The sequence below is a fragment of the Jaculus jaculus genome, chromosome 23, assembly GCF_020740685.1.
Source record: "Jaculus jaculus isolate mJacJac1 chromosome 23, mJacJac1.mat.Y.cur, whole genome shotgun sequence".
In the NCBI taxonomy this organism is placed as follows: domain Eukaryota; kingdom Metazoa; phylum Chordata; class Mammalia; order Rodentia; family Dipodidae; genus Jaculus; species Jaculus jaculus.
The window spans coordinates 4,916,020-4,987,564 of record NC_059124.1 but is presented as its reverse complement, the minus strand read 5'-3'; the positions used below and the strand labels follow the sequence as shown (position 1 = coordinate 4,987,564).

Below are 71,545 nucleotides of genomic sequence, written 5' to 3'. Positions count from 1 at the left end.
GTCACTACGATCAGCGTGAAGAACGACGAGGCTTCATCTATATGTGTTATAGGCGTGCTAAAAGTTCATTTCATGATTTTAAAATCACAGACTCGGAAGATGGCTCAGCTCTACGAGCACTTGCCACACAAGCATGAGGGCCTAAAGGGCCTGATTCTCCCTCAGCTCAATTTCCCAGCACCTATGGAAACGTCTGGGAAGAGTCACTCAGGCCCCGTAACCCCGCTCCTTACGGGGATCCGAGACCAGGGAACTTCCGATGCCTGACGGAAAACCGCAGCTTTGGATTCCGTGGGAATCTCCTTGTCAAGGGACACACAAATGAGTGACAGGGACACCGGGCATTCTTCTCTGTGCCTTCAAGGGGGTGCTCTGTGCCAACAGCCACCAGCTGCTGGTGCCTCCATGTGCCTTCAGACCTGCTGAAATGAAGCAGGTGCAATGGGTTTAGAATCCGCGCCCTTCCTGCCGAAGCTTGAACGCGTGATCGTCATTGCTTCTGTCTTAGAGTGAACTCATCTCCTGCCTGCCGTGAGTGTCATGTCTGTTTCACTCTTTCTTTTTGTTTCAGGAATCTTGGGTGGGGGGGGAATGCTCACCATGGGGCTTGCAGTCAAGGAGCCCCTTCAGGAGCTGCGGCCATGGCCATCTGCGTAAGGCTGGGCCCTGCCGGGGGAGGAGAGCAGATGGGACCTGATTGGAGTCAAGAGGGATCGCGGTGGAGCAACATCGCAGAAACACACCAGGCCCTTCTTCGGAGGCATCAGTGTGCCCGTGGGTGCCAGCCTGGCTCTGCGTGTTCTGTGGGGATGGGCGTGGGGTAGCACAACTTTCTCTTTAACTGACTCAGTGCTCAACTGTGACTGCTTAGAGCGTGTTCACTTGTCATCACACACGAGACCAGACGTCACACTGCATGTGTGGGCACGCCCTCGTCTTTATAGCTGTAGGTATCTGCCGTCACACCCTTATTGCCTTTCCTGAGTAGACTGTCAGCTGCTTGAGGGCAGGGGCCCCGTCTGATTTGTCCCTCCGCGTCTCTACTATCAGTTAAGGCAAACGGATCCTGGGATATCTCGATGTATGCTTACTGAATGAATTAGTGATGAATAGGAACTCATGAAAAAACATGTAGAAACCCCTAAAAAATCCCAAACGTGAAGCACGACTTGGGAATTCTGCAGGATTTTGCAAGAGAGAAGTGCGTGAGTAGACTTCCAAGGGACGGCAAGGGTGAAGCTGGGCGGGACAGCTTCTGTTGGGAGCCTGCTGCTGTCGATCCACAGCATATTTAAAGTCTTCCCAGGCTGTGGGTGACACAGACAGAAAGGACATGGCTTTCTGTGTCGGATACTTTGGTCTTGTGTCTTTCCCACACACGACGTAGGACTTTTCAACAACCGATTAACATGGAAATCGTCCTCCGCTGTCTACTTTTACTAATCGTGTCCTTTGTCTGCGGGCGACTCCCAGAATTACTGGGACACAAGGCAGGGAGGGTCTTCTCGGGCTCATGGGGACCGTCCTCCATGGCGGGAGAAGCGTGGCAGTGGGACAGCGAGGTGGCCGGTCACCTTGGCCTGCGGGAGGAAGGAGTGGGGAGGTGAAGGCTGGGTGCTCAGCTCACTTTCTCCTTTTCAGTCACTTTGGGACCTCAGCCACGAAATTGTGCCACCCACTTCAAGAGGGTGGGTCTTCCCGCCTCAGCTAAACCTCTCTGGCAACACTTGCACAGACACACCCAGAGGGTGGCTTCCTAGGTGACAGTAATGTTTTCACTGAGGTGTGACCATCACAACAAACGTGTGAATTCTGGTTTCCCTGGCTAGGACACTAACTGCCTTTGAAACTGGGATATTCCAGGACAGTTAGGCAGCCAAACATTATGAAAAAGCAGGTGTATGCATGCTTGTATACATATATATTTGCTATGTATAAAATATTATATATGTACATGTGCATTTCATGTTTATGCTATTACTCATAGACAACTTATACCTAGTCATCTTATTGTAATACACACACACATATATATACATATATATATACATATACATATATATAATTATATATATATATATATAATTTGTTTTTCGAGGTAGGGTCTCACTCTGGTCCAGGCTGACCTGGAATTAACTCTGTCATCTCAGGGTGGCCTTGAACTCATGGCAATCCTCCTACCTCTGCCTCCCGAGTGAATATATAATTTTTTAAGCGTATGACGTGGATAAAATTCCGGCCTTTGTTCTGAAATCATTTATCTCTGCCTGTCTTTATGACAACAGCCACGTATTTTGTTGAAGTGAAAACCTGGCTAGACAGGAGAGGGAACGCAGTTATCAAGAACGCATGCGGAGCCGGGTGTGGTGGCGCACACCTTTAATCCCAGCACTCCGGAGGCAGAGGTAGGAGAATCGCTGTGAGTTTGAGACCACCCGGAGACTACAGAATGAATTCCAGAACAGCCTGAGCTAGAATGAAACCCTACCTTGAAAAACCAAAATAAATAAATAACTAAAAATAAAATAAAGCATGCCACTGTGGCCTTCCAGGTCACCTTAGCCCACATGCTCAAGGCTACCAACAAGAGCCTCAACTGCGAGGTGAAATTCTGTTGTCACTATAATCATATTTCTTCTTTCACAACTCTCCATGTGTCTCTTTCCTCCTTTTCCTTCCTCACTCGGTCACTCCCACCTCCCGTCTGATCTTTGAAAGCAGTCATCTGAAGTGTTTTCAAAGGAATGAGCCACGAGAAGAGGCTGCCCTGCTCTGCCTGCTCTAAGTACTTTTGGGAGCCGTTCTATTTGCAAGAGTATGGTTGGTGGGCGTGTTTGTTAAGCCCAAGGGGATAAGACAGAGTGAAGAATAAAGTCGGAGGGTAAGGATTAAGTGTGAGAGATTTGGGGACAGTGGGCCTTTCAGTTGCCTGCATTTCACATATATATGGGGGTGGGGGAAACTTCCTGAATAGTCAGAGATTATTCTCTAAAGCAAAGAAACAAAATGTTTCCTGTTAAGTCACAACACATAGCAATAAAATCACCCAACTTTCTAGTTCTTTTTTTTTTTTTTCTTTTTGAGTCAGTGTCTCACTACACAGCTCTGGCTAACCCCTGTGTAGTCCAAGCTAGTCACCACCTCCCCAGCACTGGGATTGAGGTGTGTCATCCTGAGTGACCTTCCCATAGCTTTGGAGATATGTATTTTGTATGTCTTATTCTAGGAATAATACATCAAAAAAAAAAAAATCAGTGGCATGCTAACAGTAATGTCATCTCACAGTTGAGAAAAGTGAGACTTAGAGAAATTCATGCTGGGCCCAAATCGGAAGTAGTGCAGGCATCAAAACTCAGTGTTGCTCTCCTTCATGTGTGACCTTATATGGAGAATCCGGAGGAAGGTTTCAGAAAGGAAATGAAGTAATGTAAGCGAGATGCAAAGCGGACCAGGGAGGCAGGATGTGCAGCCCTTATCAGACAAGCAGCTGCTTGGGCGCATGTGCTCCAGGGACTTCCGACCCAAGGCCACCCCAGAAGCAAGCTGCCGTCACGCTCTTTGAACTGCTCTTTCTCTCCGCCAGTGAGTTAGGTGTCTGGGTGCCTTTAATCTTTTTGTGAACTAAAGCTTCCGTCGATACTGCCTCATTCAATGAAGACAAATTATGCAAATCGGCAAAATTTATTTTCTACTTCACAGGTGTGTGTGTGGTGTATTTCAAATCCATTACTGTAAAGGGCCAATGAAAGTCTTCTTGAGTGAGTGGGGGATTTCCAGTTCTCAATACTCTCCAGCCCTCCTTGGCGTTAACTCTTTGAAATTGCTTATTTTCCTTTTCTGAGGAACAGCTCCCCAAACCCAAAAAAGGGGTTGGAAAGTGTGAGCTGGTGTGTCTCTTCTTGACCTGAGGTGGTGAAGGTAAAATGTCAATTATCACTCGTGGAAACCCGGACTGAGAATTTTGGCTATTTTTTTAAAGTAAACTGCAAGAGAGGAGAGCCATTCCAACTCGAGGTCAGATGCTCAGCCACACCTCAGTACATTCCTCAATTTTATTCCAGGCTTCTCCCATGGGCAAAATAACTTTTGGGGATAACTCTAAAAGACAAAGGAGATGGAAATGGAAGACGTAACATATTAATATGTTTACGAAGGTCAGAGCCTGAGCTCTAAGTGATTGTAAGATATGTCCTTTTGTGTTTGTGTTTTGTTTGGCAGTCGCTGGCTAATAACACCTGCTGTAGATTGGTTTGCACTTAACTGTGGTTAGTGAGAAGAGCCCGCAAGTAGAAGACATTCAGGACACTTACTTTCTCTAACAACCAACAAAGTTCACACGTGTATTAGTCAAGGTTCTCTCAAGGAACAGAGCTAATGGAATGGATCTATGTTCTAATGGAATTCACCGGGTCGACTTATCTGAAAACCCTGTATCTTTAGTCCCTGAGGCTGAAGACCTCAACTCTCTCAGTCTGGTTGCTAAAGGCCTGGGGCATTGCTGGAGAGCCTCTAATCTTAAGTCCAAGGTGGAAAGGCAAGAAAAGAAAAGAAAGAAATGAAAAAGGTGGTGCTGATGTCAGTAAAGGATGGCAGTTGGTCCAGTACAGGTTAGGAATAAGATCTGGGCCAAAAGGCCACTTTTTCCTGGAATTCTGCTGTCTCTATAGAGCGCCACGGGGGGGGGGGGGCTAGTCCCTCTGGGGGTGAGTCTCCCCCTGACGTTAATCATCCCCTTGAAATGCCCTCACAGGTCAGTCCAAGAGGCATGTCTCTTACTTGAATCTTGTTAAAACTATTAAAAACAATTTTTTTTGTTCATTTATTTATTTATTTGTTTGAGGGTGACATAGACAGAAACCCAGCTGATGGAGATTTGGGGATTAATGCCTCCAGGAGACGCGTATTATTGGGGGTGGGCTTACGAGTATGATAGCCAATTTCCCCTTGACAGTGTTTGGCATACTAACCTGTTGATCTTGTCCACCTTATGCTGGCCAGGGGGTAATGTCCACCCTCTGTGTCTGCCGTCATTTTCCCTGCCATTGTGGAGCCTCCCCTGGAGCCTATAAGCCAAAATGAACCATTTGTTTTCCCCCAAATCTGCTCTTGGTCAGGTGATTTATGCCAGCAATGTGAACCTGACTGCAACAGTAATGTTGGTACCAAGGAGTGGGATTGCTGCTAGACACCTGACTGTGTGCTTTGGCCTTTTGGAGCTGATTTTTCAAGAGGAATGTGGAATGATTTAAAACCTTGGCCTAAGAGACACCTTGCGGTGCTGTAAGTACAGCTTGATGGACTATTCTGGTCAGAGTTGAAAGACCTGAATGCAGTAAGAACTATGGACTGTGAGGCGTGGTTTATGAGGGTGAGAAAGAGCTTTGCTTGGACTGGGCTAGAAGCAGTTTGTGTGAGAGGCTTGCTGTTATGACCATGCCTTGAGAACTTATGCAAGGTTGCATTGCATAGAAATGGACTTCTGTCAGCAGAGGGATATGACACAGAAAAAAATGAAATCTTGGGCCTAACCTGCTGCCTGTTAACTTGCAATTGTTTGCGAGATTACAACCATTAAGTTTGGACCAGCTGATCTGAACTGGGGCCACAAGAAGAATGTAGACTATTTTAAAGGGGCCTGAGTGCTCAAGGAGTGTCCTGTTCTTCAAAGTCTGCTTTATTTGCCCCTGGATTAACAAATTGGTACCCATCCTGCTATTGTGGAGTATAAGAAATGCAGGAAAGAGAGGATCATTGAATTTGCAAAACAGCTTGCATTTTGGAAATGGCCATGGGCAGTGTGAAGCAGGTTTGCTGGATGCCTGCATGGAGCCCCCATGGGTCCATGAGGATGAACCATGGATTGCAGTGGAGACCCAGTGGAGATGCCGGGACCATGAGATGGCTGCTAAGGAGAGCTGCTGGCTGGGGTGAGGTTTTCCAGGATGATGAGCAGCCTAGCTGGAGGGGCGGATTTTGAACGCCAGAGACTTGTTTCTGGTTAGAATTACTAGACTTGGAGGTTTGTCACTGGCTAGAGTTGTTGGACTTGGAGCTGCAGAGTTTGATGCTTGCCCTGGCTGTGTTAAATCTTGTAGTGGCTGAATATTTCTTTGCTATGCCCAATGCCATCTTTTGCAGTGTGAGTGTTCATTCTGTGCCATTATGGTTTTTTGGGAGTTTTTTTTTTTTTTTTTTTTTTTTTGGTTATTATGGCTCAGTTAAAAGACCTTGGACTATGGGAATTTTTCAACATCATTGAATCCCAATAAAAACTATGGTGATTTTTAAAGTTGGATGAATTCATTGCATTTTAAATAATGTATAGTTATCAGTTTATGGGGGGCAGGGGAAGGATATGGTGATTTGGTGCAGATGTCCCCCATAAACTTAAGTGTTCTGAATGCTAGGTTCCCAGCTGATAGAGATTTGGGAATTAATGGGGCAGTGTATTGTTGGAGGCGGGCTTATGGGTGTTAGAGCCAGTTTCCCCTTGCCAGTGATTGGCACACTCTTCTGTTGCTGTTGTCCACCTGATGTTGGCCAGGGGATGATGTCCACCCTCTGCTCATGCCATCATTTTCCCTGCCATTGTGGGGCATCCGCTTGAATCTGTAAGCCAAAATGAGTCCCTTTTCCCCAAAAGCTGCTCTTGGTCGGGTGATTTATGCCAGCAATGCAAACCTGACTGCAACGGGAGGTTTATGCGACAAATAAAAACAGACCTACTATGTGACCCAGCTACGCTGTAGAGCTGCGGGCTCATCCGTGTTTACTGCAGCACTAATCACAATCGCTGGAACTGCGACCAGCCTCGAGGCCCAGCAATGATAACTGGATAATGAAGATGTGTGCATCTACACAGTGGCGCTTTATTCAGCTATAAGGAAAAATGAGCCAGGCGTGGTAGTGCACTCCTTTAATCCCAGCCCTTGGGAGGCAGAGGTAGGAGGATCATTTAAAGTTCGAGGCTACCCTGAGACTGCATAGTGAATTCCAGGTCAGCCTGAGCTAGGGTGAAATCCTACCAAAAAAAAAAAAAAAAAAAAAAAGAAAGAAAGAAAAATGAAATTTTCAGGAAAATAGAGGAATGTGTATAAGATTATAATGAGTGAGGTAGCCCAGGCTCAGAAAGCCAAATGCCACATGCTCTGCCTCATATGTGGAATCTGTATTCAAATATTTAGGGGTGTGTGTGTATGTTTTGGAATAAGAGTCGGTAGTAGAGGCCAGGAAGCTAGAAATGGGCTATCACGGATGGAGGCAGGGGAGGAGGGTTTATGGGACAGGAACAGTAAGTAAGTAAGTCGAGGGTCGGAATACTGGGGACAAAGTGGTCTAGCTGAGGTCAGGGTTAGTAGAGGAATGGGTGAAAGAAGGGTTAGTTAAACCTGACGAGGTTAGGAATAAGCCATATGGAAACTTAGTTAGATAATTAAAACACTATATATATGGTTTTAAAAAGAGTGGGAAGAAGTGTCCCCTGGGGCGTGTGTGGTGGTTGGAGCTGTAAGAGCAGGAACTGGGGGCTTCTCGCCCTGACTGCTGGCCAGGAGACCGAGTTTGACAGGAAGGGAGAGGGGACAGTTTAGCTGGAAAGGACCCACCTCTAGCGACAAGCATCCTCCAGTTTGGATCCACCCGAGGAAGGTTCAATCGCTCCCCCAAACTGCCATCACCCTGGGTCTAACGTTCAAACACAGGGGTCTCCGGGAATACGTCATGCTTACCCACCCCCCCAAAGGCTGGCAGTTTGAGGCACTTACCTCCCAGCACTGGAAAAAGGCTGCTGCCTCAGTCCCCCCAAGTTCTCCACTCCCCCAAGGAGGAGATGCCGCCTGTTGCCTGGTGGGTGTGGGCGGTTCAACTCCTCAGAGTGTGGTGACATTTATTTGGCTGCAAGGGGCATTATTTTTTCCCCTCCCTAACTGCCTGATACCACAGGGCAGGATGAGCTCCTCACCTCTGGCAGTGGTGAAGGGCGGAAAGAGATGCCCATTACTGCTGGGTGAGAGAGGCCTGCAGAGGGTGGTGCTTACCACCGTGGGCATGAGCATCCTCACCTGTCTGACCTCTGTCGGGGGCCATTGGGCTGGCCCTGAATCCGTAGCCTTGGGCTGTTTGGCAACAAGACTTTTGTACCTGTAAGTAAGCAAGAGTGTGTGTTTTCAGTGTTCCTGGCAAGAGCTGACCGTTCCTTAAAACTTTATGCTTGTATTGCTAGGAACAGAGGGTTTGTTTCTCTCCCAACCTTCGAATAATCTTTTGTACTGAGAAGTGGTCCAGGTGCAAAACTCTGTAACAGAAAGAAGTTGTTTTGATGGAAGCTCGTGTGAAGGTCGTGGAATTTTTGTCCATGGGCAAATTGCAAGAAGATATTAAAAGAGGACTGCTGAGAAATAAACGGCGCTTCAGACCTGGACTGGAGTCCTTGCTTTCATTCTTTCTCCTGTCTTTCTTTAATCCTCACTCCCCATCAGGCTCGAACCCTGTCAGCCGGCAGGCTCCAGCAAACCTCCAAATAGACCGGGCAGAAGCAGACGGGGTACAGCGTCTGTTACCGTCTGAAGAGGGGAGACTCGGGTGTGCAGCGCAGACTTTCCTGTTACGGCTCAGGTAGAACCACAGCATTCCCCCCATCCCGCGGTGTTTGCGTGGGTTTTCTGCGTGGCTCAGCCGAGCCTTTGCTAGCTCTAGGGCAAAAGGAGAAGGTTTTAGGAATGGGTGTTTGCCATTTGCTTCTGACGGTGTTCTGAGTTCCTGGCTTGTCCCACTCTAAGTCTGGAATAAATAAAGCACAAAGGAAACGAGGGAGCCTCACTTGGTCATCATTTCTTCATCCCAAGTTCTCAAGTCAGCCTGCCTTACTGGCATTCACTTTTGGTACCCTCATATTTATCATACAATTTCCAGGCTTTTTTTTTTAAAGTACTTAGTACTAGAAGACCAGTGAGGACCCAAAACAGTCAACACACTTTGATTTTACAGTTAATATGGTTGCTTGGAATTTTTTTTTTTTTTTTTTTGAGGATGGATCTCAGTCTAGTCCAGGAATTCACTGTGTACTCTCAGGGTGGCCTTGAACTCATGGTGATTCTCCTACCTCTACTTTCAAGTGCTGGGATTAAAGGCATGCACTGTGATGCCTGGCTCATTATGGTTGTGTTAATTTTTTAAAACTTCCCAATAAATTTATAAACTCATAAAGAAATTATGAATAGAATGTTTAAGAGAGTTAAGCTACCTGGCTTGATTAGAGATGGATGAATATATTAAAATTATTAAATTATTAAAATGATAAAATTTTGGAAAAGAGATTATTTTTGACTGTTCAAAAGTCAAGTGCAAAGGGAGAAATGTAACAAATGATATGAAATAAAGCTATGAAATATTAACAAATATAAGCAGATCCATTGCACTCAAGGATTAGAGGAGCCCATTTTCCCCAAGCTGCTTTATTAAATCCCTGGGTTGACAAGGTGATACTTGCATTTATTTATTGCTTCAAAAAGTCTCACAGTGATTCATACACTCAATACAGAAGACCACAAAGTTTACTCTAGCTGACCAGCCACTGTTAAGCTCCCATGATAACTAAGAACTTATTCATGGATTGTAGACCTCAGTGTGAAAGGCAGACTGAGAAGACGTTGCTCACGCTGCAGTAACTTTCTAGTTGCTGGGACAAGCCCCTGGCCAGAAGCAGCTGGTGGGAGGAAAGATCTATTTCAGGCTTGGGGAATCAGCATCAACCGCAGAGGAAACTGGCTCACTTCCATAGATTGCAGAGAGAGACCACCAAGCAGCCAGGGCTCCAACAGCTCTATGCATACCCAGTGGGGGGAGGGACTAGCAGACCCGCTCCCCAGTGACATCTCTTCCCCAGTAGGGGTCTGCCTGCTGGAGTCTCAAGTTGCAAACTCAATCTTTTTTTTTTTTTCATATCTTATTTTTATTTATTTATTTATTTGAAAGAGGGAAAGAGGCTGAGAGAGATTGAGAGAGAAAGAATGGGCATACCAGGGCTTCCAGCCACTGCAAATAAACTCCAGATGCATGTGCCTCCTTGTGCATCTGCCTTATATGATTAAGGCATAATCTGGTAAGGATGGCTTAGTGGCTAAGGTGTTTGACTGCAAAACCAAAGGATCCAGGTTCGATTCCCCAGGACCCACATTAGCCAGATGCACAAGGGGGCACACGTGTCTGGAGTTCATCTGCAGAGGCTGGAGGCCCTGGCGCGCTCATTCTCTCCCTCCCTCCCTCTCTCTCTGCCAAATAAATACATAAATACTGGGGAATTGAACAGAGGTCCTTTAGCTTTTCAGGCAAGTGCCTTAACTGCTAAGCCATCTCTCCAGCCCCTTTTTGCTGTTTTTTTTTTAAATTTATTTTTATTTATTTATTTATCTGAGAGGGAAAGAGGGAGGCAAGCAAAGTCTGGGGGAATGTAGACATGCTTTCAAACAGCCACTGCTCAGTTGTTTAGCAGAAATGTAAACCCTACATCAGCATTTGCTTGCTGTACGAATAATCATCATTTTGCTCAGTCCATTTTTTTTTTACTCTTTACAAAATCATAGACTCACATATGTAAAAAAAAATCATTGTCATGTGAAGAAAAATCTGACAATTACAATTTATGGCTACCACATGGCTCAATATATACTGTATAATCTTTATTTGACCAATTTTTTTAAAAGCAAGCTCAAAACTTATTATGTAGGTTGGTATAGCTGGATTATGATGGTAGTTCTCTTTGGAGCTTATTTTTTCTTTGGAATTTCTGATTTCTTTACTGGCTGCTCAGATTTACATTCCTTCAGTCAACAAGACATTGGGATTGTTTCCTGTGCTATTGGGGTCTTTTTTGAAAAAGTCTTTGCCTATATCTCTATGGTGAAATGTTCTCCTGTTATAAGTTTCAGAGTTTTAGATCTCACATTAGGGTCTTTGATCTGTCTTGCATTAAGTTTTTTTTTTTATTTTTTATTTTTGCAGGGTGAAAGGAAGGTGTAGTTTTGTTCTTTTACATGTGACCATCTAGTTTTCTCAGAACTTTCATTGAAGAGGTTCTTTTTTTTTTTTTTTCCAATTTATGGTCTTGACATCTTTGTTAAAGATTTGGTTGCTGAAGCTATAAAAGCATATTTCTTCCAGGTGTGGTGGCGCACGCCTTTAATCCCTGCACTCGGGAGGCAGAGGTAGGAGGATCGCTGAGAGTTCGAGGCCACCCTGGGACTAGATAGTGAATTCCAGGTCAGCCTGGACTAGAGCGAGACCCTTCCTCGAAAAACCAAAAAATTATATATATATATATGTATTATTTGAGAGAGAGAGAGAGAGAAAAAGAGGGCTCATTAGGGCTTCCAGCTGCTGCAAACGAACTCCAGATGAGCCACCTTGTGCATCTGGCTTACATAGATTCTGAGGAATCAAACCTAGCTTCTTTGGTTTTGAAAGCAAGTGCCTTAACTATTAATCCAACTCTCCAACCCCCAAAGGTTTTATTTTATTTTATTTTGTCTTATTTTATTTTTCAAGGTAGGGTCTCACTCTAGCTCAGACTGACCTTGAATTCACTATGTAGACTCAGGGTGGCCTCAAATCCATGGTGATCTTTCTACCTGTGTCTCCCGAGTGCTGGGATTAAAGGCATGCGCCACCATGCCCGGCCATAGACATTGTTTCTAATGGGCACAAAATGACTGTACCTGGGCTGGAGAGATGGCTTAGCGGTTAAGCTTGCCTGGAAGCCTAAGGACTGCGGTTCAAGGCTCGGTTCCCCAGGTCCCACGTTAGCCAGATGCACAAGGGGGTGCACGCGTCTGGAGTTCGTTTGCAGAGGCTGGAAGCCCTGGCGCGCCCATTCTCTCTCTCCCCCTCTATCTGTCTTTCTCTCTGTGTCTGTCGCTCTCAAATAAATAAATAAAAAATTAAAAAAAAATGACTGTACCTATTCCAGGAATCTTATGCAAATAAGACAAATAGTAACTTACAAAATATATACTGTATACAAATACATGCATATGAAAATTTATCATTCTCTAGCATCTACCCTAATCTCCCACTTACACTGCTAGAATGGACAGGAAGTAATCTGTCAGATTGCTGACATCTGTAAGTGTCTTTAGTTTGCCCGGCTTGCTCAGATTCCCAAACCACCTCATATTCCCATGCTGTCTGAAATAGCCTTTTACATTTTTGCCTATTTAGCAATAAACTCATATGTTAATTGTTATATTATTTTCTCTCAAGTTCATCATTTATGGTCCAGAACCTGTAGGGATTTCCATGTTTCTTTAGTGCAACATATCTCTGAGAAAACCCATTCCATATAACCTGCTCATTTTTTTTTTAAGTTTTTAAAATTTTTATTTATCATTTGACAGAGAAAGAGGGGGAGCAAGAGAGAAAGAGAGAGAGAGGGTGAATGGGCACTCCTGGGCCTCCAGCCACTGCAAACAAACTCCAGACATGTGCGTCCCTTTTTGTATCTGGCTAACATGGGTCCTGGGGAATTGAACTGAGGTCCTTTGGCTTCGCAGGCAAATGCCTCAACCGAAGCCCACATGTTCATTTTTAATGGCAAACACTGAATGACCAAGTTCAGGGCTGGAGAGTTCAGTGGGTGCTTACCTCACAACCCCAGGGACCTGAGTTTGATCCCCAGTACTATTGTGAAGGGCTGCATGTGGGAGCATGTAGTGATAATTGCAGAATTGGGGAAGCAGACATAGGAGAATCTATTGTAATTGGTGAATTTCAGGCCAATGAGAGATCCTTCCACCCTGCAAGAAAAAAAAAAGGGGACAGCATTCTTGAAAATGACACCTGAGTTTGTCTTCTGGTCTACACACACACACACACACACACACACACACACACACGCACACACACACGCACACACACGCATTAAAAACTAGAAGAACCAAGTTCAATGTTAAGACAATTGAGGAGAAGTTAATTTTCTAGGTTTTATTCATAAATTAAATTGGAGATAATATTTGTACTTATCATATAAGGTAGGGTTGAAATTTTAATGCATTAATACATGTAAATCACTAAGACTGACGTGCAGTTGAAAGTTTGTGCTTAGCACATGTTAGCTATTTTGCCTTAGTGACCTGTGGTAACTCACTTGCTGGCCCACAGTTCATGCTACCATCATTACCCAGCCCAGATAAGAGCCACTTGCTGAGTTTCAGAATGAAATGATCTACTGATCCTGAAACTCTGGACCCCTCACCCCCGCCACTGGAAGAATGTGAAGATTAAGGAGGGAATTGCCTGCTGTGTAGAAAATCAACGCAGCCTGTAGCGGTTATGGAAAACATTTACCCCAAATCAATCTTTGTTGCTGATCTTCATGTTCAGGAACTTTGCGTTCCTGAGTTATGTTTCTCTTTGTCTCCTAACAGGAAACCACATGGCTACGGTGGTAATGTGAAATTTTTGAATGTTATTATTCAAGTCCTGTAGAGAAGTCTTCTATGAATAAGAAGTGGTTGAGGAGTAGCGAGATCAGATAGCAGGGGAAAAAAATACAGATCTCAAGCACAGCAGTAGTAGAACTTTGAAGTGGAAACAGTCCAACAGATGCCTTATGACGCCAGTGACGGAGCCTGGACTGAGGTAGTTTGAAGACCGATAGTTATTAATGCTTGGGTTACGAAAGGCTCTGCATTTCATAGAGTCCCATTCTTTCCTGCATTTATTCATTCATTCACACTGTTGTGAACCTCCAGCCATAGCATCATCTCAGATCAGCAGCAGTGTTCAGCAGCTAGAGAGTGATTGATATTTTGGCAGGCGTCTCTCAGGGGAAAAGGCTGCTTGCATTGGGCAAGGGCTGTTTCAGAATGAATGAAGTCGTGTCCCACAGGTGGGAATTTCTAGGGGAATTCCAGAGAGTCTGAATAATGACACGACTCTGAGAATAGTCTTTGAGATCCCCCAGCCCTTCCGGCCCCTCCAGTGTTTGTGAAGCTATTTAATTCCACAGGGCAGACAATGCATGCGCTCGTGAGATCTTTGATTAGCCAGGCCAATGTCAGGCTGGAAAAAGGGAACAAAACAGTCAAAATTTCACAAAGCTTATTATTCTCTTTTTGGATTTTCAAGGTAGGGTCTTGCTCTACCCCTTGGCTGACCAGAATTCACTATGTAGCCTCAGAGTGGCCTTGAACTCATGGCGATCCTCCTACCCTTGCCTTCCAAGATTCCAAGGATCAAAGGCATGAACCATCAGGCCCAGTCACCCAAAATGTTATTATTCTTAACAAGATTCATGTTATTGAGTAAATGCCTGTCAGAGTTTTTCAAGTCCTTGAGCAAACTTCTTGCATGCCAAGAAAGCTGGTTATCACAATCGTGAATGTTCTTGATTTTATGAAGGGATCAGTTTGTAGCTCTTTATTCTGCCATTCCTGTTCATATCTGTTGAGATAACTAGCCACATAACTATGATAGAGCATGCTTAGATTTTTTTATGGTGAAAAAGTGATTCTATAGAGCATGTGTACAGAATTTGCTCTATGTCATGTAAAAAGTAATATTTAATACGGTAAGTGAAAAAATGGACAAGTTCCCTAGGTGAATAAAGCAAGAAGACTTTTTTTCTTTTTTGCTTTTCTGAGGTAGGGTCTCACTCTAGCTCAGGCTGACCTGGAATTCACTATATAGTCTCAGGGTAGCCTTGAACTCATGGCAATCCTCCTACCTCTGCCTCCTGAGTGCTGGGATTAAAGGCATGCACCACCATGCTCGGTTCAGGAAGACATTTTTAAAGACAGAAAGAAATAGTGCAAGTCTCATAAATGAGAGAAAATGAACACCCATTAAAGGCACTGTGGTGGTTTGATTCAGGTGTCCCCCATAAACTTAGGTGTTCTGAATGCTAGGTTTCCAGCTGATGGAGATTTGGGAATTAAGGCCTTCTGGAGGGAGTGTATTATTAGGGGCAGGCTTATGGGTGTTACAGATAGTTTCCCCATGCCAGAGTTTGGTACACTCTCCTATTGTTGTTGTTGTTGTTTATCTGATGTTGGCCAGGAGGTGATGCCCACCCTCTGCTCATGCCACCGTTTTCCCCTGCCATCATGGAGCTTCCCCTAGAGTCTGCAAGCCAACATAAACCCATTTATCCCCACAAGCTGCTCTTGGTTGAGTGATTTCTGTCAGCAATGCAAACCTGACTGCAACAGTAATGTTGGTACCAAGGGGTGGTGTCATTGCTGCTTAAAACCTGACTGTGTGGCTTTGGCCTTTTGGAACTGATTTTCAAGAGGAATGTGGAAGGATCTGAAACCTTGCAGTGCTGTAAGTAGAGTTTGATGGACTATTCTGGTCAGAGTTGAAAGACCTGAATGCAGTAAGAACTATGGACTGTGAGGTTTGGCTTGTGAGGGTGAGAAAAAGATTTGCCTGGACTGAGCTAGAAGCAGTTTGTGTTAGAGGCTTGCTGTTATGCCCATGTCCTGAGAATCTGTGCAGGGTTGCATTGTGCAGAAATGAACTGCTGTTAGCAGATGAATATGGTACAAAAATGAAATCGTTGGGCTGAAACTTTTGCCCATTCAATTACAATTATATGAGAGATTACAACCTTTGAGACTGGGCCAGCTGACCTACACTGGGGCAACAGGAAGAATGTAGGGGCCTTTTGAAGTGGCCTGAATGCTTAAGGAGTGTCCTGTTCTTCAAAGTCTGCTTTATTCCCACATGGATTAATAAATTGGCACACCATCTGGTATTATGGAGAATAAGAAATGTAGGAAAGAGAGGTTCACTGACTTTGCAACATGGTCTTGTGTTTTGGAAACAGCCGTGAGCAGTGTGAAGCAGATTTGCTGGATGCCTGCATGGAGACCTGATGGAGCTGCGTTGAATGGGCCATGGGTTACAGTGGGAATCCAATGGAAATGCAGGGTCCATGAGATGGCTGCTGTTTTCCAGGACTGTGAGTAGCCTAGCTGGAGGGGTAGAATTGGAACTCCAGAGACTTGTTGCTGGTTAGAATTATTGGACTTGGAGATTTGTCACTGACTAGAGTTGTTGGACTTGAAGCTACAGAGTTTGGTGCTTTCCCTGGTTGTTTTAAATCTTGTATTGGTTGAATATTTCTTTGCTATACCCAGTGCCATCTTTTGCAGTGTGAACATTTATTCTGTGCCATTGTGGGTTTTGGGGGGGGGGGGCTTTTTGGTATTATGGCTCGGTTAAAAGATCTCAGATGATGGAAATGTTTGAACATCATTATGATTGATAAAAAAAAATATGAGGACTTTTAAAAGTGGACTGAGTGCATTGAATTTAACATCATGGATGTTTATTAGTTTATGGAAGCCAGGGGTGGAATGTGGTAGTTTGGTTCAGGTGTCCCCCATAAACTTAGGTGTTTTGAATGCTAGCTTCCCAGGTGATAGAGATTTAAGAATTATCTCCTTCTAGAACCCTAGCCCCTTCCCTGTGTTTCTACAGTCTGATTTTAGATATAAATCTCATGCAAATCATTTTACTAGCATCACTTTGAAAATCGGAGTAATTTTCCAGCTTTTTCAATCCTCCTGGTCTTAGGAAACCTAGGCTTTCTGCTCCCATGAATGTTCCAGAATGCGTGTATAACCGGATGAGGAAGTACCTCTGACGCTGCAGTTTCCTCCCCACTTGCTTTTCATCTCACCACAAAGCTGTGTGATTTATAGGAAGTTTAACCTCTTTTCTTAGAAACAACAGGTCGCAAATTTCAAGGGTGCTTTTTGTAGGGGGTGGGGCTCAAAGTTTTTACTTTCATTCAAAATTCAGAATTGTCTGAATCAGGTTATAGTCTGACACTCTAATAAAGGACATACAGCTAGCAAGTAGCTGGATGGACTTAAAAGGAGACAAAATGAGACTCTTAGCATGGAGTATAAAATGGGCACAGTGGTCCATGACAGCAATAGCAAAACTCAGGAGGCTGAGGCAGGAGGATTGCCACAGGTTCTGAACCAACTTGGGCTACAGTTTGAGACTGAAACTCATGAAAAACAAACAAAAAAAAATCTGAAATCCAACCAACCAAACAATTAAAGGGAGCATAAATATATACTTTGATGAACCTTGAAATCCAGTAAAGAAACAAGGTGGTCTCATTAGAATGTTCATGTCTGTGAGCTCCCAGAGACATGGGGGTGACAGCACCCACAGACGCCTCTGCAGTCCGACAGTAATGACTGAGTGTCTTGTCACAGCCTTAGGACTCAACTGCTGTAATCTACCTAGTATAACCACCCTTGAAATTAAATCCACTTTTCTGCCCACACCATGCTCTAGCTGCTCTTCCATGGGTGTGTCTAGCTGGGACTGTGGGGAAAGGTCTTATCTTAAGTGTTTATCCCACTCAGAACAGACTTTTGTCACTAATGCTCCATCTTAAACTATCCCCCCCCCACCAATGAACTTGATCATGCAAAATTGAGGTCTCTCATCTTGTACAACCCTTCATTTAAAATACACACAGGCTTGTGCATCTGGCTAACGTGGGTCCTGGGGAATCGAGCCTCGAACCGGGGTCCTTAGGCTTCACAGGCAAGCACTTAACCGCTAAGCCATCTCTCCAGCCCAAGAACTCACATTCTTTTTACAATTTTTATTTGAGAGAGAGAGAATGGGCGTGCCAGGGCCTCCAGCCACTACAAATGAACTCCAGGCGCATGCGCCACCTTGTGCATCCAGATTACGTGGGTCCTGGGGAACTGAACCGAGGTCCTTTTGTTTTGCAGACAAACGCCTAAACTGCTAAGCCATCCCTCCAGCCCCATATGTCCTTTTTAATTAATTGCACCCTACTTTGAAAGTTATTGTGCCTTTGTAATGCACAGAATCTCATTTCCAATGGTCTATTGCATCCCTTCCCTTTGAGTGTGTTGAAAATCTGCCTCTCTCTGGATCGGGTTTTGTCACTGGGACCCTGGAGTGAGGTCCGCCTGAGCAGTGGCGGTTGCAACGGTGTTTGGACTGTCCTGGTTCCCTTTGTTTCCATCTACTGCAAAGCAGGTCTTGTGACGTCAGTCCTCAGATGCTTCACACCCCCAGGAGAGAATGGTGGGAACTCAAGGGGCAGTCGACCGAGACCGCCCGAGTCCAGTAGGAATGAACGAGCGCCTACATGAGTTCAAGGCAGGGTCACTTATTGACCTGACACAACTTTGCATGTGGTCTGATTATCCAAAAATTTAAAAAGCAGGTTGAGGTCTGGATAGTGGTTGCATTTTAGTCTGACGCAACGCCGTTGTTATTATTGTTGTGAATAATATTTAATATTCAGCTGCTGAGGATCTGACCACACTGTCTGCTCTGCTTGGATTTTCCTTCTAAATAAACCTAAGACTCACTTTTTCAGCTTATTTATTTATTTATTTGAGAGAGAGAGAGAAAGGCATAGAGAAAGAAAGAGATAGAAAGAGAGAGAGAGAGAGAGAGAGAGAGAGAGAGAAAAGGAGAGAATGGGTGCTCCAGGGCCTCCAGCCACTGCAAACGAACTCCAGATGCATTCTCCCTCTTGTGCATCTGGCTTACATGGGTCCTGGGGAATTGAACCGAGGTCCCTTGGCTTTGCAGGCAAACAGCTTAAACGCTAAGCCATCTCTCCAGCTCTAAACTCACTTTTTATTCTGATTATTTTATTGACTTGTTGTAATTGTCTATATTCAGTTTGTACTTTTCTTCTTACCAGACCTTTCACAAAAATTTAACACAATTGATTGTCCCCCCCTTATTTATTTTAAAATATATTTTATTTATTTACTTGAGAGAGAGAGAGAAAGAGAGAATGGGCACACCAGGGCCTCCAGCCATTGCAAATGAACTTCACATGTGTGCATCCCCTTGTGCATCTGGCTTTCATGGGTCCTGGGAAACCGAACTGGGATCCTTTGGCTTTGCAGGCAAATGCCGTAATAGCTAGGCCATCTCTCCAGCCCTATTTTATTTATTTTTAAAAATATTTTATTTTATTTATATATTTATTTTTTATTTATTTCTCATTAGAGAGAGAGAGAGAGAAAATGGGCACACCAGGACCTCCGGCCACTGCAATTGAACTCCAGACACATGTGCCGTCTTGTGCATCTGCCTCATGTGGGTCCTGGAGAATAAGACATAAATCCTTAGGCTTCGCAGGCAAGTGCTTTAACTGCTAAGCCATCCATCCAGCCTAGTTCCTTACTTTTTAATATGCGATATTCCTTTAGCTTCCCAAACACTAGTATTAGTTATAATGTAAAAATCACCATCTTCCCCACATGTACAATTTCTTCTACTTTTACCGCAATCTCCTCATGTGAATTGTACATTGTCTCATGTTCACTTCTTACATTTTTTTAAATGTCCTATTTGAGAGTAATATGTAGCTTTATAGTTATTTGAATTTGACAAATTTACTTCAAAGGAGGATTTACATAGTGTACTTATTCACAAGACTGCATTGCAACTTCAAACTTATTGCTTAGATACACACTATATGTGTGTGTATAATCACCAGTTTTCCATCACCATAACAGATATCTGTGACAACTGGTGATAAGGAAGCCCGTCTCTGGAAGGTTCCATTGCATTGCTTTAGGGCTGAGACCGCACATCACGTTAGGAATACATGGCAGAGCAAAGCTGCTCACTTTTTCACCCAGAAATGAAAGAGGAAGAATTAGGAAGGGGCTAAAAATCCCATTATCCCCTTCAAAGAGATACATATCCTGAATAAGCCAAGCTTTAATTAAGTTCCTGTCTTCTTCTAATAAGGGCTGTAGGCTTGGGACATTAAAAAAAAAAAATCCAAACTTGAGCCAGGCGTGGTGGCGCATGCCTTTAATCCCAACACTCAGGAGGCAGAAGTAAGAGGACCACACTGAGTTCGAGGCCACCCTGAGACTACATAATGAATTTCAGGTCAGCCCCAGCTAGAGTGAGACCCAAAATGAAAAATCCAAACTTAAGCATTCTGCTTTTGGTCTTCAAAGCCTATGGCCATCATTCAATGCCAAGTGCAATTAGTCATCTCGGGGAGTCTGCAAAGCCAGGGCACTTCCAGCTTTACTCGAAAACCCGAGTCTCGTGCAGAGCGGGATGACCCGCACCGCAGGGTCAGTACTGGTGGTTTAGGCAGGAGCAACTCGAATTTGCGGCCAGTTTATACTGTGTACTGACAATGAGGCTAGTCTAGACTACACAGTAAGACCTTTTCCAAAAGCAGTCCTGGGGAAAAAAATAAATGATATCTTTGGGCTGAAACTGTTGCCTGTCCATCTGTAATTGAGAGATTCAAACCTTGGAGGTTGGGCCAGCTGATCTGTGTTGGGACAACAGAATGAATATAGATTCTTTTGAAGTAAGGGACCTGAATGCCGAAGGAGTGTCCTGTTCTTCCAAGTCTGCTTTATTCCCTGCCCCCCCACCGTGGATTGATAAGTTGGAAGCCCACCCAGTACTATGGAGTATAACAAATACAGGAAATGAGGGTCATTAAATTTGCAACACCATTTTGTATTTTTGGAAGTGGCCATGGGCAGTGTGAAGCAGGCTTGTTGGACTGCCTGCACGGAGACTCGATGGAGCCATGAGGATGAACCATGGGTTGCAGTGGAGACCCAGTGGAGATGCCAGGAATATGGGATTTATTTATTTATTTGAGAGAGGGAAAGAGGCTGAGAGAGTGAGAGAGAGAGAATGAGAAAGAATGGGCACTCTAGGGCCTCCAGTCACTGCAAATGAACTCCAGACACATGTGCCACCTTTTGCATCTGACCTACGTGGGTACTGGGGAATTGAAAATGGGTCCTTAGGCTTCACAGGCAAGTGCCTTAAATGCACAGCCCTCAGTCTTTTTTTTTTTTTTTTTAAATTCAATTCTTTGATTAAAATTAGAAATGAACTTAGGGTTTGGGATTCAAGGACTTCCCTGGGCCTCTAGTAACCCTTTACAGTTGGGACCCACATCTGTCAGGGTAAAGAAGTCTTAATCAGGAAGCTAAAAATAGGCAGCTCATAATATGTGTGTATTTAGTCATAAGCTGATATGAATGCCTGCTTAGTTGATACGCTGTATCCTGTTGATTATCTAACATGGAATTCAATAGGGAGACATCCCAAATCTCTTGGCATGAATCCATTGAGTTCTTAATGCTTGGTCCCTAGCAGATGTCAGTTTGGGAGGTGGAGCCTTGCTGGAGGAAGTGTGTTGTTTGGGGCAGGGGTAGGGGTAGTACAGCTAGCTTCCCTTTGCCATAGTGTGACTCACTCTCCTGTTGCTGTTTTTCCCCCTGCTATGGCTGTGGTGAAGTCCAGCCTTTGCTCATTCTATGTCTTTCCCTGCTATCATGAAGCTTCCCTCGTGAATGTAGATCAAAATAATAAAAACTGTCATCAGACAGGTGTTCTGTCCCAGAAATGAGAAGTTAACTACAGCTGCATAGTGATTCTGATTATTTTTTATTTATTTATTTATTTTTTTAATAAATTTTTTATTTATTTATTTGAGAGCGACAGACACAGAGAGAAAGACAGATAGAGGGAGAGAGAGAGAATGGGCACGCCAGGGCTTCCAGCCTCTGCAAACGAACTCCAGACGCGTGCGCCCCCTTGTGCATCTGGCTAACGTGGGACCTGGGGAACCGAGCCTCGACCCGGGGTCCTTAGGCTTCACAGGCAAGCGCTTAACCGCTAAGCCATCTCTCCAGCCCGATTCTGATTATTTTAATAGTTTTTTAAAATATATATTTTATTTATTTACTTATTTGAGAGAGAGAGAAAGAGGGAGCATGGGAGGGAGGGAGGGAGAGAGAGAGAGAGAGAGAGAGAGAGAGAGAGAGAGAGAGAAAGAATGGGCACACCAGGGCCTCCAGCTCCAGCCACTGCAAATGAGCTCCAGACACGTGCCTCCCTTGTGTACCTGGCTCATGTGGGTCCTGGAGAATCAAACAGGGATCCTTCGGCTTTGCGTTTTTGAAAGGCAATATTCCAAAACAAAGTTGTTCATTCAAAGTTGTTCACATGAACCTTTTCATTATTCTTCCTATTAGCAGCACTGGTAAGTAAAAACAGAAATCTGGACTGGAGAGATGACTCAGAGGTTTTAAGGCACTTGCCTACAGGGTCTAATGACCTGGGTTCAATTCCTTAGTACCCACTTAAAGCTATATGCACAAAATGGTACATTCATCTGGAGTTCATTTGGGTTGACTAGAGGCCCTGGCTCACCCATTCATATTCTCTCTCTCTCTCTCTCTCTCTGTCTTCTTGCCAATAAATAAATAAAAACACTTTTTAAAACGAAATAGTAGACAGTAAGTGGAAGTCTTGAGCATAAAACAAGCTCAGGGGAGATGGTTAAACAATGTTAAATATAAGTTGATGTTTATCATGCCTCAAGGAAATAATTATATCGATTACTAGAAGCCTCAAATCCAACAAGGTAAGGCACACTACCTAATGATTTTTTTATTCCTGGGCATAAATGACATCTACAGGCTCAATTCTGACACAAAGCCACCTTCCTGCCTTTTTCTGAATTGGGGAAAAGGATTTTTTACCACTGGTTTACTCTGCCACCTCGTGGTCGGGTGAGGCACTGCAAAAGTTGGGAGAGGAACTCTCCTTGGAGAGTAAATGACAGGATCCTTCTCTCTCTATATGAACTCCCATGCCTTTCCCCATCTACATGTCTTCACTGCGAACCACCTTCCCATCTGATTGTTAGCCAAACACAGGACAGACAAGTGGATGGAAACTGATGGCTATTGAGCTTATGAAAATAGACATTATGGGGGGCTGGAGAGATGGCTTAGCGGTTAATCGCTTGCCTGTGAAGCCTAAGGACCCTGTTTCGAGGCTTGATTCCCCAGGACCCACGTTAGCCAGATGCACAAGGGGGCGCACGCGTCTGGAGTTCATTTGCAGAGGCTGGAGGCCCTGGAGTGCCCATTCTCTCTCTGTGACTCTGTCTCTCTCTCTCTCTTCTCTCTCTCTCTACCTCTTTCTCTCTCAAATAAATAAATAAAATATACTTTAAAAAATCAATTAATGGGGTGAAGGACATGGTTCCACGGATCGAGGTGTTGGTCCGATGACGGAAGTACTTGTGTTTGGATCCCCAGGTCTCATGTAGTAGCTGAAAGCTCCGGTGGACTTCTGTAATCCCAGTGAGCCAGCAAGGAGGGGGGTGGAGATAGAATTTCCCAGAAGTGAACAACAGGAGACCGTGGCTCAAATGAGGAGGAAGGGAAGGGATCCACCCAAAAGTTGTACTCTGACCTACACATGCATGCCGTGGCATGCATACACACACACACACACACACACCACAAAATAAATAATTTTTAAAAACTCAATTCAAGGGCTGGAGAGATGTCTTAGTGGTAAAGTGCTTGCCTATGAAGCCTAAGGACCCTGGTTCAAGGCTCAATTCCCCGGGACCCACGTTAGCCGGATGCACAAGGGGGCGCACATGTCTGGAGTTCGTTTGCAGTGGCTGGAGGCCCTGGCGTGCCCATTCTCTCTCTTTCTCTATCTGCCTCTTTCTCTCTCTGTCTGTCATTTTCAAATAAATAAAAAATAAACAAAAAAATTAAAAAAAAATCAACTGAAGGGGCTGGAGAGATGACTTAGCAGTGGAAGTGCTTGCCTGCAACGCCAGAGGACCCAGGCTTGATTTCCCCAGGACCCACTTAAGCCAGATGCACAAGTGTGGTGTGTTCATTCATAGTCCCTAGAGGCCCTGGTGCACCCACTCTCTCCTCTCTTTCTCTCTGAAATAAAGAAATAAATGAAAATGAATACTTAAAAACTGAATTCTAACTCGAAGGTGAAATGGGTCTGTGGCGTTGCCGTGCGTTGTGGCTTCCCCGTAGCCTTGGTTCTGAGCGCACGGCTCACTCTGCGCTGAGCGGGCCTCACACTGGCGAGGAGACGGGCCCTCCACTGCCTGACCTACCTGCCGTGACTCTTTTAGCACGTTTGCATCTATTCTGGCTCTGATTTTCTTTTTGCTTTCAGCACAAACTTTAAAATAAACTGGTCGATCTTCACAGAAGAACATATTGGTGTTTTTTTTCTTTATTTTGTTTTAGTTTATTTATTTATTGGACAGAGAAAGAGGGAGGGTGGAAGGGAGAATGGGTGCACCAGGGCCTCCAGCCACTGCAAACGAGCTCCAGACGCCCCCTCAGCACGAGGGATCACTGGCGGTGTTTTTGTTGGGTTGTCAGGGAAGGGGAGTGAGGTTTGCGTGGATTTGGGGGCCTCTGAGGCAGCCTAGTGGCCTGCAGGAGAATATTGCCTTTGCACGAGCGGGTCAAGAGCTCTAGCATGTGCAAGCCTGTTATCTTCCAGAAATGGCATCCAAAAGAGAAGAGAAGAAGGGGGTGAGCTCAGACAGTGGGCTAATTGAGCTTTTGTTGTTCTACGTCTTGCCCTGTGTTGCAGTCCGGGTCGCATTACTGGTAGAAATCACCCAACCAAGAGCAGGTTCTGGGAAAAAAGGTTTATTTTGGCTTACAGGCTCGAGGGGAAGCTCCACGATGGCAGGGGAAAACGATGGCATGAGCAGAGGGTGGACATCACCCCCTGGCCAACATAAGGTGGGACATAGCAACAGGAGGGTGTGCCAAACACTGGCATGGGGAAACTGGCTATAAAGCCCATAAGCCCGCCCCCAACAATACACTCCCTCCAGGAGGCATTAATTCCCAAATATCCATCAGCTGGGGAGCTAGCATTCACAACACCTAAGTTTATGGGGGACTCCTGAATCAAGCCACCACACCGTGTCTCTGGTTAGGGCACAAAGCAGCATGGGAACGTGGACAGTAACTCCGATCAGAATCACAGTGTCAACCTGACTGACACGCTCTGGGTCCTGTCATTGGAGTACATTGAAGAGGGGCTGAGATATACCTCCTTAACTTGAATAAAATTGGGCTGGAGAGATGGCTTAGCGGTTAAGCACTTGCCTGTGAAGCTTAAGGACCCCGGTTCGAGGCTCGGTTCCCCAGGTCCCACGTTAGCCAGATGCACAAGGGGGCGCACGCGTCTGGAGTTCGTTTGCAGTGGCTGGAGGCCCTGGCGTGCCCATTCTCTCTCTCTCTCTCTGTCTGTCTGCCTCCTTCTCTCTCTGTCTGTCGCTCGCAAATAAATAACAATAAAAACAAAAAAGGTTATTAAAAGCATGCTTTGGAATGTGTCTATGCTCCTTCCTGTTATTTTCATGCCAGTTTCTTTGCTCACATTTCTTTCCCTCTTGTTTCATTAACTCCTTACAGAGCACTCTGGCTCTTTATACTGCTGTTTCCGTCCCAGATACAGTGTGGGGGCAAGTTCCTCATTAGGTGATGAAAGAAGACATCACTCTCTGGCACACATTGCAATATTAAATGTGAAATAAAATACAACTATTTTTTTTTAAAAAATTTATTTATTTATTTATTTATTTAATATTTTATTTATTTGAGAGCGACAGACACAGAGAGAAAGGCAGATAGAGGGGGAGAGAGAGAATGGGCGCACCAGGGCTTCCAGCCTCTGCAAACGAACTCCAGACGCGTGCGCCCCCTTGTGCATCTGGCTAACGTGGGACCTGGGGAACCGAGCCTCGAACCGGGGTCCTTAGGCTTCATAGGCAAGCGCTTAACCGCTAAGCCATCTCTCCAGCCCAACAACTATTTTTTTTTTTTTGAGGTAGGGTTTCACTCTAGCTCAGGCTGACCTGGAACTCACTATGTAGTCTCAGGCTGGCCTCGAACTCACGGTGATCTTCCTACCTCTGCCTCCCGAGTGCTGGGATTAAAGGTGTGCGCCACCATGCCCGGTCCATACCTTTTTTTTTTTTTTTTTTTTGATGTAGGGTCTCACGTTAGCCCAGGCTGACCTGGAATTCACTATGTAGTCCCAGGCTGGCCTCAAACTCACAGCGATCCTCCTACCTCTGCATCCTGAGTGCTGGGATTAAAGCTGTGTGCCACCATGCCTGACAAAATATATCTTTTTCAATAAAGATTAAAACTGCATAAAACAGGATAGTCTTACTTTTATTTTCTGTATGGAAGAAATTTTTAAGGGCAGTATCTTAACCTGCTGCAAATGAATTTTTTTAAATCAAGATAATTAGCACTGTCTAATCCTTTTTGATGTGTGAAGGCGCAGTCACCATGGTCTGGCACGTGGTACCTGGAACAAAACAGAGCGTCATTTTCATTTACTGGGCCACATGGAAAACATAACCAGGCTTAACTTCAAAGAATGAGCGCAGACTTTGGTGATCGTGTCTCAAATGTGCAGCGTGGCCGGGCGTGGTGGCACACGCCTTTAAGCCCAGCACTCGGGAGGCAGAGGTAGGAGGATCGCCGTGAGTTTGAGGCCACCCTGAGACTCCATAGTGAATTCCAGGTCAGCCTGGGCTAGAGTGAGACCCTACCTTGGAAAAAAAAAAAACACACACACACACACACACACACACACTAAAAACCAAATCAAATGTGCAGCGTGGAAGAAGCAGAGGCGAGACGCGGGGCCCTTTCAGTTCTCTTATCGGTCCGCAGACTTCATGCTGGACATTGCTGGTAGGAAGGACGCTGTGTGACTCCTCCACCTTCCCAGCACAGCCTTGGCATCGTATGCTGTCAACAATGTAGAAAGTATTGTAAACTCCAGTGGGAGGGACTGAGTTCTTCTGTTAATGTTTCAGAATGAAAATGGATAAATCCACTTACTTCAGCATTTAAGAGTGGAGTAGAGGGAGAGTGTAACTGACATTTCAGTGACCACTGTTCATATGCTATATTACCGGCTTATCTCTGTGCTCAAATGAAGAATAAGGGCTCATTGTGCAACCGCCGATATAGTGAGATGTCCTTACTCGACAGATTGACGTGATGCATGTTAGGAGTCGCATGCAGAGTAGCTAGGAAGCGTTGTCTAAATTGATATTTCAGGTCACATAAAAACATATGAGGGGGGCTGGAGGGATGGCTTAATGGTTAAGGCATTTGCCTGCAAAGCCAAAGGACCCAGGTTCAATTCCTAGGGACCCATGTTAGCCAGATGCTCAAGGGGGTGCACGTGTCTGGAATTTGTTTGCAGTGCCTGGAGGCCCTGGCGGGCCCATTCATTCATTCATTCATTCATTCTCTCTCTCTCTCTCCCTCTTTCTCTGTCAAATAAATAAATAAATACATATAAAAAGTACTTAAAAAAATAGAGCTGGCTGTGGTGGCACACGCCTTTAAGCCCAGCACTCGGGAGGCAGAGGTAGGAGGATCACCATGAGTTCGAGGCCACCCTGAGACTCCATAGTGAATTCCAGGTCGGCCTGAGCCAGAGTGAGACCCTACCTCGAGAAAAAAACAAACAAAAAAAAAATTCATTAAAGATTGAAAAATAAACATATGAGATGGAGATATGGCTTAGCAGTTAAGGCACTTGCCTGCAAAGCCTAGGGACCCATGTTTGACTCCCCAGGTCTCACATAAGCCAGATGCACAAGGTGACGCATGCACAATGTCACACATGTGCACAAGGTGGCGCACGCGTCTGGAGGCGGATTACAGTGGCTGCGAGCGTTCTCTCATGAAAAGGCCAGTTCGCTGGGCTTTCCCCTCACTAACAGAGCACGTGAAATTGAAAATTCAAAATAAGACAAAGACAGAATGGTGAGTCTTGACGAATTTCTGAGTATTTTGTAATAAAAATGATTTCAACAGCACACTTCATGTTTCGGGCAACATGGAGACGCTGCTGCGCACTGTGCGGTCTCAGAGGACGCAACGCCTTCGGACGTCCATCCTGCCCTCTCCCCAGACGCACGTGCAGCGTCATCTACTCCTTAGTCCTGAGGGAATTGGCTCCAGAATGACCACAGTGCCCACACACAATAGTGTAGCATTTGCATGTCACCTACGTGCACCCTCCCACCGGCTATAAGTTGTCCCTGAGCAACTTCTGTGACCCAATGTAGCTGTGGGTGAACAGCTGCTCGGCGATCTTGCTCAGGCAGTAATGACAAGAAAAGAAAAGTTGGGCCTGGTCAGTGCAGACATGATTTGTGTAAGCGTGGACGTTTTCTATCTGGGGCTGGTTGAGTTCACACAGACGGAGATGACCAGCTCTGTTTCCCATTTCCCATGCTTATCCAGTTCTGTGGGTCAATGGAAAACTCACCAGCTACTGTGGCCATTCCAAATGAGGAAGCCCTAATTCTAGGAAACATAGCTGTATTTGGAAAGAAGGCTTTGGTGGTTGTTGTTGTTTTGAGGTAGTCTTTTGCTCTAGCCCAGGATGAGCTGGAATTCACGATGTAATCTCAGGGTGGCCTTGAACTCACAGCAATCCTCCTACCTCTACCTCCTGAGTGCTGGGATTAAAGGCGTGCATCACCACTGCCCAGCTGGAAGGAAGGTTTTATTATTATTATTTTTGTTTTATTTTTATTTATTTATTTGAGAGAGAGAGAGGGAGAGAGAAAGAATGGGTGTGCCAGGGCCTCCAGCCACTGAAAATGAACTCCAGATGTGTGCGCCCCCTTGTACATCTGTCTAACGTGGGTCCTGGGGAATAGAGCCTCGAACCGGGGTCCTTAGGCTTCACAGGCAAGCACTTAACCGCCAAGCCATCTCTCCACCTTAGAAAGAAGGTTTTAAAAGGGATGACTAGTGAGTTATTTTATAAAATTGATCTTAATAGTTTCATTGTATAGTTCTCCTCTGCCACCTGAATGCTGGCGTTGCAGACTCACTACCATCCCTGGCTGAAAATGAAACCTTTGGGCAGCCCCTAATCCAATATGCTTCACTATTATTGTGTGTGTATGTGTGTGTGCGCTTTGCATTGCTATGCCAATGTTCTGTTTGCTCTCACTAAGCTACATTCCCCCGGCTGGATCTTTTCTGTTTTTTCTTAGGCATATGCATATGGTGTGCATCCATATTTATGCAGGTCATATGTGTGTGCATGTATGAATGAACGTACAGGCCCGAGGTTGTTGGCATCAGATATCTTCCTCAATCACTCTCTCCATCTTAAGTTTTGAAATATCACTGAACTTGAAGCCAGCTTCGGATGTCTGGACAAGCTACCCAGGAAGCCTCGGGGATCCTCAGCAATGGCAGGACTGGCATGTGCCTTGCTTTGACCTGAATGTTGGGGGTCTGCCCACACGTGCGTCGTGGACTCCAGACCTCTGGACCTCCGGCTTGTGCTGCCAGCCTGTGCCATTTCTTACAGCGCCCCTGCCAAAGCAATGCGCCAGCTGTTTACCAGCTAATAGCTTTATTTCTCCTTCATTTTTGAAAGATAAGACTATATGAAATAGGATAAGTTGTCAAAACTTTCTCCTAAGAAGATATCGTAGAAATTGAATTTTGCACTCAGAAAGTTCAATTCATAAGCTAGAGTGCTGGCTTAGTGATTATGGAGCTTGCCTGCAAAGTCTAAGGAACCAGGTTCGATTCCCCAGTACCCACATAAGCCAGATGCACAAGGTGGCGTATACGTCTGGAGTTCCTTTGCAGTGGCTGGAGGCCTTGGTGTGCCCATTCTCTCCCTCTCTCATAAATAAATAAAAAAAAATTTAAAAAAAAGAAAGTTCAATTCATGTCATGGTTTTTCTTACATTTCTAAGTTAAAAACACAATTACTGGTAATTGTGTATTTTCAACCTAAATTTGCTACAAATAGAATGAGCACAGAAGTTTCTCTCTCTCTCTCTAAATTTAGGAAGCTCTTCTATTTGCTTGATCATGTCACATACCTGGCATAGTGTTGACTACTGTGTACCAATGCCAGTGAATGAGTCCCTGTCACGTGGAAGACATCGGCACGTGGAAGATCATGGCTTCTCTGTGAAGAACAGTGTGTCTTCTAAGAGCTCAACATACTGAATCCAGGGCAAATTCTAAACATTTCCAGAACAAGGTATGGAGTCCAAAGGCACAACTATTTCTTTAGGGTGTGGACTGCAGAGACCTTCTTGAACTTGAAATAAAAGATGCATTAGTTTGAATGCTTGGTCCCCAGTAGATTCAGGCGTTTTTACATAAAGCTTGTTTCCAGATCACTGGCTGGAGGAGGTATCCCTGGGGGAAGATCTGATTCCAGCCTAAAGGTATGCAGAGCACTTGACCTTTGCCTGAGGTCTATGCTGGTTTTTTTTTCTTTTTTTTTTTAAAATATTTATTTATTTGAGAATGAGAGAGAAAAAGAGTAGATAAATAGATAAAGAGAGAGAGAGAATGGGTGCACCCGGGCCTCCAGCCACTGCAAACAAACTCCAGATGCCTGTGCCCCCTTGTGCTTCTGGCCAGTTTGAAGATTATTTGTAGAGGTGAGGGGAATGCTGTTGGGGAAATACAGTTTAAGAAATGTGAGTGGCAGGGCTGGAGAGATGGCTTAGCGGTTAAGCGCTTGCCTGTGAAGCCAAAGGACCCCGGTTCGAGGCTCGGTTCCCCAGGTCCCACGTTAGCCAGATGCACAAGGGGGCGCACGTGTCTGGAGTTCGTTTGCAGAGGCTGGAAGCCCTGGCGTGCCCATTCTCTCTCTCTCTCTGTCTTTCTCTCTGGGTCTATCGCTCTCAAATAAAAAATAAATAAATAAATAAATAAAAAGAAACGTGAGTGGCAGCTGTTCATAGACTCAGAATTCTTACCAGTTAACACTAAATAAATCTTACAAAGGCTCACCACTGGTTCAGCGGACTTTCATCTGCCCATGTCCAGATTTTGTGTGACTTGTGTTTGTTCAGTCCAATCCAGTAAGAAGAGCCATGCAGCTGACGTATCAAAGAATCCTGTTGCAAAACAGGTGACAAGGGTCTCCCATGACATTTTCATTCCCAGTACATGAAACCTGAATGTCCTGGTCTGAGCCCATAACAATCTTGCAAGATTACTACATGTGCCGGATTATGTAATTCCTGACTTTTTTATTTGTCATTTGGTAGCCACACTCATCAGAGCAAAGAAAATAATCCTTTTAAGAGTGGAGTCGCAGCATACCAATCTTGCTCCTCATTCTGAAATATCTCTCTATTTTGATTACAGAAAAAAAAAAAGAAAGTCTTTACCTTGGCCTACAAGACCCTCATGATAAAGGACCTTCATCACTCCCACATTTTAGGCATTTTGACCACCTCTTTTCTGTTCTTGGATATTCTAGACATTCGCCTACCTTAAGGCCTGTTCTCCAGCTGTAACCTCTTCCTAGAGACCTCAATCAATTCCACGCGCTCCCTTGGCTAACTGCCTCACCTACTTTACGTGTCTTTATCTCAATGAGCTGAGACCTTGCCTGCAAGTAATCCCACTTGGAGAACCTACAAGATGCTTAAATTCATAAATTCTTGGCAAAATAACTTACTAACTTTTAACATATTTTGTGATTTTTTTTTTTTTTTTTTTACCTATTTACTAAGATCATTTTTCATTGTCCGTCTCCCCTCTCTGGTCTCTGAACTCCTGCCTCGAGGACAAAGGAGTTTGGCTGCTTTTGGTGACGAGCAGCCACGCCACATCACAACTTCTCAGTAAGATAAGCGGGACTGATATTGCAGAGGAGAAATCTAACCATTTCAATCGGATCGTCGAACTTCGCCAGAGAGCCATCGTGAGCCTTGCAGTTTTCATGCCCATTGACCTAAGTAGCTTCTTCTTCAGATTGAAAGAAGCAATTCTTTCTCACTTGCTTCCAGCCATGGGGGCATAACTTTAGATTTTCTAAGCACGTCTTGTTTCTAAAGTCATTTTTAATTTCAACTAAAAGTAATATAGTAGAGAAAAATAAAGATGGTATAAAAGGGGAAAAGTCTGCCATTCTTACAGATTTTTGACATATACAGATAAAACACATTTTATTGGCATTCAGTATTAGAGATTTAACTTTAGATATCAAATCACAGTCTGAGGTTGAGTAATAATGAGCACTGAAAGTCAGGTGCAGAGAAAGAAAGAAATGAGTAATGGAGATTGAAAATCTACACGAGACTTAAGACAGGAATAACATTTCCAGAAATTCAATATTCTCTGGGTATTTTCCCCTTCCCATTTTAATATCAATGGAATTTATTTGGCCATTTGATTTATTTCCTAAAATTTACTTTCTATGAATTTGGGGCAAGATTCATCACAAGTAAAGGACTTGTTTGTCATAGCATCAAAGAGCTGGCTCCTTGTCACTGACTTTCAGTGAGACTCATCTGTCTCCTAAGACAGCATTTCCTCAGAAGCTGAAACTGCCTTCTTTGTGGCTTTGTTAATAAGCAAAGGAAGACGAGATGGAGAAAATTGTGAAACTTTACTAGCTTTTTACAACATGTTTTCACTCCTTAACTCACTATACTAGGTAAAGTTACTTGTTAAGGAATAACCATGAGACAAATAACATCTAAGGCTTTGTTTGCCCACAGCTGGAAAAAAAAAAGTGACTGACTCATGGTAAAGTCAGTTAATGGGAGGCTACTCAAAAGAAAGACTAGAATGGCAATATGGTTTCTAGGTACATAAAACCTGATATTAAAAGCCACATAAGAAATACATATCACTGAAATGATTTGAAAATATCAACTTGAAAGTTACCTTAAAATATCAATTCAGATCAACAACTCATAAGCCAAAGGACTCAGGTTCAATTCCCCAGGACCCAGGTAAGCAAGCTGCACAAGGTGGCACGTGGGTCTGGAGTTTGTTTGCGGCAGCAGATGGTCCTGGTGTGCCCATTCCCTCCCTCCCTCTCCCCCATTCTCTCTCTCACTCTCAAATAAATAAAATAAAAATTAAAAATTAATTAAAAAACCAAATTCATCAAAAAAAGATTTTTATTCCCCAAACTGTTAATGTTGAGATATTTATCTATCAGGTAGATAGGTGATTTAATAAAAAAGAACTTGCTGGAAAAAGGAATGGATTCGGTGGTTGGGGCACGGGCTGACAAGACAGGGTGCTGGGAGGGGATTTTGACCAAAAAGCATTATATATACATGTAAGAGTTGTCAGTGAGGGAAGAATCAAACCCAGAGCGAGGTCCCAGACGGGAGATGCAGCTTTGGGGTGATGAGTATTGATGTGATCTGGTTCTGAGTAACGAATAGTAGCAGGGTTAGGTCCTACAGAGACCTGATCAAGGACTGAGCCCAAAGTCAGTTCACTGTAAAAAGAACAACAACAACAAAAAACAGGAAGCAAGTGATGGGAGTGTGGACGCATGAGGAGCCAGTGCTTAGGAAGAATGGGTGTGGTTGCGTAAGGTGGAGACCCTCAGATTAGCCCTATTGATGCGCTTGGTAAACCGAACGTGGAAGTGGAAACCGGATCAGCGTAGTTTTAATAGAAATGAGCAAGGGTTTGTGGCGGGGTTCCAAAGTAGAGCAAATGCTTAACGGGAGCAACACCAAATAGCCTCACAGAAAACTACCCGCCACCAAGCAACAACCTGGCCGCTTGGCATAGGGGTGTCTCTCTTTGTGGCATAGCACGTGCTCTGCAAGGGCGAGGCCCTGAAAAGAAGGGAGGAAGGGAGGGAAGGATGAATATAGAAAATAGGGGGCTGGAGAGATGGCTTAGCGGTTAAGCGCTTGCCTGTGAAGCCTAATGACCCCGGTTCGAGGCTCGGTTCCCCAGGTCCCACGTTAGCCAGATGCACAAGGGGGTGCACGCGTCTGGAGTTCGTTTGCAGAGGCTGGAAGCCCTGGCGCGCCCATTCTCTCTCTCTGCCTCTACCTGTCTTTCTCTCTGTGTCTGTCGCTCTCAAATAAATAAATAAATAATTAAAAAAAAAAAAGAAAATAGGCAGCAAAGAAAACACTTTGATATGGTTCCCATATTTTTTTTGGGGGGGGGGGTTCAAGGTAGGGTCTCACTCTAGTGCAGGCTGACCTGGAATTCACTATGGAGTCTCAGGGTGGCCTTGAACTCACGGCGATCCTCCTACTTCTGCCTCCTGAGTGCTGGGATTAAAGGCGTGCGCCACCGCATTAAGTAGAGTAGTGGAAAGGAGGTCTGGGGTTTCCAGAGCTTTCTGTTTGTTTCTGTCTCATGTAACACTGGGGCTACATCGATATGATCATATTACATTGTGCTAAAAGATGGTTTGGATGAGCATGAAATGGCTGGTGTGTGGGAGAGAAGACGGTTTGTTGTGGGGTAGCACTCCATCGTCAGTGCCAGGACCCCACACACTGCGGTGAGTGTGGTGACGGACTATGTAGAAGCTTTCATTAGAATAAGTTGGAATCCAGGTGAAAAACACTCACCTATGGGAGTGAGATAACCCGCTCTGTAAATGCCTTATTTATCTACCTGTCCTCACTCTGCATTTGACCCACGTCATCATTACAATTGGTGTGATTCTCTAACATGTATGTTCTTTTTTTTTTTTTTTTTTTGGGTTTTTCGAGGTAGGCTGTCACTCTAGCTCAGCTCAGGCTGACCTGGAATTCACTCTGTAATCTTAGAGTGGCCTTGAACTCATGGTGATTCTCTTATCTCTGCCTCCCAAGTGCTGGGATTAAAGGCATAAACTACCATGCCCGGCTAACATGTATCTTCTACCATACTCTTTCATAAGTGCCTAAGTGACTTTAAGAACTGCACATATACCTGTCTTTTCTCTTTAGAATATTTACTTTATTGAGCCGGGTGTGGTGGCGCACACCTTTAATCCCAGCACTCAGGAGGCAGAGGTAGGAGGATCGCCATGAGTTTGAGGCCACCCTGAGACTACAAAGTGAATTCCAGGACAGCCTGAGCTAGAGTGAGACCCTACCTCAAAAAAACAAAAAACAAACAAAAAGAAAAGAATATTTCCTTTCCTACCACTTTGAATTGCACATACCTCTGTGTGGCAACAAATCTCCCTCCTAGAACCATTTGCTTATATGTTTGTGTGGTAGTTTAAATGCACATCCCTCACGGTCTTGGGTACATTTTGATTAAGGTTAAGCTTCCTGCTTAGGTCTCTAGCAGCCTGCTGAAAGAAGTGTCACTGGGAGAAGATCCTGGGGTCCAGCCTTAAATTGCGTTTGGGGGTGGGTCTTCACTCCCGCCCAAGGGTGTGCATGGGCAGCAGTTTGGGGTCTGGCTGTGCATGCTTGAGGTGCTGCTGTGTGGTGGTTTTCCTCTCTCTGCTTGGATCTATGAAAAGGAGCCAGCGTCTCCCGCCATGGGTGGAACTTCCGCTGGATCTGTAAGCCTGAGATAAACCAGTTCCTGCCATAAACCGTGTCTAGTTGGATGTTTCTCCCAGCAAGGTAGAGCTGACACCACTTTGCTTCAGTAATTAAACCCCTTCCTGCCAAAAAATCTCATCTTTCTCTCCTGAATGAGCAGCAGGCGGAACTCTGAACTCAACAGACAGGCACTTTGTCTTTTTTTTTTTTAAGAGCAGCGTAAAGCTCTCTGGCTTGGAGAATACCCTTTTCCAAATGTTCAAAGCCAGGGAAAGGTCGAATAGGCACTAGCGGCAGATAATAATGCAAACAATCAATCTATGTGTATATCTCTATCTATCTATCTATATTTGCTTTTTCGAGGTAGGGTCTTACTCTAGCCCAGGCTGGCCTGGAATTCACTATATAGTCTCAGGGTGGCCTTGAACTCACGGTGATTCTCCTACCTCTGCCTCCCGAGTGCTGGGATTAACGACGCACTCCAGCACACCCGGCCAATCAGTATATATTTCTTTATTAGTGATAGTTCATTTACACTTATGGAGAAATTGTACAGTCTCCCAAAGAATTAAAATGAGGCCTCCACAAACCAAAGTCCAGATGACTATCATTTTCCTTGCCACTGTATATACAGGAAGAAACACACATAATTCATTATCTTCTAGCGACAAACACATGACAATCTCAAGTAAGGTTCACTCTCTCTCCATAACTTCTGTGTCCTTCTTCGCATAGCCAGTAGTTAATCGGTTAGGGACAGGAAAAAGAGCGGTTTCTAAGATCTAACCTTGCAATAGCAGTAATTCATTCTTCCGCTCTGCTTCCTGAACTTTAAAAAAACCAAAGCTTTTTTATTTTTTTTTTTAAATGAAAAACTGTTTTCCAAGCAGGAGAAATCCAGCGGAGATGAGGTGTATCGCTATTCATTTATTTATTTTATTTTACTTTTTAAAAATTTATGTATTTATTTATTTATTATTAACATTTTCCATGGTTATAAAAAAATATCGCATGGTAATACCCTCCCTCCTCCCCCTATTTTATTTTACTTTAAGCTTTTGATTCATTGAAGAGGACTTCGCTTTGGGGCCCATGTGGAAGATGCAACCTCCCACCACCCCCCAACACACACCCCCTGGCAGGCTGGGGGAGGGGTGCGGGCGATGAGCAAGGGCTGGGCATCGCCTGGCTGTCACCCACTTACGAGCGGGCTGTGCCTGGACTGCACGATCATTGCCTCGCTTTTCAAGTCAGCCTCGTCTTCCTTCTCCTGCAGCTCTCCAGGAGAGGGCGCTTCCAGCATCACGGTCCTGGGCATCAATGGAGAACTCACGGTTGGTTGCATTTGTTGGCTGCAGATTGGCACCGCAGGATGGGTTTGCAGCGCGCCGGCCAGGCCTGGGGTCTAACAGTTGGCGCAGCGCCCCGCCCAATGGCCCCAGGCAGCTCCGGATTGGCTGGAGACCACTGACTGGCACCTCCTGGAGCCAATCAGAAGCCCCACCCTCCCTTTCCAGCTCCTGCCAAAAAAAACCTCAAAGGTGGGCACCCTGGGTAACATCTGCCTACTCCATACTCTGCGCTGTGCAGTCTAAGGGCTCGCTGGCTGATCATCCCCACCCTCTTTGTTCTCTTAATGCTTTTCTGTTCGTTTTTAAACAACTTCGAATTTCACTTGCATACTGCCTAGTAGAATTTGGCAAAGTAAGCCCATTGCTTGTTATGTTTTCACAGTGACTGAACGAAGGCATGTTTGTGTACAGGTGTGCCAGGCAGTATTCACTCTGCATAGCCACACATAATGACAGAAACCGTGCACGACGGAATCATGCCTAGTGATTTTAATCAAATGAATTATAAGCTTTTTTTTTTTTTTTTTTGCCTTTCATTTCCACCCCTACTCCCAAACACTGGAAACTGTTACTACTCAATGCAAAGGTATACAGAAAGTTAACAACCAGGGCAACTAGTATATTAAATACGGAGTCAATTGCGATTAATCATTAGAAACATTGCAAATAAGGTGTTTTGGATGTGGCATCTTGTAAAAGGGCTACGAGATAATGAAGCTCTGAGTGAAAGTCTATAGAACCCCCCCAAAATGAAGGGGAACCACAGCAGGAAGCAAATTGCAGACTGAAAAGTTGACTTCTGCAAGGCCATAAACCACCCTGCAGGAGAGAGTGAAAGGGCAGCCCTGTCTGTGATTTGTTGATCCCCCTCCCCCAAGAGACTGCAGAAAGGCAGAAATTTCAGGGTTGTTTTCTTTTTAAATCTAGTAGAGCTGGTGTTTCTAAACATTTCATGAACTATTTCATAAGGAAAAAATTTTCCCAATTACTCAGAATGTGCCACTTGCTTTAAAGCTTCGGGTCGTTGTATATACCATGTTCATTTCCATCTTCTTCATGCTTTTGCAGTACTGGGCTTTGAGATGAGTTACATCAGAATGAATGTTTAAATACTTTTGGAAAAAAATATAATTAGTAGCTACATCTTATGAGATTTGGAATCCAATTCCTTGAGGTGCAGAAACCAAATCTATGAGATAGAATCATCTAGCAGGGCCCAGAGTAGCCAGTGGCAAGGAGTTGAACATGGTCTACAGCACAGTTGTTGCCGACTTTCCCCTAATTGGTCTCTGACCCAAGTGCTGCGACGCAGAATTGGGTGGGGGAAGCTGAATCCCCCCCCCCCCATATCTGCAGTTTCTTTGAGAAATAAGGAATGACAGAGACTGTTTCTACCACGCCCAGTGTTCTGGTCTATAATAAATACACAGGCTTCAGCTCTTTGTCTTGTGGTGGTAGCCTGGCTTAGAACCTTATACGGTGGGGGGTTGTCTTTCCAGCAAACTAATTTTGCAGAAACCTAGGAAGCTGTGTGCTTTACAACTCAGATGTTACCTAAAGCTCCATGTGTTAAAAGCTTGGGCCCTGGGGTTGGGGGAGGGTTGTTACTGGGAGGCAGTGGACGCTGTGAGAAGTGAGGTATTTGGGAGGCTTTTGGGGGAGGTGCCCTTGAAGAGGACTGTAGGATTGCAGTCTTTTCCTCTCTTTGTGTTTCTTTTTTTTTTTTTTTAAATATTTTTATGTTCATTTTTACTTATTTATTTGAGAGTGACAGAGACAGAGAAAGAGACAGAAAGAGAGAGAGAGAGAGAGAATGGGCGCACCAGGGCCTCCAGCCACTGCAAACAAACTCCAGACGTGTGCGCCCCCTAGTGCATCTGGCTAACGTGGGTCCTGGGGAATCGAGCCTCGAACCGGGGTCCTTAGGCTTCACAGGCAAGCACTTAACCGCTAAGCCATCTCTCCAGCCCTCTTTGTGTTTCTTGGTTGTGAAGTGAGTGACCACACCATGTCACCATCGCGAGTTGTGTTTCTTGGTTATGAAGTGAGTGAGCATGTCATCATGACGAGTTGTGTTTCTTGGTTGTGAAGTGAGTGACCATCTCATCATGACAAGTTGCCTCATCACAAGCCCCAAACCATGGTGTCAACCCAGTGAGGGACTGAAACCTTCAAAATTGACCAAAAAAAGACGGGGGGGGGGGGGGGGCTTTTGAACTTGGCTGACAGATCCTGAGGTTTAGAACTCCAAACCCCGAGAACTAAAAACTTATGGTTCCAGGTCTTAGAAGCTAGATGCTGAAGTTGGAGGCTCGCTGCCTGGCAATTCCGAGACTCAGCAGCTGGGAAGTCCGTGTATGCTGTGTAGATACAGGAGCTAGCAATGCAGCAGGCTGCGGCGCCTTTGTAGCTATGGCCCCAGGGGCTGGACCTCCAATGGCTGGAGTTAGAACGCTGGCACCTAGGGTGTCGGCACCCTTGGCCCTTAAGCCTATGCAGCATCCTGGATGTCTTCTGGTGACCAGGCCTGTGGCCTCTCATCTCTGGTTCTCCCAGCCTCTGTCTGGCCTTCACCTCTGCTCATTGCTATCTCTTTACTCCAGTCCTCTTGGGAGCTCCTCACTTCTGCTCTCTGACATGGCAGCCACCAAGTGGCGGCTGCTACCAGTCTCTACTGCCTCTTCATTTTACCAGCTCAGCTCACTCTAGTTATAATAGAAACTGAAAGTGTGCAAAGACCACTGGAAAGAAGGTTTTTTTGTTTTTTAAGCCTAATCTGTAGCACCAGGGAGTAAATGCAGGAGGGTAATAACCAGCTGACTCAAAAGTGAGCTGAGGGGCTGGAGAGATAGCTTAGCAGTTAAGGCGCTTGCCTGCAAAAGGACCCAGGTTCAACTCCCTATATCCATGTAAGCCAATGCACAAGGTGGTGCATGCGTCTGGAGTTCATTTGCAGTACTGAAGGCCCGGCTTTCTCTCTTTCTCTCTCTGTCTAGAAAACAAAAAAATGAGATTTTTTTTTTAAGTGAGATTTTTCCAGCTCAGTGAGGAACATCATTGGAGTTTTGATAGGAATGGCATTGAATCTGTAGGTCATTTTTGGCAAGATAGCCATTTTCATAATGTTTCTTCTGCCCATGCTGGAGCATAGAAGTTCTTCCTATCATGTAACATCCTCTCTGATTTCGTTTTTTAGTGTCTCAAAGCAAACTAGTACAGCCGTTATGGAAATCAATATGGGACTATCTCAAAAAAAGTTAGAAGTAGAACTCCTATACAACCCAGTGGTGCCATTCCGGGGCACATACCCTAAGGATTCCACAATCTACTGCAGAGATACTTGTACATCCATGCTTATTGCAGTTAAGAACTGGAGCCAGGGCTGGAGAGATGGCTTAGTGGTTAAGTACTTGCCTGTGAAGTCTAAGGGCCCTGGTTCGAGGCTCAATTCCCCAGGACCCACTTAAGTCAGATGCACAAGGGGGTGCACACATCTGGAGTTTGTTTGTAGTAGCTGGTAACCCTGGTCCACCCATTCTCTCTCTCTCTCCCCTCTTTCTCTCTCTGTCTGTCACTCTCAAATAAATAAATAAATAATAATTAAAGAAAAAAAGAATTGGAGCCAGCAGGGAATTTTGCAGAAGAGGGGGTGGAATGATTGTTAGAGCCACAAGTTGGGTCATTTGGCACAGAGACGTTGTCTCTCTGCCTTAACTGACTGTTGCCCCCACATTGCATGACCCACAATCCCCATGGGGATGACCTGCATCCCCAACGACGAGGGTCCCTTTGGAAAAGGGGCAAGGAGGAGGAGGGAAAGGATGCTACCAACATGTGTTGTTTACATAGTAAGTATGTTCATAACTGATAAAAATCAATTTTAAAGAAAAGAACTGGAGCCAGCTTAGGTGCCCATCAACAGTTACTGAAAATGTGGTAAATATGAAATATGATGAAAGACCAAATGAATTCTAGTTAGCAATGGAATTCTAGTTAGCAGTATGGAAATTATGAAATTTGCAGGAAAATGGATGTATCTGGAAGAATCATATTAAGTGAAATGTCTCCAACAGAAAGAACATGAGGCATACGTGGGCCTTTGCTTGTAGAACTGTACCCAAAAGCAACCTTGAAAATCAGGAGAGGAGAAGATACTGGAGGGTGTGGCAGGGGAACTAGGGAGGAGAAGGGGGTGAGGATGGCAAGGAACTAGGAATCATCAAAAACAAATTGTGTTTGAAAACGCTAGCGTAAATGATACCTAAGCCTTGGTATGCCATAAATAAATAAATGAACCCTGCATAAAGCTGCTATGTCTAAACATACTTTTAATTTTTTTCTTTATAATATGGAGATTTATAAATTAGGGAGAGATAGAAACAAGGGAGGCGAGGAGGGAAGGAGGAAAGGAAGGAAGGGAGCGATGGATGGAAGAAGAGTGGGAAGAAAGAAGGAAGGGAAGAGAGGAGGGAAGGAAGGAATGAAGGGATAGAGGAAAGGAAGGGTCAAATGAAGGAGAGCAGAAGAAAGGAAAGGAGGGAAGGAGGGAAGAATAGAGGAACCACCATAATGAGCATCATAAGATGTAAAATAAAAGTCAGAAGCTTTGGTCTTTCATCATAGCTTTACAGCCAAAAATCTCTCTCTCTTTTCAAAATTAATCCTTTCAGTTAGGCGTGGTGGCACACGCCTTTGTTCCCAGCACTCGGGAGACAGAGTTGGGAGGATCGCCAAGAGTTCGAGGCCACCCTGAGACTCCATAGTGAATTCAGGTCAGCCTGGGCCACAGCAAGATGCTACCTTAAAAACAAACAAACAAACAACAACAACAAACCCCCCCAAAATAATCATGTCAAAACCCCCCACAAAATCCTGTGTCTGATATCACCTTCCCTATTGAGGTTCCCTCTTTTGTATCAGTTTGTATGACCTCTCCCATTCTTTATGATATCTAGTACCACAGATTTAACTTTTATATTGTTAATTATCTCTACTTGATGACTTTTCCTGTCTCACTTAGGAACGCCTTCCCTACTTAAAAATAAATAAGTCCACTCATGTGTATTAGTTTTTACAATGTGAGTGTTTTAAGTCCCCCTTTTTGGGTGCGGGATGCAAGGTAGGGTCTCACTCCATCCCAGGCTGACCTGGAATTCACTGTGTCATCTCAGGCTGGCCTCAAACTCACAGCTGTCCTCCCATCTCAGCCTCCTGAGGGCTGAAATTAAAGGAGTGTGCCTCCATACTCGGGAGAGAGGGAAAATTGGTATGTCAGGGCCTCTGGCTGCTGCAAACAGATGCATGTGCCATTTTGTGTACCTGGCTTTACATGGGAACTGGGGAATTGAACTTGGGTCATTAGGCTTTACGGGCAAGTGCCTGAACCTCTGAGCCATCTCTCCAGCCTGGGGTGTTTTGATCTACACAGGAGGAGCAAAAAGGCTAATGATTTTTTTTCCATTAGGAAAAGCATAAAGAGCTACCTTCCACTCACCTCCTTCTTCCCTTCTTTCCGTTTCTCCCTGAAATAGCCACGATTTCTGGCCAAGTTTCAACTCTTCCACTTGACATCTGTATGGTGTCAGTTGGGAACCTATTTATAATTCACTTCCCCAGCTATAACAATGATAATGATAACATCTGCCTTAAAAGGGTATAAAGATGAAATCAGCATTAGAGAACTATGTAGAATTAGACAGAAAGTGTATGTTTAAATACTGTTGTCTTTAAATTTTGCTGACAGTCTATTTCGCTATTTTATTGAGAAGTAATTATTGCACCACCTTATGGGGCCCAGGGTGATGCTTTAGCACATTTATAAATATTACAATGAAGATCTCTAGGTACCTAAGCCTTTCATATATCAACTGTTTATTACTTCTTTTAATGAAGACATTCAAAATTTTCTCTTGTAATTATTTTTTGGGAGGTTTTTTTTTGAGGTAGGGTCTTACTCTAGCTACCCAGGCTAACCTGCAGTCTGTAGCTTCAGGCTGGTCTTGAACTCACAGTGATCCTCTTACCTCTGCCTCCCAAGTGCTGGGTTGAAGGTGTGCGCCACCACACCTGGCTCTTGTCATTGTTTTGAATTGCAGTCTGTAATCACTTTATAAAGTATCAGCAGAAGTACCTACTTTTAGTCTCAAAATTCATAAAGAAAAAAACACAGGGTCTTGGATCCCCAAAAGTGTCCTCAACAACAACAGCAACAACAAATACTTCTGGAGGCATCACTATACCTGATTTTAAGATATACTACAAAGCCATACTAACAAAAACAGCATGGTACTGGGACAAAACAGGTACATATATCAATCAAATAGAATAAAACATCCAGGTATTAATTCAAGCAATTAAAACTACTTCATATTTGACAAAGGGGCCAAAATGCAAACTGGAGACAAGTGGCGCTGGAGACATTGGATAAACTCCTGTAGAAGAATGAAATCAGACCCACTTCTCTCACCCTGCACAAAAGTCAAGGTCTAATTAGCTTAAGTACCTCAATATAATACCTGAAACTCTAAAACAACAAGGACAACTAAGAAGAAATCTCCATGATATCGGCATAAGGAAAAACTTCCTGAATACGATCCCAGTAGCCCAAGCAGTTAGACAAATAACCACTGGGACCACATGAAACTTAAAAGCTACGGTACAAATAAAGAAAACATCCACAGAGTCTACAGACAACCCACAGATTGGGAGAAAACTCCATCAAGTCTACTTCTGACATAGGACTAATATCTAGAATCTACAAAAAAAAATTCAAAAACTAAGCAATAGGGCCAGGAGAGATGGCTCGGCAATTAGGTTCCTTGCTTGTAAATCTTGACAGCCTGGGTTTGATTCCTCAGTACCCATGGAAAGCCAGGTGCACAAAGTGGCTCATGTGTCTGGAATTTATTTGCGGTAGTAAAAGGCCCTGGCATGTCCATTCTCTCTCATTCTCCTCCTCTCTTTCTCTCTCCTGACAAACAAAAAGTTTAAAAACTTAGGCAATAAAAAAAAATCAAATAATCCAATAAAAGTGGGGTAGAGATATGATCAGAGAATTCTTTTTTTTGTTTATTTTATTTATTTATTTGAGAGCAACAGACAGAGAGAAAGAGGCAGAGAGAGAGAGAGAATGGGTGCGCCAGGGCTTCCAGCCACTGCAAATGAACGCCAGACGCATGCGCCCCCTTGTGTATCTGGCTAACGTGGGACCTGGGGAACCGAGCCTCGAACCGGGGTCCTTAGGCTTCACAGGCAAGTGTTTAACCACTAAGCCATCTCTCCAGCCCCAGAGAATTCTTAAAACAAGAAAAACAAATGGTTAATTCACACTTAAAGTGATGTTCAACATCTGTATTCATCAGAGAAGTGCAAATAAAAACGACTTTGAGATTTCTTCTCACTCCTGTGAGGATGACACTCACCAAAACTTCGAATGGACCAAGCATGGTGGCTCCACGCCTTTAATCCTAGCAGCTGGCAGGCAGAGGTAGGAGGATCACAGTAAGTTCAAGGCCACCCTGAGACTCCATACTGAATTCCAGGTCAACCTGGGCTACAGCAAGACCCTACCCTGCAAAACCTATCTATATCTATATCTATATCTATATCTATATCTATATCTATATCTATATCTATATCTATATCTATATCTATCTATATCTATATCTATATCTATATCTATATCTATCTCTATCTCTATCTATATCTATATCTATATCTATATCTATATCTATATCTATATCTATATCTATATCTATATCTATATCTATACCTCTCTATACCTCTCTATACCTATCTATACCTATCTATATCATCTATATATCTATATATCAAATGGAAGCCAGGTGTGGTGGTACACACCTTTCATCCCAGCACTTGGGAAGCTGAGGTAGGAGGATTGTTGTGAGTTCAAGGCTAGCCTGAGACTACACAGTGAATTCTGGGTCAGCCTGGGCTCAAGACCCTGCCTCATAAAGAAAAAAAAAATTAAATGGTGCTGGAGAGATAGCTCAGCCATTAACGTGCTTGCTTGCAAAACCTAATAACCTGAGTCCAATTCCTCAGGACCCACATAAAGCCAGATGCACAAAGTGGCACATGCATCTGGAGCTTGTTTGCAATGGCTAGAAACCCTTACACACCCATCCCCTCCCTCCCCCTCTCTGCTTGTAAATAAATAAATAATAAACCTTATGTTTGGGGCTGGAGAGATGGCTTAGTGGTTAAGCGCTTGCCTGTGAAGCCTAAGGACCCCGGTTCAAGGTTCGATTCCCCAGGACCCACGTTAGCTAGATGCACAAGGGAGTGCACACAACTGGAGTTTGTTTGCAGTGTCTGGAGGCCCTGGTGTGCCCGTTTTCTCTCTCTCTCTATCTCTGTTTCTCTTTCTCGCTCTGTCACTCTCAAATAAATAAATAAAAATGATCAAAAACAAAATTAAAAATAATGAACAATGTTTATGCCCTTTCACCTCTCCTGATCTCATGTTCCATAATCTATTAACAATCATAATCTACTAACATAATCCACTCTAATCTACCAACAAGACAAGAATAGAGCGCCGACTTTGTGGCAAGAGAGCCACCACCCCTCCCAGCACAGCCAGGACCCAGGTGAGACCGCAGAGGAACTGGTTGGTGAGAAGAGCAAGGGCGCTGCTTCCACTGTGAACCTGATAGCCTGGGTCAGGGCAGTGCAGGACACCGCAAACACACCAACGCGGAAATCCAGGGCCTGACCAGGTCTCAAAACTAAAGCAGAAGCCGGGCGTGGTGGCGCACGCCTTTAACCCCAGCACTCGGGAGGCTGAGGTAGGAGGATCGCTGTGAATTTAAAGCCACCCTAAGACTACATAGTGATTTCCAGGTCAGCCTGAGCTAGAGTGAGGCCCGACCTTGAAAAACACAACAACAAAAAAACCTAAAATAGAATTGAAGCACACCCACCAGGGCTCAGGGAAGTTTGTAGCAGAAGCGATGGGAAGAATGTAAGAGCCACAGGGTGGAAAGAAATATCCAGAGACACAGCCCTCCCCACGAGGACAAGTCATAACCTACAACTCCATGGAGAACCCCAGCGATCCCACTGAGGACCGCCCTCAGCAGAGCGGGGTATGGAGGAGGGAAACCATGGTACCAACATAGGATGTGTCCATAGAAAATTTCTTCTGAATAAAAAATAATTAATAACTTTTATATAAAACATCTTATGTTTTTTTTTTTAAATCAAATGACAACAAATGCTGGCAAGGCTGTGGGGAAAGAGGAACCCTTAGCCACAGCTGGAGGGAGCTTCCCGCAAAAGATGAAAATAGGTGTCTGGGCTGATCCAGCTACTTCTTTTCTTTGCCCAGACCCTAAACGCCCCGCCCTTGACTGCAGAGAAGCTTGCTCAGTCACGATCGTCGCTGCTCTATTTGCAATAGCTGGGAACTGGAAATCTGCCCGGCTGCCCACCAACTGTTGAATGGCTAATGAAGATGTGGGACATATACGCAGTGGAATTCTAACTAGGTGGCAAGGAAATAATTCAATTTGCAGGCAAATGCATGGCGTTGGGCCTCCTGTGTGGAAGTTACATAGGCTCAGGAAGACAAATGCCTTTGGTGGTTCTCATATGCAATCCCTAAATTGCGTCAACAGGCAGTGAGTTTAAACTGCGATGTGCTCCAGGAATATGGGTACAGAACTTGAATGAGACAGGGATAAAGAGGAGACAGGGAGGGACAAGAGGATGAAGACACCTGACAGGCTAGGCAAGAAGGTCTTTGAGGGCAAGGGACTGTGAGGAGGGGAATCATACGAAACAGAAGACCATGGGCTGGAGAGATGGCTTAGTGGTAAAGGCATTTGCCTGCAAAGCCAGAGGATCCCGGTCAGAGGCTTGATTCCCAGGACCCACTTAAGCCAGATGCACAAGGTGACGCATTGCATCTGGAGTTGTTTTGCAGCGGCTGGAGGCCCTGGCTCACCCATTTTCTCTCTCCCCCCTCTTTCTCTCTCAAATCAATAAATAGATTTTAAAAAATAAACACATAAGACAGCATGAATGAACGCCATAGGAACCTTCCTCGTAGCAATCTACACGATATAACCACCAATGAACAGAGAGGGGAGGCAGACTGGACAGAAACATCCTATAGAAGATGGAACAAATTTAATCCTAAAACCAAGGGGTCTGGCTGGTAAACCCCAGCCACAGGATTGGGTGGCCCTCTCCCCACAGCAAACCGTTGGTCACAGCAACCCATGAGATTACCACAACACTGCAAGCCATTGCTTGACGTCATGGCACTGGAAAGCGCTGTGGGAACTGCCGGGAGAGAGTGGTTAGCAGTAACATAAATAAGCAGAAACCAACCAACCAAAAAGCCAACCAACCAACCGGGCCAGAACTGCACCCCCGTATGAGGATACGATGGGACATGAGGCCTGCTGTGGGCACAGAAGTGACCCCTGGTGCAGGGAACCAAGCTGGAATTTACTCCACAGACATGAAACTTAGACTCCAGAGCAAAGCTCCCACAGCTCTCTGGATGTCAAGAGTGAGCACACACACCAGAAAGTCTCTCAAATAACTACGGATATCTTCTTGAATCCAAGCTGCCCTCACTCTTGGTTGGAGACTGTGTTGTCTTTTAGAGATGGCGGAGAATGCTGGGGAGATCCAAGATCCAACGACACACCAAGAGAGGATAGCTGACTTCTCACCACAAGACATCCCGCTTCTAACACATCACCTGGGGCCCAGGAGAGGCGGCAGAGACAGTGGCAGCAACAAAGCCCCTGCCCTCGCTGAGCTCAACACCCGGCCCAGGGAGGTGAAAACAGACAATCAAGGCCAAGGAAGACTCAGCCCAGAATCAGACTGCTAAGGGCCCTACTGTGACATCGAGGAAGAGGGAATGGGCAGATTGTAAGAGCCACAGAGTGGGTAGGAATCTCCTGAGGCACAGTACCCCACCTAGAATGAGGGCCTCCCCACAGTGAATACCATCAACCCCGCTGGGGAGGGTCCTCAGGGAAAGGGGGGTAGGGGTGCAGGGTGGGGTGAAGGGACTTAGATTTTGACCTTTTATAAAATAAAACTTGGGGAGGGGAGGGAGGGAATTACCATGGGATATTTTTTTATAATCATGGAAAATGCTAATAAAAATTAAAAAAAATGAAAAATAAATAAATAAGGATAATAAAAAAAAACTTGTAAAAAGTCTGTTTTTAAAAACTTTTTACTGACAACTACAAAGCTTACCTTGATGTAATTGCCTTCTCCCTCTCCTTTGTCACCTCTCTAATATTGCTTTAATTAAATTGAAATTACTTTTTTTTGAAAAATTTATTTATTTAATTTATTTGTGTGTGAGTGTGTGTGTGTGAATGTGTCAGGCTTTCTGCGGGAAGCTGGGAAAATGAACCGAGGCTGGCAGACTTTATAAGCAAGTACCTTTAGCTGCTGAGCCATCTCTCCAGCCCTTAAAACTGACTTTTATGCTATTGATACTTCCAATCTCAGACGATGCTTTCTCATTCTTTTCTTTTCTTCGATAGTTTAAATTTTTTCTTCTATTTGGTTTTGCAAATATCTAGTTTATTTGTACCTGGGATTTCTTTTTTTCTTTGTATTTTTGGTAGCTCTTGTTGAGGATTCTAACATAATCAAGAAGTTTATGTTTTGCCAAAATCTCTGGGACACAATGAAGGAAGTTCTAAGAAGTAAATTTATAGCCTTAAGTGCCTATATTAAGAAATTAGAAAGGTCACAAGTAAACGACCTAATGCTTCACCTTAAAGCCTTGGAAAAGAAGAACAAGGCAAAAGAAGTTTATGTTTAAGTGAGTTTTATTTATTTTTTAGCAAGAGAGAGAGAGAGAGAGAGAGAACATTGGTGCCCCAGGGCCTCAGCCAATGAAATGGAACGCCAGACAATTGCGCCACCTAGTGGGCATGTGCAACCTTGCACTTGCTTCACCTTTGTGCATCTGACTTACGTGGGATCTGAGGAGTTGAACACAGGTCCTTGGGCTTCGAAGGCAAGCGTCTTAAATACATTCTCTCTATAATCAGAAATAATTCCTATCTACCTTATATTGTTTGTATGTGGCAATCCCAAAAAGGATTTCAAAGAAGGATCAGCAGAGTGCATCCAGAAGCAGGTCCTGCTCTCTGTGCTTGTGTAGCTCATAAAGAAATGAGATCAATGATATTAATATTGGGGGCTGGAGGGATGGCTTAGTGGTTATGGGCTTGACTATGGAACCTAAGGAGCCAGGTTCAATTCCCCAGCACCCACGTAAGCCAGATGCACAAGGTGGCACATGCATCTGGAGTTCATTTGCCAAGGTTGGAGGCCCTTTCTATCTATCTGCATATCTATCTATCCATCTATTTATCCATCCATCCATCCATCAATCCATCCATCCATCCATCTATCTTTCATATATCTATTATCTATCTATCTATCTATCTATCTATCTATCTATCTATCTATGTCTATCTCTCTCAAATAATTATATAAATGACATTTTTTTAATAAAAAAACACTGATATTGAATCAAACTGGTCACATTCTACTTGATCATAATAGAAACTCATTTCTCACCCTCTTTTGAAGACTAGCAAAGCATCAAATAAGTTTGGGTCAATCTGTTAAGGATCAGAAAGGCTGGTCCCATTTTTCTTGCAGACCTGCTCATGGAGCCCTCATACATGATCTCTGCCTGAAGTGTGCAAACTTCAGCACAGTCCTGGACTCCACATCCAGATTTTGCTGTTGTTGTTTAGGGCATCCATGTGCGCTAAAATCTCCCATTGTGTTATCTGAGGCCACACAACAGGGCAAAGGCCTGGTTCTTTTCTTTCTCTCATTTGGAGCCCTCGTTGTACCTGTCCAGTTCTGGCTAAGCCCGTCCTTCTTGGAGACCTTGACCATGACACACACAGCCCAACTGTCTGCATCGGAAGGTGTTTGAAAACTACATTACATCCATTAGTTTCTTGCTGGAAGGCCAATTGTATGACTACATCTGTACCATGTTGTGCGAATGATTTATGTAGACTGCAGGATGCTCACATTATCTAGACAAAAAAAAAAAAAAAACTACTGTATGGAGTAGGTAACTATAGAAATGAGAAAAGGGAAGAAGAAATAAGAGGAAGGAAGGCATTTCCCCTTTCAACCCCTGTCTGAAACCACAAACCGGGCTGTGCCTCACTTGGAGATCTTTGGAGACTAGAACCGTAGGCTTATGGAAGAAAGTTCCAGTTGGTGAGCTGCCGTTCTCAAACAGAAGCCCAAAGCCACGGTCCTTGATCCTCCTCCGGCCGTGCTCTCCCTCGCCTCGCTTTGAAAGGACACTGTGTCCAGTCTGCTGTGCAGTCATCAATGTCTGAGGAAATTACTTATGCAAATCTAAAATTCCAGGACTTTGATAAGAAAGACAATATCCAGGAACTTGACATATGTGGGCCAAAAGGTAAGATTTTGAGCTATGGATGTATCCTGAGGTAGTTAGAGAGGTCCCAGCTCCGCACGTGAGGTGGTAGTGATTGGATTGTCTTTCAGGTCCACCAAAAATGCTAAAATGATCATCAGGTCTTTCCTAACGCGCGGGTCAGTGCAGGGGAGCACTCCTGATCTTATACATGTATAATGGCGTTCGTCTATACCTTTTAATATCATCCTCGAGGTGTGTCAGGCAAGGATAATATTTTGAGATAGTGGGGTTGCATAAAATGTTTCTTTTATGCAATGAGGCCATGAAACAAGAACTACACATTGTCCAGGAAAGTTATGGGCCTATATGCTTTTATTTGTAAAAATTCAAGCAGAAAAAATGTTTGCATGTATATGTGAGTGAGTGTATGTGGGGCGGGGGGAGACAGAGACAGGAGGAAAGAGACGATAAAGCATTGCCTTTGACCACTGATTGCCAATTCACCTCTCATTCCCTCTTCATCCTACTCTGCCAGGCATCATGGTTTCATGAATCAGACTGCTCTGGTCTCATTCACTTTTATTCCAGTGCACGCGTCTGTTCTTTACTGCCTCACTATCCTAGAGCTTTCATAATGTTGAATAGTTTTCTGAGTACTATCTTTAAAAACATATAGATACTTCCTTATGAGAGAGAGGTGGGGGAGGGAGAGAGGAAAAGAGAATGCACACAATAGGGTCTTCAGTCTCGGCAAACAAACTCCAGACACATGTGCCCCCTTGAGCCTCTGGCTTATGGTGGCTGGAATCGAACCTGGGTCCTGACGCTTTGCAGGCAAGCGCTTTAACTGCTAAGCCACGTCTCCAGCCATTTAAGTACGTTCTTGATCTGGCATGCTGACATATGCTTGTAATCCCAGTCCTCATGAGGCTGAGGAAGGAGGGTCACAGGGTTAAGGGCAAGCTAGCCAAGTTAATGAGACTCTATCTCAAAACAAAAAAGAGGTCTAAGAATGCAGTGCCGTGGCAAAGTGACTTTCTAGCATGTGTCACTCTAATGTCAAACCATAGTACCACAAAAGAAAGAGAAAAATGAGAAAAGGAAGAGAAACAAGATGAGTAACCCATCATTTTCTTTGGGACTTCTCCTGGACACAGCCTCATTGTGTTTGCTGTCCTGTGAAAGTTGACTTCTTTCTTGCTCAGAGGGCCTTTTCTTTGTCCCATTTTTGGTGTCACTCAATATACTTTTCCTTTCTTTCTTTTTTTTTTTCTTTTCTTTTTTTTGAGGTACAGTCTCCTCAGCCAATGCTGACCTAGAATTCACTATGGAGTCTCAGGGTGGCCTAGAACTCACGGCGATCCTCCTACCTCTGCCTCCCGAGTGCTGGGATTAAAGGCGTGCGCCACCATATCCAGCTTCAATGTACTCTCCTAAGTTGCCTCAATTCATCTTTTGCATTGCATTGCATGACTTACTTCCTTGCAATCTTTTTTCTTAGTCACCTCAAGACTAGAAAATATCGAGCCAGTTCCACTTCTCCACATGCAATTTTCATTTTCTTTTTTTCCATCTTCTTAAACATCATTTTAAAAAAATTTTTTTTAAAAATTATTTATTTGAGAGCGACAGACAGAGAGAGAAAGACAGGTAGAGGGAGAGAGAGAGAATGGGCGCGCCAGGGCTTCCAGCCTCTGCAAACGAACTCCAGACGCGTGCGCCCCCTTGTGCATCTGGCTAACGTGGGACCTGGGGAACCGAGCCTCGAACCGGGGTCCTTAGGCTTCACAGGCAAGCGCTTAACCGCTAAGCCATCTCTCCAGCCCTAAACATGATTTTTTGCATGAATCATATCTCTGTAGATCTTCTGAATCTATACTGCTTTTGAAATAGAAAGTGTACCCTAAATTAGAACCTTTGAGCTGGATGATCTCCCAGCAGATCCTGTCATGTTCATTATGCTGTTGGGCACACAGTTGACCTTTCTCCACAGACCTGAATATAATGTCCTGACCACAACCTGCTCCAAACTTCTGTTTGCCTATTTGTCTATGTCCTGCCTCTTCAGACACTATTTCACTCTTTATTTCTCTTTCCTTCCTTCTTTCCTTTTGTTTCTTTCTCTTTCTTCCTATTATCTCTCATCTATTATCTATTACCTATACATCAATCGATCTATCATCTATCTACCTATCTGTCCATCTATTTATGTATCATCTATCTATAATCTCTCATCTATTCTCTGTCAAGGTAAAATATTTCCATGAAAATGGAGACATTCATGTATAACCAGCTCTGTTTTATTAGCACCCACAACCATGTCTAGCATACAGAAGGCACCCATTAGATAACTTTTAAATCATTGAGTCTATACATAAATGAGAAAATAATTCTCAGAAACGATAGCACCTAAATTTGTAATTCTTGACTATTGCAGTTCTTTCACTAATAATAGTTTTTCAAAATGTTGAGAAATTGTTTCACATTTTATTTGTAATTAGATTTCCTAACATTATTGCACCATCAAATGTGAGATGTAAGATGTATTTCAGAAGCAGAGTAAAATTATCACATCCAACCTTTAATTGTCCTTTCTTATAACTGTCCTTCCTCATATACACAGGTGATGATAAATTAAATCATATAATGATTTAACAATTCACAATATAAATTTTGTAAGTGTTTATTCTGTTCATCACAATTGAAAAAAAAATGGAAGCATTCAATAGCCTTGTGTGTGTGTGTGTGTGTGTGTGTGTTGGTTTTTCAAGTTGGGTCTCACTCTAGCTCAGGCTGACCTGCAATTCACTATGGAGTCTCAGGGTGGCCTCAAACTCTCGGCGATCCTCCTACATCTGTCTCCCAAGCGGTGGGATTAAAGGCATCCACCACCATGCCTGATTCACCAATAACAATATTTTGATAAAAGTCATTCACAAGATCGAAAAATTCAAATGAGAAATGGCTAAGATGGAGGGCTGACAAGGGGACAGGAGACATGACCAAGAGATAGGCTACCTTACCCCTATGCAGATGCAGGATGGTACAGGGCTACATCGATGGCTGAAACTGTTTCTTTGACAAGCCTCGGCCTTACAGTTATTGAGAAACTTCTCAGCTTGACCTCTGCCTTCACTTCTTGTTACTTGCTTTCCCGAAATTTATTCAGAGACGCTCTGTACCCAGGTTGATCTGTTTCCTTCCCTTTCCTCTCTTTCTAAACTTCCGTGTTGTGTTTTGTTTATAATGCTGAGAAGACTCTTACCAGTCTAGAAGTTAACGTCCTTGCCTATAAGAGCCACTGCCCAGGTAAAAGAACTTACTGAACATTTCTCATTCCTTTTTGTATCATTGGCTTTATGCCATTGGAAGAAACAAAAGTATGACATTTCATGAAGGAAAAGAAAAATGAGTAAATTTAAGGTTTATGCTGCTTCCAGAGCTCTTTGCTATTTTCTTTTCTTTCCACAGTGCCTCCCGCTCCTTCCCATTTATGGAACAAGACAGTGTTGGCTCTGAGCTTCCTATGCCTTCTGCTGCTCATTGGCCTGGGAGTCTTAGGAGGCATGTGTATGTATCAGCCCTGTTTTAGATCCTTTTTTTAAAACTTTATTTTTATTTATTTATTTGAGAGAGAGAGAAAGAGGCAGAGAGAGGGAGAGAGAGAATGGGCACACCAGGGCCTCCAGCCACTGCAAATGATTTTCAGATGCGTACGCCTGCCCCCTTGTGCAACTGGATTACATGGGTCCTGGGGAATTGAACTGAGGTCCTTTGGCTCTGCAGGCAAATGCCTTAACTGCTAAGCCAGCTCTCTCCAGCCCTTTGGATGGAAAGAGAATGCATTTAGAGTGTTTGTTCTTTGAAATAAGGTTTTGTGATAAAGGCTTCATCACGCACCAGTGGACTACACGGTCCCTTCCCCTCATCCCTGTAGAGTAATTTCTTCCTACTACTTAAATACTATATTAAAAATTACCCGTCACCATGAAACCTTCTGAGTCGCCCCAAGGTCACTGCCATCTGAAAAGAGGAGATTAAGTGGAGGGAGGGAGGGTATTACCATGGGACATTTTTTATAATCATGGATGTTGTTTAAAAAAATTGAAAAATAAAATACCTGTTAAATGTGATAGTTGTTGAAGATCTACAGTTTTTTTATTTTTAATCATGTCTTCTCTCTTTTTAAATCTGGAGTTTATGCAACTTTGCAGGCACACATGGCGGAACTGAGTAGACTGCAGAATGCTGAGGAAGAGCTGCAGAGGAACGTTTCTGCGCAGATGCTGCACAACAGCAACAGCTCCGCGGAGATCAGTAAGCTCTCCTCCTCGCTGCAGAGGCTGGCCACCTCTTTGTGTCGCGAGCTGTATAAGAAGGAGCCAGGTAATCCGGACTGCTCAGAACTAAAGCTACTTGCACCAACTCTCAGAGTCCTTTAAGAAGTGGTTGAATGGGTCACTGATATGTTGATGTTGTTAGAAAAAAAAACAACAACAACAAAAGAAAGAACTATAGGTGGCCAAATCCCAAGGGTCTCATAGACCCATGACAACGCAATAGAAATGTATAGTTCCTCCATTATGCAACTCACTGGTGTTGTTTGTGGGCACTAAGCAGAAGGGATGCCTCTTTAAAAGTTCTGTCGATGATTAATGACTAAAGGCCACAGAAGAGAAACAGTTACCAGGGCTGCCCATGGAGTTGGGGAAAGTCAGTTTTTAAAATATGTTGCCATCAGGTTCACATTGCTGGTAGAAATCACCTGAGCAAGAGCAGCTTTTGGGGGAAGAGGGGTTTATTTTGGCTTACAGACTTGAGGGGAGCTTCATGATGGCAAGGGAAAACAATGGCATGAGCAGAGGGTGGACATCACCCCCTGGCCAACATAAGGTGGACCATAGCAACAGGAAAGTGTGCCAAACAGTGGCAAGGGGAAACTGGCTATAACACCCATAAGCCCACCCGCAACAGTACACTCCCTCCAGGAGGCGTTAATTCCCAAATCTCCATCAGCTGGGAACCTAGCATTCAGAACACCTAAGTTTATGGGGGACACCTAAATCAAACCACCACACAGTATCTCCAGATGTTCTCATAATTTTTGTATCTGAAAGGTGTTCCTTGTGCTTCTGAGAAGCCTCTCAATAGTGTACAAGTCACAGAAGGCCTCATGGTGCTGGGAAGAAGTGACAGAGGAGTGCTCAGCACTGCAATATCTCTATCACACCTTCCAAGGCTCAGGGTCCATTGCGGAAGAGGTGGCGGAAAGAATGTAAGAGCCAAAGGAAGGGTAGGACTCCTTACAACGCGCTCCTCCACATACAAAATGGCCTGGACATCCATGACCTCACAGTGCCTGACACTACCTACACAAGACCATCATAAGAGGAGGAAAAGATCATGACATCAAAATAAAAGAGAGGCTGATTGAGAGGGGGTGGGGATATGATGGAGAGTGGAGTTGCAAAGGGGAAAGTGGGGGTAGGGAGGGTACTACCATGGGATATTGTTTACAATCAGGGAAGTTGTTAATGAAAAGAAAATTAATTTAAAAATATAGCGTACAAGTGACAGAGATGGAGGTGCACATGATGGGGAAGACAGGGCTGGTTCAGAAATGGGAGACCGATCTCACTGGACGGCATGTTTGCTGATGAATGTGTACAGCCCTAAGTGATCACAGGGAGAGAGCCCAGGTCTCCTCGCACGGGCGACGCGCTCCCATCCGAGGGCTGGATTTCTTTCCCTCCTTTGCCCCAGAAAGAAGGATCGCAGTGAACTTGCTCACTGTGGGATGGAGGGGAAACAAGCACGAGGCATGAAGCCTCTTCACCCACCCGTGTTCTCCTTGCAGAGCACAAGTGTAAGCCTTGCCCGAAGAGCTCGGTGTGGTACAAGGGGAGCTGCTACTTCCAGCTGAGTGATGCCCACGCGTGGCAAGCCAGCGAGAGGCTGTGCTCCGCCCAGAACGCAAGCCTGCTGACCATTGAGGACAAGAGCACGCTGGTAAGGTACCTGTCTCTATGACAACGGAAATCTCTTTCTTCATCTTGAAGTGAGGAGGAGGGAGTAAGTGGAGGAAGACTTGTATAGACCCACTCACGATTTGGACTTAATTGCAGTGGGAGGTGACGGACACGCTGCACAATTCTCTCGAAACTCAAAATTAGCCTAGGACCTCAGCATCAGGAGGATTGCAGCAGCTTGAGCGCATGAGGAGGCTGTGAGCGCATCCAGGCTGGAAGTGTGCGCAGGTTTCAGACGTGCTTCCTGAACTCTTCCCTAAACCTGGGACACAGGGTTCCATACAGACCGCAGAGAGTGTTCCTTGGTTCTGTCACACTGTGTTTTTTTAAATCTATTTTTTCTTTTACTTACTTAATTGAGAGCAAGAGAGAAAGAGAGAGAGAAGGAAGGAGAGAGAGAGAGAGAGAATGGACGGACTATTGTAAATGAACTCCAGATGCATGCACCACCTTCTGCAGCTGGCCTATGTGGGCAACTGGGGAATTGAACATAAATCTTTAGGCTGGGGCTGGAGAGATGGCTTAGTGGTTAAGCGCTTGCTTGTGAAGCCTAAGGACCCCGGTTCGAGGCTCAGTTCCCCAGGTCCCACATTAGCCAGATGCACAAGGGGGCGCACGCGTCTGGAGTTCGTTTGCAGAGGCTGGAAGCCCTGGCGCGCCCATTCCCTCTCTCTCCCTCTATCTGTCTTTCTCTCTGTGTCTGTCGCTCTCAAATAAATAAATGAATAAATAAATAAATAAATAATTTTTAAAAAATCTTTAGGCTGCATAAGCAAGCACCTTACCTCCTAAGCCATCTTTTTAGCCCTCACATTGTTTTTTTCTTTGTTAACTAAAAAAAAAAATAAATAAAAGCAAAGCTAAACTGCCTAGCATAATATATTCATTTGTTTATTTTTTCAGGTCTAAAGAACTTCTCTGTGTTTTATTTATTATTTGTCACTTTTCATCTCTCACATAGTAGTTGTTTCTTTCTTTTTTATTTTGTTATTTTTTGTTTATTTATTTGAGAGAGACAGAGAGGGACCAAAAGAGGCAGATACAGAAAGGGAGAGAGAATGGGCGTGTCAGGGCCTCCAGCCACTGCAAACAAACTCCAGACGCGTGTGCCCCCTTGAGCATCTGGCTAACGTGGGTCCTAGGGAGTCGAGCCTCGAACCAGGGTCCTTAGGCTTCACAGATAAGCGCTTAACCACTAAGCCATCTCTCCAGCCCTCTCTTTTTTTTTTTTTTAATTATTGTTATTATTGTTTTGTTTTCTTGGGACAAATCCCACTCTGTAGCCTAGGCTGGCTTCAAACTCACTATCTAGCCCAAGTTGGCATTGAACTCACAGCAATCCTCCTACCTTAGTATTGCGAGTCTGGTATTATAGGTGTGAACCACCATGCCTGACTTGTAATCATTTATTTATTGATTGATTTTGCACTAGTGTCAGCCAAAGTTTATTGTTTTTTAAAAAAAATTTTGTTCATCTTTATTTATTTAAGAGTGACAGAGAGAGAGAGAGAGAGAGAGAGAGAGAGAGAGAGAGAGAGGCAGATAGAAAGAGAGAGAGAAAGGAAAAACAAAACTTTTCTTATAGTGCAGAAGTTGAGATATTTTAGAAAATTTAACTTTGGCTTAAAAATGAATTTTGTCAAAAAGGAGGTGGAAAGAGCATAAGAGCCACAGGTTGGGAAGTCATACCCAGAGGCATTGCCGCCTCTAATATCTGACTGCTACTGTCAAAATGCATAACCCACAACCCCATAGGAAATACCAGAAACCCCACTGAGGGGGGTCTCCAGCGGAATGGGGGCAGGGATGAGGGAAAGGATGGTACCAACACATGATGTATCCATACCAAGTATGTCTGTAATATAAAAAAAAAAGTGAGGCAATAACTGTATGACAATTAGAATAGGTTTAAAAACAAAAGTGAGCTGGGCTTGGTGGCACATGCCTTTAATCCCAGCACTCAGGAGACAGAGGTAGGAGGATTGCCGTGAGTTCGAGGTCACCCTGAGACTACATAGTGAACTCCAGGTCAGCCTGGGCCAGAGATAGATCCTACCTTGAAAAACAAATCAAACAAACAAAAAATGATGGGCTGGAGTGATGGCTTAGCAGTTAAGGCGCTTGCCTGCAAAGCCTAAGGTCCCATGTTCAACTCTCCAGATCCCATGTAAGCCAGACACACAGAGGTGAGGCAAGTGCAAGGTCGCACACACCCACTAGGTGGCACAAGCATCTGGAGGTCAATTGTAGTGGCTGAGACCCTGGTGCACCAATTCTCTCTCTCTTTCTCTCTGTGTATAAAAGTTAATTAAACACCAAAATGGCAATGCCACATGAGGAATAGAGAAAGGATGAGACTAAGTCTTTAAAATATTAATGACTGAATTTCCCAAAGCTGATGACAGGTATTTAGACCAGAATTTCTGAGTTGTGAGAAACTATGCTCACCGTCTGTCTTTGTTTCAGATGTAGCTCTCAGAGTGAGCACAATGTGACGTTTCTGTATTTCCCTTTCTTATGCACAGAAACATTGAGTTCTTTCATATGATTATTGGCTATTTTTGTGGCACCATTGTTAGAATCTTAGGAAGAAAATATTTCTCTACTGCCATTACCATGTTTTAATTGAATAAGTTGCTTTTGTATTAAAAAACAACAACGACAACAACAATAGGGCTGGAGAGATGGCTTAGCGGTTAAGCGCTTGCCTATGAAGCCTGAGGACCCCGGTTTGAGGCTCGGTTCCCCAGGTTCCACGTTAGCCAGATGCACAAGGGGGCGCACGCGTCTGGAGTTCGTTTGCAGTGGCTGGAAGCCCTGGCGTGCCCATTCTCACTCTTTCTCTACCTTTCTCTCTCTCTCTCTCTCTCTCTCTCTCTCTCTCTCTCTCTCTCTCTCTCTCTCTCTGTCACTCTCAGATAAATAAATAAAAACAAATGAAAATTAAAACAATAAAATAGGGCTGGAGAGATGGCTTAGTGGTTAAGGCATTTTGCCTGCAAAGCCAAACGATCCTGGCTCGATTCTCCAGGACTCACATAAGCCAGATGCACAAGAGAGCGCATGCATCTGGAGTGTGTTTGCAGTGGCTGGAGGCCCTGGCACACCCATTCTCTCTCTCTCCCCCTCCCTCTTTCTCTCTCTCAAATAAATAAATAAACATTATATTTAAAAATAAAACAAAATAAAATCACCTGTTCTTTTGGCTGCAAAATTCTGGGCTAGTTCAAGACTATATTCTGTTACCACTCTGCTGGGATTTTTGCTCTCTTTTTTGGTTAAATCTGGTTTGGAGTCATTAACTACTTCCTTTGTCCAGACAGCGGTGGGGCCTGGGGAGGTCTCCGAGAGAGCCGATGGAGGCCACAGCCCCCTGTGTCCGCCAGATTCTTGTCCATTAGACAAGGAATGCAGATGCGGTTAGCGTCTGGGAAGGTTTTATTACAGGGCAAAGGTATACATACTCCCGAAGGAATGTGGGCTTCTCACCAGAAAGTCATATAGCTGACGTTTCATAGTTTGTCTTATGAGAAAAATTTCGTGGAAAGGGGATTTTAAGGGAAGGAATGATGAGTTGGGTAGGGAGTTTGAGGAATTCCAGGAATGGGTTGGGATAGCCCAAGAATAAAGTTTACTTCCTTTTCTGGTCTACTATGAGATTTGGTGTGCTTTGGAGTATCAGACGCACGATGGGACTTGCAGGTCTATTACACTGATGATGTCGTCATAATGAAGTAAAAGGCAGCCAGCAAGTCCCTGGGGCAGTCATGTGGGTCCAGCTGCTCTAGGGTGGTCTTGCTTTTGACTGCTGGGGCAATCAGGCGATGTCTTATTGTCACACAGTGCAGCAGTTAAGTCAGCCTTCTGCCACTGGGAAGTTTGTCTCTTTTCCCTTGTTTTTTGTTTAGCTGACGTCACTTATTAGACAGAAAATGATATTGTGAAAATTCTGAACTCTTACAGGAAGAGGTACTTTCAATTTCTTTTAAATGGCATTGAAAAGTAGCAATGCTATATCAGAAATGAATTCTAAACAATCTAGGAGAAGTTATATTGTGAGGTAATGCAAAGAAATAAAGACAATTAATTAAACAGAACATCTCTATTTCCTGTAGGAATTTATAAAATCAAGTAATTTATATCACTTCTGGTTGGGTTTATCTCCCACATATAATTACATAGACCATGTGACCATAGATGAAAAGATTTTCTCCTCTAAATGGTAAGTTACTGTTTTATACAATTTTTATGATTGGATTTGAATAGAAATGTTTTCTCTCAGGAACATTGTGGAGGATTGCAGTTGACACCACGTTCAAGAGAGATTGTGTTCCTGATCAGAACTAACCTGCCGGCTTCTTTGTTGTATATAAAATGAGAAAAGTGGCTGCAAATATCTTGTCCTTATTTTGATAAATCACTACCTAACTTGCAGCAACTAAATTATGGAGATATTTTATGAATAATATTTTTTATTTTAAAAAATTGTGGAAACTGGGCTGGAAAGATGGCTCGGTGACTAACGTGATTGCCTGCAGAGCCTAGTGAACGAGGTTTGATTGCTCAGTATCCACATAAAGCCAGATGCACAAAATGGTGCATGCATCTGGAGTTCATTGGCAGTGACTAGAGGCCCTGGTGTGCCCATTTTTCTACTGTCTTTCACTCTTTCTCTTTGCAAATAAATAAATAAAAATTGTGGAAACCTATTAGGCACTTAATGTTATGCTAAATTCTGTCCTTTCTAGATGGATGACAGATAATTTATCTCTAAAATTATTTAACACATTGTATGTGTCAGCTGAATAGATAATTCTAGTGATAAATGAATATAACTTGATTAATACTTCAGTCAGAATATACCGAATAACCAAAATTGAATTTCAGCCTCTGGATTTTTCTTGTAACTGACATTTGAAGTAGAAATTTTCAAGTGAATCTGAATTTGAAGACCAACTTAAAGGGCATTTGAGTATAATGGTCGCCATGAAGGTCAGAATGTATTTCATACATACAATATATATACATATATAACACAGGCATCTATAGTTTTTCTGAGTGTGTTTCAAATGTGTAACTTGCTAAGTATAATCCCCTGTTTTCTCTTACAGGTTTAAAGGAAACACGAGCAACTTAAGTGAGTTGTATTGTGGATATGTCAACGGAAATTATGTTTCGTATTCTGCCTGCTCTCGGAAAAAAAGTGTCATGTGTCTAAAGACAGCCAGTGAAGTGAAGGTCATGAACATGCTGATGAGCAACAGTCTGGAGGGGAGCATGTAGCTTTGTCATTTGCCTCAAAAGATGACCTGCCATTAAACAGAACTTCAAGTTCCATGTAGCTTGTGGCTCACGAGGGTAACAGTAACACTGTGACTAAATGTCTACCTCTCCTCACATTCCTGTCTTCACACTTCTTTCTATTCATCTTCTGAGTATAAGAAAACCCAGCCACATCTTCTCACCTACATTCCAGTACAGACACTATTCAAATATGTTTTGGAGAAGGTATGGATCCGAAGCTAGTTTTCCAGGCCCTTTCCAGAATAATCTAGGCAAATTTCAGCCTTAGTAAATCAGGAAAAAAAAAAAAGAGTCTAGAAAAAAATCTCACAACATGAACCATTTTGACTTATTCCACTAGTGCAGGTTTGTTAGTATTTTGCAAAAAAAAAAAAAAAAAAAAGGAAGATGAGAAATATGTATTGCTTCAACATATAGAAAAGCATTTGATAAGATTTAATAATCAGGGGGGAGGGAATTACCATGGGATTTTTTTATGATCATGGAAAACGTTAATAAAAATTTAAAATTTAAAAAAGATTTAATAAGCAAAATAAAACTATTTAGAAAACTAGAAGTAGAGTTTTCAAATATGTGAAGAATTTAGACATAAAGAGCAAAAACATTAAAAAAAAACCTTAGTCATAGTTAATATATTTCTAGTAAGAGGATGAAGGGGTGTGGGCTGGAGAGATGGCTCAGCAGCTTAAGATGTTTGCCTGTGAAGGGAAACAATCAAAGTTCGATTCCCTAGTACCCAAGCAAAGCCAGATGCACAAAGTGGCGCATGCATCTGGAGTTCATTTGCAGCAGCTGGGGGCCCTGGCACGCACATTCTCTGTCTCTCTTCTTTCTCTTTCTGCTTGCAAATAAATAAATACATATATTTTTTTAAAACAGGAGGGCTGGAGAGATGGCTTAGTGGTTAAGCGCTTGCCTATGAAGCTTACGGACCCCGGTTCGAGGCTCTCTTCCACAGGACCCACGCTAGCCAGATACACAAGGGGGCGCACACATCTGGAGTTCTTTTGCAGTGGCTAGAAGCCCTGGTGCTCCTATTCTCTCTCACTCTCTCTCTCTTTCTCTCTCTCTCTCCCTCTTTCTCTCTGTCACTCTCAAATAAAAAATAAACAAAAAATTTAAAAAAAGAGGTGTGTGTGTGTGTGTGTGTGTGTGTGTGTGTAGGCACAGTGTTGAGGTCAGAGGACAACATTAAGCTGTCTGCGCTCCACCTTCTCTGAGGCAGGTTGGTATTTCCCATGAGCTTCAGACTAGCTTCAGATTCTCCTGGCTTCGTATTCTATCTGCTGAGCTTGTGTTGGGGTCACAATTTGAATCAGCCACTTTACATCCAGCTTCATAGAGTGCTTGGGGAATTGAACCCAGGCCAGCAGGCTTTGCAAGCAAGTACTACTAACCACTTAGCCATCTGCCAGCCCACAATATTACTGATCATTTTTGAACTCTTAGAATAAGAATTATTATGGCTGGAGAGGTGGCTCAACAGTTAAGATGCTTGCCTACAAAGCCTAACAACCCGGGTTTGATTCCCCAGAACCCACATAAAGACAGATGCACTAAGTGGTGCATGCATCTGGAGTTTGTTTGCAACAGCTGGAGGCCCTGGTGCACCTGTTCTCTCTTTCCATTTCTCTTCTCTCTGTCTCATTTTAAATTAATTAGTTAATTAATTAATTAAAATTTTTAAAAGAACAAGCATTCTACCAAGGCCACTGCATAAAATTTTAATATAAAATTTAACTATATTTGATGTATAAGCAATGTATTAATGGACACAATTTTTTAGTATTTATTCATTTATTGATTTGAGTGGGAGAAAGAAACAGAGAGAGAGAGAGAGAGAGAGAGAGAGAGAGAGAGAGAGAGAGAGAGAGAGAGAGAATGGGCGCGCCAGGGCCTTCAGCCACTGCAAACAAACTCCAGATGTGTGCAACCCCCTCGTGCATCTGGCTTACGTGGGTCCTGGAGAGTTGAACCAGGATCCTCTGGCTTTGCTGGCAAACACCTTAACTGCTAAGCCATCTCTCCAGCCTGGAAACAATTTTTTTTAGATGGAATGTTATTTGTACGTCATCCTAAAACATAAAATAGCAGTAAATGTACTTAATAAATCTACTGAAAAGGCAGAAAATCTCGGCATGCAAATGTGTTGTGAACTTTACCCCACTGTCTTCCTGCTCCGTCACCTCCATGGAGGCGATGCTTCCTTGGGGGAGTGTTCTCACGCAGACTCCTGACTGCAGGCGGGGCAGCTCTGCAGGCCTCTTCCAGAGGTCAGGTGAATGCTACTACCTGGAATATTCCTTCCTCAATGCTGCTGTAGGCTCAGAAGTGACAACCAAAGACTCCAAGGCCTGTGCTCCAGAATCTATAAATGTTACTTTATCAGGAAAAACGGGCCTGTGCAAATGAGATTCCGTTAAGAATCTGTTTTTTTTTTTTTGAGGTAGAAGCGCGCTCTAGTCAAGGCTGACCTGGAATTCACTATGGAGTCTCAGGGTGACTTTGAACTCATGGCGATCCTCCTACCTCTGCCTCCTGAGCGCTGGGGTTAAAGGCGTGCACCACCACGCCTGGCACAGCTAAGAATCTTGAGATGGAGAGATTATCCTGCATTACCCGTGTGCATCCTGCATCTGGTGAAAGAGAAGAACAAGGAGATCTAGTAGAAAACAAAGGAAGAGGAGGCAGGTGACCACTGACCTGAAGCGCAAGTCAGTGATGTTGAAATCAGTTAAAGCCAGAAGGGGGCTGGCGGGATGGCTTAGCAGTTAAGGTATTTGCTGCAAAGCCAAAGGTTCAATTCTGCAGGACCCATATAAGCCAGATGCTCAAGGAAGCAGATGTGTCTGGAGTTCGTTTGCAGTGTCTGGAGGCCCTGGTGCGCCCATTCTCTCTCTCTCTCTCTCCCCCTTTCTCTGTCAAATACAAAAGTAAAAAATAAATAAAAAATAAAAAGAGGGAGGGGGGGAAGAATGGGCACGCCAGGGCCTCCAGACACTGCAAACAAAGTGCAGATGCGTGCGCCCCCTTGTGCATCTGGCTAATGTGGGTCCTGGGGAATTGAACCTGGGTCCTTTGGCTTTGCAGGCAAATGCCTTAACCACTAAGCAATCCCTCCAGCCCTGAAATATATATTTTTGAAAAGCCAGAGGGAACGTTGACAGCTCCATCGCTGACCTTTCAGAGACAGTATAGCACTTCTATCTCTGATTTAAGCTTTTCAAACTGATCTCAGATTTGTGGCTTTCAAAACGCTTCACACCTATTTCTGTTCTTTCAGACCGCTAAGATTAACACAGTTTGCGACATTAGCTCACCCCCCCCCCAAAAAAAATGAATGGCAAGACCTTCTAAGGTACAGATGCTATTCCATGATTGATTCTCTACCAAAATTCTTCTTGGCTTCAGAGCTGGGCGTGGTGGTGCAAGCCTTTAATCCCAGCAATCGGGAGGCAGAGGGAGGAGGATCGCTGTGAGTTCGAGGCCACCCTGAGACTCCATAGTGCATTTCAGGTCAGCCTGGGCTAGAGTGAGACCCTACCTTGAAAAAACAACAACAAAAAAAGTGGCTCAGGAAACAGATATGGATAGAATTCTGAAATGTTTGAAATTTCAACATTTAAACACCTACAAGCACAATCATGAGTTCACTGTTGTGGAAAGCGCTGAAGGAACAGTATGCGCAGTGACGAGTACTTCCGAAGCTTGCTACCTGGAGTCAAGTGTCAGAAGTCTCGCAGGGTTTAGAAAACAAAACTGTCACTGCAGCAGAGCACTGAGGGTAGATAGAAAAGACAAAACTTCACACCTGCTGATTTCTTCTAGATATTTTGGAGAATTTGCAAAACTAAAAGGATGAGCTTGGGCTGGAGAGCTGGCTTAGGAGTTAAGGAACCTACCTGTGAAGCCTAAGGACCTAGGTTCAATTCCCCAGAACCCATGTAAACACGATGCATATGGTGGTGCATGCATTTGGAGTTCCTTTTGCAGTGACTAGAGGCCCCGGTGGGCATTCTCTCTCTCTTTCTTTCTCTCTCTCCCTCTCTCTTTCTCTCAATTTCTCAACAAATAAAAATACTTTTTAAAAGATAAGCTCAATACCATAAATGATTCTTTTAAGGTTCAAGAAATTTAATCTTTTAAGGTTTAAGAAATTCAAAGTCAGGCTGGAGAGATGGCTTAGTGGTTAAGCGCTTGCCTGTGAAGCCTAAGGACCCCTGTTCAAGGCTCGATTCCCCAGGACCCACATTAGCCAGATGCACAAGGGGGTGCATGCATCTGGAGTTTGTCTGCAGTGGCTGGAGGCCCTGGCACGACCATTCTCTGTCTCTCTATCTGCCTCTTTCTCTTTGTTGTTCTCAAATAAATAATAAATAAAAAACTTATATATAAAAAAAGAAATTCTAGTCTTCTCTGAATGTTAAGGTAAGTTCTATATTCTCTACCCAAAGAGTTGCTAAATTTCAGAAAATCAGATCTAAAATTTGATCCTGCAGGTTTCTGATTTACAACTTGAAACAATCCTCCAAGCTTGCAGAGACTTCTGTAGTAAAGAGAAGTGAGCTGTGGTGAGAAATAGAGGCGGATAAGACATCTGCTCAGGCTCTGCTAGAGCCCAGGACCCGGAGTTTCCAGGGCCTCTCTCCTCTGTCTAAAAACATTTTTAGCTGGGCGTGGTGGCACACGCCTTTAATCCCGCACTTGGGAGGCAGAGGTAGGAGGATCGCCATGAGTGAGTTCGAGGCCAGCCTGAGACTCCATAGTGAATTCCAGGTCAGCCTGGGCTAGAGTGAGACCCTACCTCGAAAAACCAAAACCAATAATAATAATAATAATAATAATAATAATAATTTTTAATTAGTACAGAGAGGCATGTTTTATTAAGAAGTTGCCATACATAATTCATGTATTTTTTGCTCCCCTCCTTTTATATTTTACCCCTCCCTCACAGGAGCCTTCCAACTCCAGGAGGCCCTTTTCCACTTTCATGTAACGTGTGTTACATTATCCCCTCCCCTTTCTCATAATCTCATTTTTCTTCTCTCACAGTCCTCTTTCTACTTTTATGACGCTCACATATATATACAAATACATAACAATTAAAAGCCAGAATCCTCATGTGAAGTGAACATGCAACATTTTTCGTTCAGAGTCTGGGCTACCTCCTTTAGGAAAGTAATTTCCAATCCATCAATGTTTGTACTAATTTCACGATTCCATTTTTATGACTATATACAATTCCATCACCTTTGGGGCTGAGCATGATATACATTTTAGTACCACTTTTTTAAATATCGTAGTGGTAAATAATATATATTACATCAAATGTGCCAGTGAGGACTGGAGAGATGGCTTAGCAGTTAAACGCTTGCCTGTGAAGCCAAAGGACCCCAGTTCGAGGCTCGATTCTCCAGGACCCACATTAGCCAGATGCACAAGAGGGCGCATGCATCTGGAGTTCATTTGCAGTGGCTGGAAGCCCTGGCGTGCCCATTCTTTCTCTCTCTCTATCTGCCTCTTTCTCTCTCTGTCCCTCTCAAATAAATAAATAAAAATGAACAACAACAAAAAAAAATGTGCCAGTGACTCCTTAACAGTAAACAAATTACATATGTAACACAGTATTTTTTTCCAATACTTACTATGTTGTTTGTTTTCTTTCAAATGTTTGTTAAATAGTCATAGCAATGAAACAAAAATTTTTATGAAAAATTTCCTTGAATCCTTTAATTTCTCTGAGAAATTTGACTTTGCTGCAATTATCCATGTGTTTGTATGTGTATATATGTGTAGGGCCTTGTATATATGTGCCTATGTATGTATGCATATATATCAGATCTATTTTATTTTATTTTATTTTATTATTTATATCCTCTTAGATTTTTTACATTTAATTTTTATTAACATTTTCCATGATTATAAAAAAATCCCATGGTAATACCCTCCCCCCCACTTTCCCCTTTGACATTCCATTCTCCATATTACCTCCCCATCTCAATCATTGTACTTACATATATATAATACCAACCTATTAAGTACCCTCCTCCCTTCCTTTCTCTTCCCTTTATATCTCCTTTTTAACTTACTCAGGTCTATTTTAATTCAAGAGCAAGGTCAGGTTTTACTTCTATAATTTTGGTTCTGCAATGTGTAGTGGTGGCAGAAATTATAAAAAGCTTAAACAAGGGAAAGCACCAAAGATGATATTAGAAAAAGGATGAGGAGAAGAAGTGACGGAGGAGTGTTCAGCACTGAGACATCTCTATCACACCTCACAAGGTTCAGCGTCCATTGCGGAAGAGGTGGCGGGAAGAATGTAAGAGCCAAAGGAAGGGTAGGACTCCTTACAACGTGCTCCCTCCAGATACAAAATGGCCTGGATATCCATGACCTCACAGTGCCTGACACTACCTACACAAGACCCTCATAAGAGGAGGAAAAGATGATGACATCAAAATAAAAGAGAGACTGATGGGGGGGGGGGGTATGATGGAGAGTGGAGTTTCAAAGGGAAAAGGGGGGGGAGGGAGGGAATTATCATGGAATATTGTTTACAATCATGGAAGTTGTCAATAAAAAAAATAAATTAATTGTAAAAAACTTGGAGACAGCACTCTCAGTGTATGGCTGTATCATATTGGTGCACTGGTGAGGAACTGCACAATTTCTGCATCACGGTGACATACCTTCTCTGACAAGGCTCTGCCTCTCAAAGGCTCCGCAGGCTGGAGATGAGCTTGCTCATAAGCACGTGAAAAGATGGGAAATGTTTCACCGCCTCAGGTAAGCAAATGAGTGAAGCAAGCTTGCCGGCAGTGCTCAGTCCTGATTGGTGGATTCCAGTAAGCTTCAATAAAGATCCCTTCCTCCATCACTGTGCCTGGTCTGGAAGTTCATCTCAGAGAACCTGAAGCATCCGCTGCACCAGGTCATAGCTCATTGGTCAGGTAGTCAAATGGGACTTCCGGCAGCCTTGCCATGTTGGCAGTTGACACGGGAGTTGGCCTAGACAAAAACCACACTTATGGGCTGGAGAGATGGCTTAGCGGTTAAGCGCTTGCCTGTGAAGCCTAAGGACCCCGGTTCGAGGCTCGGTTCCCCAGGTCCCACGTTAGCCAGATGCACAAGGGGGCGCACGCGTCTGGAGTTTGTTTGCAGAGGCTGGAGGCTCTGGCATGCCCATTCTCTCTCTCTCCCTCTATCTGTCTTTCTCTCTATGTCTGTTGCTCTCAAATAAATAAAAAAATGAACAAAAAAAAATTAAAAAAAAAAAAACAAAAAAAAAAACACACTTATGTCACGCGTGTGATTCTACGGTGAGCAGCGGAAATCCATTTCACATGTGGGCCTAATTATCCCCTTGAATACTACTTGGAGATCCACATTGCCTGAACATTCTATTATTTTATCTTTCTTTACCCTTCCTTCCTTCCTTCCTTCTTTCCTTCCTTTTCTGACATTATATTTCTTCCAGAAATTTTGGCTGGACAGAGTTGGGGGAAGGACAGAATGAAAACGAGAAACTGCCGTTCCTAGAAATAATCCAACTCTCACAACACGAGCTAAGCTATCAAAACGTTGAAGTGCTGGGACGCACAAAAGGCACTTGTGTCCTCAGGAGCTCTGGCTCCCTGATGCCCCGCAGAGGATGCTGTGGGCAGCGTCGTGGCAGCTGGACGACGGACGGGACATGCTGAGTGACAGGACCTTCGCAAAACCCAGCGACACTGCAAGACGAAACAAACTTTCTTAGGGAGTGCACACAAAAATCCAGGTGTCGCTGAGCCAGGAGTTCAGAGATACAAGATGGCAGGGGACAAAAACTTACAGCCTCCTATTGAAACAGAATAACCGACAATAGACTTATGAATAGATTCTTTGTTAGAAAATAGAGGATGAAGAGCACTTCTCATGGGAATAACGAGAAACCCCAAATATGCGGGAAGCAAGTGCAAAGTTTCCAAGGTTTCATGAATATTTTTATCTTCTTGGGGGTGTCACAGATAGGAATGGACTAATGACAAGAGAAAGGGTAAATTTGCTCTTTTCATCTGCGGCTATTTAACCTGTGATTCTGTCCTTATGACTGTCGATAAACTCTGTTCACGTAACCTACAGTAGACACAGAGATCTACATTTGAAAACTTGTGTTCAGATAAATTTTGTTTGTATATCCTATTAGATATTTCCACTGAACCATATCCCTTTGTTCTAGAATGTCTCTCTGTTATCGGGGTGTAGGATATGTGGTGTGTGTGTGTGTGTGTGTGTGTGTGTGTGTGCCTTTGTGACATGTGCATGCACGCAGAGCCCAGAAGAACACTCCTTCATAGCATTTCCTTCTTATTTCCCTGAGACTTTCTGCCACTGAACCTGCAGCCTGCCATATTTTGCTTGGACTGACTGGAAAACAAGACCCAGATACAGTGCTGCCTCATCCCCTGCCCACCTCAGAGCTGGGAATTAGACCTGTGTGGTCAAGGGTGCTAGGAATCCAAAGTCGGGACCTCACGCCTGCACAGCAAGCACTTTTACCCACTAAGCCATGGCTGTCCCTGTTCCAGAATTCCTGTGGGAACATACACGGCATATTGATGAAGTCATCATGTAAATCTTTAAAAGAATAATAAACTACTAGATGGTATTATGAAACGATTCTTTCAAAGAACTGTTAAGCTGTATTCTGAAATGCAGCTAGCTTTGGGTTTGATTTATATTTTATATATATATGTTTATTTATATTTTATATATATTTCCAAGTAAATTCTAGATCACTGCTTTATTTTTAGATCTGGAAAAATCAGTATCACGGATTAAAGGTATGATTTTTAGACTATACATAACAATTAAATGAGAAAAGCAAAGCTCCGTAGTTTGTAAACATTCTGGAATCAACTGCTTTGCTCCAGAAAAATTTGAGGTCTAGATTCATAGTGTTTACCCTTGCAGCATGCAGGGACACTGACAACCTATTGTCCATGAAAACTCTAAAAGAGTAATTGTTTTGACAGTGTGACTTCAAATAAAAGTGCTTCTCTGAAGAAAACATAATATCAACATTAAGAGAAGAAATTTTCTGTTACTCTGATAATTCCTGGATGACCAAATCAATACCTGATTAGTACTAGTTGAAATACATTATAAAAAATGTTCATACTCAGTGTTTGTACTATTTCGTGCAGGTTACTGAGCATATGCTTTCACAGAGGCCAGGGCAGGAATGGAGGGCCAATCAGAGCTGTTGTCGGTGGTTGAAAAATACTGGGTAAGGTGCTGACATATTTCCAAATCAGCTGATACAGCCCAATTTCCAAGGCTCTTTACTTTGGGGTCCCCCAGACCTCCACATGATTCAGCAGCCTTCCCAGCAGGGTCTCCTGGCGCTAGCTCCCTCTAATGCTGTGATCTGCACCAGGCTGGTTGTTAGGATTTAAGAACCACCCTAGTGTGTGCACAAGTGTGTGAGAATAACGCACACGTGACTTTTGTTTGAGAGAGAACAGATGTTAGTGAGATGATTATATACTAGAATAAAAGATTACACAGAACAATACTCTGTAAGTCCCCAGAGATCATTTTCAGACCTCAGTAACAAGAATGCCAGATCAGGGACATCCAACCATGTGGCGCTTTGAATATAAATGTCTGTTGCACCATAGCCTCGGGGATTTTTAAAAAATTATATTTATTCATGTATTTTTTTAAAATTTATTTATTTGAGAGCGACAGACACAGAGAGAAAGACAGATAGAGGGAGAGGAGAGAATGGGTGCGCCAGGGCTTCCAGCCTCTGCAAACGAACTCCAGACGTGTGCGCCCCCTTGTGCATCTGGCTAACGTGGGACCTGGGGAACCGAGCTTCGAACCAGGGTCCTTCGGCTTCACAGGCAAGCGCTTAACCGCTAAGCCATCTCTCCAGCCCTTATTCATGTATTTTTGAGACAGAAAGAAAGGCAGATAGAGAGAACCGCAGAGGCATGCCCCCAACTTGCACATCTGGCTTACGTGGGTACCAGGGAATTGAACCTGGGCCCTTAGGCTTTGCAGGCAAATGCCTTAACCACGACGCCATCTCTCCAGCCCCAGCCTCAGGTTAAGCTTCCTATTTAAGTCTCTAGCAGCCTGCTGGAAGAGGTGGGGTGGGGGGAGGGGATGCATCTTATAGACTAACCCTAAGGTGTGTTCAGAGTGAGTTTCTCTCTGCTTTGGGTCTATGGAAGCGAGCCAGATTCTTGTCCTCTGATAA

At 43.9% G+C, this 71,545-nt stretch overlaps 2 protein-coding genes across 2 annotated transcripts; one reads left to right on the top strand and one right to left on the bottom strand.

Moving 5' to 3' along the window:
- Nucleotides 1-26,081: 26,081 nt before the first annotated feature.
- On the bottom strand, nt 26,082-36,482 carry LOC123456481 (C-type lectin domain family 2 member F-like). Its single transcript, XM_045139794.1, has 5 exons — nt 36,380-36,482; nt 35,715-35,801; nt 31,663-31,772; nt 30,702-30,808; nt 26,082-26,196 (listed from the first exon to the last, which is right to left on the bottom strand). The coding sequence occupies exons 1-5, from the start codon at nt 36,480-36,482 to the stop codon at nt 26,082-26,084; spliced, it is 522 nt and encodes a 173-aa protein (XP_044995729.1).
- Nucleotides 36,483-49,785: 13,303 nt separating this feature from the next.
- On the top strand, nt 49,786-61,621 carry Clec12a (C-type lectin domain family 12 member A). The gene is made up of 6 exons (XM_004668626.2): nt 49,786-50,002; nt 53,435-53,533; nt 54,161-54,349; nt 55,821-55,972; nt 60,108-60,214; nt 61,104-61,621. Exons 1-6 carry the CDS (start codon nt 49,912-49,914, stop codon nt 61,273-61,275), a joined length of 810 nt encoding a protein of 269 aa, XP_004668683.2. The 5' UTR covers nt 49,786-49,911; the 3' UTR covers nt 61,276-61,621.
- The last annotated feature ends 9,924 nt before the right edge of the window (nt 61,622-71,545 follow it).

Bases quoted from the DNA above. Each gene is read 5' to 3' on its own strand.
- Clec12a (XM_004668626.2), top strand. From the start codon at position 49,912: ATGTCTGAGGAAATTACTTATGCAAATCTAAAATTCCAGGACTTTGAT. The intron at 54,350-55,820 runs GTAATCCGGACT...TTCTCCTTGCAG, and splicing joins GCTGTATAAGAAGGAGCCAG to AGCACAAGTGTAAGCCTTGC. The intron at 55,973-60,107 runs GTAAGGTACCTG...TATTTCCTGTAG, and splicing joins TTGAGGACAAGAGCACGCTG to GAATTTATAAAATCAAGTAA.
- LOC123456481 (XM_045139794.1), bottom strand. From the start codon at position 36,482: ATGCTGGAAGCGCCCTCTCCTGGAGAGCTGCAGGAGAAGGAAGACGAG. The intron at 31,773-35,714 runs GTAAATGAACTA...TATTACTTTTAG, and splicing joins TGTACAATTTCTCCATAAGT to TTGAAATTAAAAATGACTTT. The intron at 26,197-30,701 runs GTGAGCCTTTGT...GTTTTGTTCCAG, and splicing joins GAAAGTCCGCTGAACCAGTG to GTACCACGTGCCAGACCATG.